The 61,213-nt window shown below is 52.9% G+C and overlaps 4 protein-coding genes, 1 long non-coding RNA gene and 1 other non-coding gene across 17 annotated transcripts; 3 read left to right on the plus strand and 3 right to left on the minus strand.

Annotated features, from left to right (window-relative positions):
- The first annotated feature begins 2,208 nt into the window (after positions 1 to 2,208).
- Rabep2 (rabaptin, RAB GTPase binding effector protein 2) lies at positions 2,209 to 14,238 on the plus strand. 5 transcript variants are annotated; one of them, XM_027948736.3, is made up of 14 exons: positions 2,213 to 2,810; positions 3,306 to 3,515; positions 6,551 to 6,708; positions 9,140 to 9,250; positions 9,333 to 9,680; positions 10,441 to 10,536; positions 10,634 to 10,732; positions 11,403 to 11,558; positions 12,340 to 12,517; positions 12,646 to 12,657; positions 12,750 to 12,805; positions 12,899 to 12,952; positions 13,072 to 13,188; positions 13,612 to 14,238. In XM_027948736.3, the coding sequence occupies exons 1-14, from the start codon at positions 2,750 to 2,752 to the stop codon at positions 13,711 to 13,713; spliced, it is 1,758 nt and encodes a 585-aa protein (XP_027804537.2). In that variant the 5' UTR covers positions 2,213 to 2,749; the 3' UTR covers positions 13,714 to 14,238. The 5 variants fall into 5 exon arrangements, with proteins under 5 accessions (XP_027804536.2, XP_027804539.2, XP_027804540.2 ...); XM_027948735.3 differs by having other exon boundaries at positions 2,209 to 2,810; positions 12,899 to 13,188; positions 13,612 to 13,705; XM_027948738.3 differs by having other exon boundaries at positions 2,210 to 2,746; positions 12,899 to 13,188; positions 13,612 to 13,705.
- On the minus strand, positions 14,195 to 28,771 carry Atp2a1 (ATPase sarcoplasmic/endoplasmic reticulum Ca2+ transporting 1). Its single transcript, XM_027948733.3, has 19 exons — positions 28,633 to 28,771; positions 26,756 to 26,836; positions 25,888 to 25,973; positions 25,445 to 25,742; positions 24,858 to 25,024; positions 20,822 to 20,910; positions 20,507 to 20,609; positions 20,141 to 20,272; positions 18,293 to 18,418; positions 17,950 to 18,168; positions 16,861 to 17,196; positions 16,522 to 16,742; positions 16,247 to 16,449; positions 15,979 to 16,064; positions 15,761 to 15,894; positions 15,519 to 15,636; positions 15,214 to 15,331; positions 14,885 to 14,927; positions 14,195 to 14,450 (listed from the first exon to the last, which is right to left on the minus strand). Exons 1-18 carry the CDS (start codon positions 28,718 to 28,720, stop codon positions 14,923 to 14,925), a joined length of 2,610 nt encoding a protein of 869 aa, XP_027804534.2. The 5' UTR covers positions 28,721 to 28,771; the 3' UTR covers positions 14,195 to 14,450; positions 14,885 to 14,922.
- A 7,306-nt stretch (positions 28,772 to 36,077) lies between these two features.
- On the minus strand, positions 36,078 to 44,742 carry Sh2b1 (SH2B adaptor protein 1). Of its 7 annotated transcripts, none has more exons than XM_071605355.1 (10): positions 44,389 to 44,742; positions 41,197 to 42,227; positions 40,804 to 40,905; positions 40,461 to 40,552; positions 40,175 to 40,350; positions 38,287 to 38,490; positions 37,870 to 38,081; positions 37,516 to 37,737; positions 37,019 to 37,118; positions 36,769 to 36,859 (listed from the first exon to the last, which is right to left on the minus strand). In XM_071605355.1, coding segments are annotated over exons 2-10 (2,052 nt in total). In that variant the 5' UTR covers positions 42,139 to 42,227; positions 44,389 to 44,742; the 3' UTR covers positions 36,769 to 36,857. The 7 variants fall into 7 exon arrangements, with proteins under 7 accessions (XP_071461458.1, XP_071461459.1, XP_071461454.1 ...); XM_071605354.1 differs by lacking the exon at positions 44,389 to 44,742 and adding an exon at positions 44,202 to 44,310; XM_071605356.1 differs by lacking the exon at positions 44,389 to 44,742 and adding an exon at positions 43,887 to 44,088.
- Positions 44,743 to 44,763: 21 nt separating this feature from the next.
- LOC139702866 (uncharacterized) lies at positions 44,764 to 53,577 on the plus strand. Of its 2 annotated transcripts, XR_011705438.1 has the most exons (3): positions 44,764 to 45,219; positions 50,194 to 50,356; positions 51,150 to 53,577. It is a non-coding gene; the product is annotated as an uncharacterized lncRNA (long non-coding RNA). The 2 variants fall into 2 exon arrangements; XR_011705437.1 differs by lacking the exon at positions 50,194 to 50,356.
- On the minus strand, positions 53,369 to 53,441 carry Trnaa-cgc (transfer RNA alanine (anticodon CGC)). Its single transcript has one exon. It is a non-coding gene; the product is annotated as a tRNA-Ala (tRNA).
- Positions 53,578 to 55,587: 2,010 nt separating the features above from the next.
- Positions 55,588 to 59,295, plus strand: Tufm (Tu translation elongation factor, mitochondrial). Its single transcript, XM_027948468.3, has 10 exons — positions 55,588 to 55,733; positions 55,835 to 56,029; positions 56,626 to 56,792; positions 56,968 to 57,072; positions 57,160 to 57,324; positions 57,458 to 57,590; positions 57,670 to 57,774; positions 57,908 to 58,059; positions 58,165 to 58,284; positions 58,990 to 59,295. The coding sequence occupies exons 1-10, from the start codon at positions 55,691 to 55,693 to the stop codon at positions 59,161 to 59,163; spliced, it is 1,359 nt and encodes a 452-aa protein (XP_027804269.2). The 5' UTR covers positions 55,588 to 55,690; the 3' UTR covers positions 59,164 to 59,295.
- Positions 59,296 to 61,213: the final 1,918 nt, after the last annotated feature.

Genomic DNA, 61,213 nt, shown 5'->3' on the forward strand with positions numbered 1-61,213 from the left:
AAGGCAATTTAGCAAGCAAGACCCAGTCTCTAAATAAAATATTAAAAAGGGCTGGGGATATGGGACAGTGGTTAAGTGCCCCTGGGTCAATCCTTAATACCAAAAAACAAACAAACAAACAAAATAATGCTAGTGCCTAAGTCCAAATGACTTAGAGACTTAGTTCTACAAGTATCTGGACGAAGCCCCGGACTGCCTTGCCAGTGGACCTGCAATGTTGGCATGATTCTGCCCCCAGTGATGGAACTGGGGTGCCAATGGTCACCCGTGATCATAGTGAACCCCTTTTCCTAGAGCCTTCCCCAGTCCTCTAAAGATATGATCTGGCTGGGACAAAGACAAATTTGTGCTTCTTAAAGATCAGTGGTCATTTGAATAGTCTAATGATTCTGATTCCCAAAGCTTCTTAATTAGTCATGTGCTTCTCTTTCTCAGCAGCCTTCAATGGCTCTCAGGGCCTACAGGATAAAAGCCAGGCCTGAGAGCTCCCCACATTGATCGGAGGCTCATTTCTAGTCATCATTTTACTTTTTAGAAACCCTGCACGTGCGGCTGGCGCAGGGGCTCAGTGTAGAGCGCTTGGCTTGCATACAGGAGGCACTGGGTTCCATCCTCAGCACCACATAAGAATAAACAAATAAAATAAATGTATTCTGCCCATCTACAACTACAAAAGAAAGAAAGAGAGAGAGAGAGGGAGAGAGAGAGAGAGAACCCTGCATGTATGTTAAGAATTAAGTCTAGACTTAATTCTGAGGGCAAGAAGCTATTGGGGATTTATAAGCCTGGCCAGATTTATATGTCCCACAACTTCCCCTGGCTGCAACGTGGGGGGAGGCCAGACAGACCTGTAAAGAAAGAACTTACTTATTCCTTTTCCTCGCAACAGATTTTGGGAAACCGAAGACAAGAAAGACAGGGCTCCTAAACTAATAAAGCTTTGATGCAAGTTTTGGGGTCAGGGAAGGATAAAGAGAATGGTAATAAACAAGTTAACCAGTAAATAATTGCGGGTGGTGAGAAGTGCTCACCATATAGTAGCCAGGTGACAGAGGTGGCTTCTTAGTTTCTTTCTTTCTTGGTACCAGGGATTGAACCCAGGGACGCTTAACCACTGAGCCACATGCCCAGCCCTTTTTTTATACTTTAACTAGAGACAGGGCCTCCATAGATTGCAGAGGCTGGCTTTGAACTGGCAATCCTTCTGCCTCAGCCTCCCGAATCTTTGGGATTACAGGCGTTTATAACTGTCCCCCAGTGAGATGGCTACTTTAGACAAGGTAAAGGAAGGCCTCACGGAAGAAGTGGCATTTGAGTGGAGATCTGAGATGGGTAAACTTGGTGAGTTCAAGTGAGTGCGTTTACCGAGATCAGCAACTGCCATATTCTTTCCCCAGTGGTTGCACCATTTCACTTTCCTATCAGCAATGTATGAGAAACACTGTTTTCTCCTCATGATCAGCAGCAATTGGTGTTATTGCTTTTATTTAGCCATTCCCGGAGGCCTGCAGTGCTGTCTCCTTGCGGCTTCAATTTGCATTTTCCTAGGCTAATGGTGTTGAACATCTTTTCATGAGAATATCTGCCACTTGTGACATCAGTGAAATGTCTGTTCTTGTCCTTTGCCCATCCAAGCTAGATTACTAGAAGGCAGGAATGAGACACGATTGACATTTTACAAAGATGGCACCAGCAGCTTTGACAATGAACTACAGTGGCCATCCACATGGAGGCTGCACTCTAGAATACTGAGTACACTGGAGGTAGAGTTTACAGGACTTCCAAGTTCCTGAAGCTTCTTTTAGAAGGAGAAAACAGGTTTGGGCCCGGTGCGGTGTCACACAACTGTAATCCCAGTGACAAGGTAGGCTGAGGCAGGAGGATCACAAGTTTGAGACCAATAAAGCAACTTAAAGAGACCCTGTCTCAAAGACTGAAAAAGGACTGAGGATGTAAGTTAATACTAACGTGTCCCTAGGTTCAATCCCCAGTTTAAACAAAAACAAAACAAAACAGGTTTGTGGGAAGGAGAAGCAAGGCTCTGGGCTTGAGTTGGAAGTGCCTGCACTCTCCAAGGGGAGAGGTCACAGATAAGGAGAGCTTGACCCAGGCTGCGCCAGAGGAAGGATTTGAGAGGCACCGGGAGGGGGAGAAGGGGATTAGCAGGAAGCGGCTTCAAAATGGGGGTGGGGACGTGGAAGTTTCGCACTTCTACGCCTGACTACGTGGGGACTCGGAGGCGCCCAGAAAAATGAAGCCGACCCAGCCCTGGCCCGAGGGACGCTCCAGGGCGGCGGAGCAGGGAGGGCCGGGCCACCGCTCGCTGTAACGTGAGCCAGGCTGCGGCGAAGGGCGGCGGGGGCCATCCAGGGTTGACTCCGGGAGCAGCGCGACAGGAGCCAGACAGCGCTTCGTCCTCCCGGGCGAGGCGGCCGGCGTCCCCGAGGTGGAAGAGCAGCAGAACTTCCAAGGTCGCGGAGAGACGCCGGGGAAGGACCTCTTTGCAGTTGGAAGGGCAGGGTCCTCAGGACCCGCGCGGCCCAGGAGAGGGGCGGGACCCGGAGCCACAGCCGGTGTCCACTCGGGAATCTTCGGCCGACGCTCGGCAATCCCCTTCACCTCCGGCCTGGACCGCGGGTACGGGGCCGATCCGGAAACAGCCGAGCGGATCCGGAAACAGCCGAGAGGACCCGGAAGCGGCCAGCGCCGTCACCAGGGAGTGCGGGAATCCGCCGTTTGCACTGAGGTAATGGCGGCAGCTGCGCCGGCGGCCGCGAGCGAGGACGGGCGGCTGCTGCGGCCGGGGGCCGGTACGTCGGGGAGCGTTCGTGCACGCAGGGGGCGCTGGAGCCCGAGGCGGAGCCGAGCTCGGCCGCCGGGGGGTGGGGGGAGGAGAGGGGAGGCTGGAGAAAGGGGCGGGGCCACGCCGTCGGGAAATGGGGCGGGGCCTTGAGCCACCGGCGCAAGGGGCGGGGCCTGGTGGCTCGAGGGGAGGGCCAGTGGCAGGTGAGAGGCGGGGCGCAGTGAGGAAGGGGCGGGGCCATTGTGGAGGTCGCGTTGAAGGGAAGGGGAGATTGGGTGAACCGAGGACCGGCTGTAGGCATCGCCAGGCAGAATGAAGTCGGAGAGAGGCGAGGAAGGGGCGGGGACCAGGTGAGTGGGGCGGGGCCAGGTGAGTGGGGCGGGGCCCGGTTGAAGGTGGCGCTGCAATACCGAGTTGAAGGACTTGCAGATTTGGTGGGTGGCCCGGAGTGTTGGGGATTCGTGAAGTAATGGGCATAGAGACTGATTCCTGTCCTCCACAGCCATGGACCCCCAGTCCCTTGAAGGTATAAAGGTTGAGACCGAGTCAGGTGAGCTCAGCCGGCTTCGGGCTGAGCTGGCAGGCGCCCTGGCAGAAATGGAGACCATGAAGGCGGTGGCGGAGGTGAGCGAAAGCACCAAAGCCGAGGCTGTGGCTGCAGTGCAGCGGCAGTGTCAAGAGGAGGTGGCCTCGCTGCAGGCCATCCTGAAAGGTGAGAGGGGCTCTCCCCCAGACTCCCCACCAGCCCATAAGAGGGAGTATCCGCAGGATAAGAAGGAGGACAGATCAGTGGTGGGAGGGTTGCAGGGTGGTCTAGCTCAGCGTATGCCTATGGCCCAGAGCTAGGGCCACCCTTTTCTGATTTGCATAGAGGAACCACACGTGATGGCAGCCACTCTTGTTAGTTATAGCTAAGTTTAGCTCCCTGCTCTGTCTCTTTCCTTGTTCTCTGTCATTTCTCGTCCCTCACTGATGACTGATCAACCTTAAAGATAACCAAGAAACTTTTCAGTTCCCTGAATGAGTCTTATTTTAGTCTGGGCTTTTGGGTTATAGACTCAGCTTGGGGGCCCAGTCTGTGAATGTGATCCTCCAATTTCCGACCTTCCCCAGGCACCCCTACCCACCCCTCCCACACACATACACCTTCCTCCCTCCCTCCTCTCTACTTGGGAAGCACCAGGTCTCTTGCTCCCAGGTCCCTGAGATTCTTTTCCTAATTCCTGCCTCATCATTTAGTCAGTGGCAAAAGTCTTTGAAACATATCACAGACCTGTCGCCACCTGCTGTAATGGGGCTCTGTCTGCTTTCTCCTAGACTGTTGTCCCAGCCTCCTCACAGATCTCCCTCAATGATCTGGCCTTGACCCTGGTTTCCAGAGTAAACTGCCTAAAACTCCCATCCCACCATGCATTTCCGTATCTGGAGCTGTCTCCTACATTTCCAGGCATCCATACTTATGCAATGTAGTTAGATCTTCATACAACTCATCCTGTTATTGACTTCATGTTCTTTAAAAAAAATTTTTTTTTTTTTTTTGGTACTAGGGATTGAACCCAGGGGCACTTTACCACTGAACTACATCCCCAGACCTTTTTATTTTGAGATGAGATCTCACTAAGTTGCTTAGGGTCTTGCTAAGTTGTTATGGCTGGCCTTGAACTTGAGATCCTCCTGTCTCAGCCTCTCAAGTTGCTGGGATTAGGGGCTGTGGTTGAGCGCTTGCCTCATGTGTATAAGGCACTGGGTTCGAGCCTTAGCACCACATACAAATAAATAAATAAATAAAGATATTGTGTCCATCTACAATTTAAAAAAATATTAAAAAAAAAAAGTTGCTGGGATTACGGGCATGTACCACCATGCCTGGCAGTATTTGTTCTTTGAATAGATTTACTTTTTAAAAGCTTACATACATGTATTAAAGGAAGCTTCTTATCTCTATAAAAAATAAAAAGGTGTGTCTCAAATAATAATAGCTTTTATTGAGCACTTATATATGCCAGGCACAAAGCTAAATATTTTATGAGTATTTCATCTTCATAACAAACTATGAGGTAGGAACTATTATCCAACTCCATTTGACAGAGGGAACTCTGAGTCCTAGAGAGTTTAAATAACTTGCCCAAGGTCACACAGCTAGACAGGAGCAGAAGATTTGGCAGGTAATCTGGCAACTGAACCTTTACTCCTAACATTAGTACACATTAAGCTAAATAAACGTCTGTGCCGATAGAAAATGTTTTTGTTCTACTTACTGTTTAGGTAGTGCCACAGACCTGTAGTGTAAATTCCAAACCTCTTGGTGTGGCATTCAAGGCCTTGGGAGCCATGCACTGCCACCCCCTCCACCCTTCCCAGCATCTCTCCTCAGGAGCCTTCACTTGGGCTTTTCTAACATGCCGCTGTGCCCAGACACATTCGCCACCTTCCACCTCTGGGCCTCTGCTCCCGCTGGCCCTGTTACCTGGACATAGCTCAGTGGTAGAGCACCCCTGGGTTTAATCCACCCCAAACCAAAAACCCTAAAATATTTGTTGTACTGATACATATTAATAGGAATCGCCGTTGTGTTTTCAGAGTCTATTATAGGATCAGTTGGACAGTTTATCTCTGAAGATCAGATTATTCAAATTCTCCCAGTGATTCTTTATCTGAACAGTGTGCCCCTGTAGAAGTCACAGAGATGGTAATTACTGCTTTAACAGAAATTCTGGCCCATCCTGTTGTCAGCATATACAGTTTCCATCGTGAAGTATCCAAGCATTACTTTGAACTGTATCCAAAACAGCTTGGTGGCCCAGAGAATTTCTTGCAAATCCAGTCCTGTTTTGACCACAAAAGCAAGTATCATCACACTGTGCTCCAGAGCACAAAATAAAGGTTTCTGGTGTCTTAAGTCCTACCCATCAACCAGCTGTTGGTTATCTGGAAATTGTTGGCAACCATTCTGTCTGGTTGTGCCACCCACCCTGATTCACGGGCTGCGTATCACCTTCAGTCCCTCCTTCACTCTGAGTATGCCCAGATTAGCTGTCACGATGCCAGCTTCTCTGTCCTGTCACTTCTTGGTGAATTTATGTGGTGCAATTGATTTGGACATAATGCTTCCAATATAAACTCAGGCAGTGTGGCGACTGAGCCTTTACTTCTAAAATTAGTCCACATCAAGAGAAATACTGCAACCAGGCGCAGTGGCTCCATGCCTCCCAGTGGCATGGGAGGGTGAGGCAGGAGGATCGTGAGTTCAAAGCCAGCCTCAGCAACCCCAAAGTGCTAAGCAATTCAGTGAGATCCTGTCTCTAAATAAAATACAAAATAGGCCTGGGGATGGGGTTCAGTGGTCGAGTGCCCCTGATTTTAAAAAATCTATCTATCTATCTATCAATCAATCAATCAATACTGCATATATCAGAATCGTTTCCTGCTAACTAAAATGGTGTTTGACTTTCGGTTTTAGTATAAATGTCAGGGACCAGGTCTTTAATCAAATACATCTGAGAGACAGATTGGCCATTGGTCCCTGTCGTGTGCCAGGGAGAGGGCTGAGCACCTTACCCGTGTCATCTCACTTGGTCCTGTAACCAGCAGTGGGTCAGCAGCACCCCGTTTTGTTGCTGGGGATGCTAAGACACACAGAGGCTGAGGCCGGCCCAGCTCTGTGTGCAGAGCCCTGTGGTGCCCACCGTGGTAGATGGCCTTCCAGAGGAAGGCAGCGCATCGAGAGCGCCACCCTTCCCCCCGCAGACTCCATCAGCAGCTATGAAGCCCAGATCGCGTCCCTGAAGCAGGAGCGGCAGCAGCAGCAGCAGGACTCTGAGGAGAAGGAGCGAGAGCTGGGCCAACTGAAGCAGCTGCTGGCCCGGGCCCACCCCCTGGACTCCTTGGAGAAGCAGATGGAAAAGGTTGGGGTCGGAGTGGCCTGTGCTCCCCCTGGGCCTCGGGAAGGTGTTGGGTGGGAATCGCTGAGGTGCCTGTCCACAGTCACTGGTGCAGGATGCGGAGCGACGACTCTGGGCGGAGCACAGGGCACCGCAGACTGCTGACCCCTTGGCGCAGTCCTGGCTTGCCCTGTGCTGGTGGGGTGACAACTTCATTACCTCCAAAGCCAGATCAGCCGTGAAAGGGGGAGGGAACTAACACTTCAGGGAACCTCTCATGCACCAGGCGCTGGGTGCTTGGTGCTGGGCAGAGCTGGGGCCTCCAGTCTTTGCCCACCTGTGAGGCAGGACCATCAGGTCCATTGAGCAGGTAAGGGGAGGCTCAGGGGGACTCAGTGATGCTCCCAGCTTTTGCAGATATAAAGAAGCGGAGTTGGCATCTACCAGTCCAAGCAGTGAGGTTCTGAAGTTTTGTTCTTAACTCTATGGTACCTAGCCTCCTTTATTATTGTTGTTATCATTAAACAAAGATAGTGAGCTGAGTGTAGCTCCAGCCAGTCAGGAGGCTGAGGCTGGAGGATGGCTTGAGCCTAGGAGTTTGAGGCCAGCTTGGAGAACCTTGTCTCTTCAAAACAAAAAAAAAAAACATATCTATCTGTATATATGTTTAATTTATACGTGTGTGTATGTTTGTACACACACACACACACACACACACACAGGGCTGGGGATGTAGCTCAGAGGTAGAGCACTTGCTTAGCATGTGCAAAGCCCAGGGTTCAATCTCCAGCACCACGTAAACACACACACACACACACACACACACACACACACCTAAAAACAACAATAGGAAGCACATATTTTTAAATGTTTCATCTTTCAAAGTGAATTTATACCACTGCCTTGTTTGATCCACACAGTAGCCCTGTGAGGTACTCACTTAATTAATACCTCATTTCATGCTCCAGGAAGCTGAGGCTTGGGGAGATGGAGGGAACTGCCCAGTTAGAAAGACAAAGGTCAAAACAGGAGCCCAGAAAGGAAAGCCTCCCTCCACTCCTCAGCTTCCGGCAGAGGCTGCTACTTGCATCCAGTGTTTCTCGGGGAACATTTGCAGAATGGTAAGGAGGAGGACCTCGCTCAGTGACAGCCACCTGCTATGGAGGAAGGCAGTCCAGTCTGCAGTCAGGCAGGGGCTAGTTTGGGCAACCCCTGTGTTCAGCCATCACTGTCTGTTGCTTAGGCATCTGCAGAGTATATTCGAGGGCTGCAGATGAGATTGGGGTGTTTTGTTCTGACCACACAGGTTTATACTGCCCATTGCAGCTGTTCCTATAAGAGATTTGGAGGGTTAAATTGAGCTTATGTGGAAAAGTGATTCAAGAGATAGATGGCATGGTGGTGCTTACCTGTAACCCCTGAGACTTGGGAGGCTGAGGCAGGAGGATCACAAATCTGAGGCTAGCCTCAGCAACTTAGCAAGATCCTATCTCAAGATTAAAACAAAAACAAAAAACTCAAAAAGGCTGGGGATATAGCTTAATGATAGAGCCTAGCATGCACAAGGCCCTGGGGTCAATCTTCAGCACTGGGGGGGAAAAAAAAAAAAAGAAGAAGAACTGGATGAATTGGAAGACGGGGGTAACAGAAAGGATGACTGGCCAATTTCTGCCTTGAACACCTGGGTGGATGACAGGGCCATTCTCAGTGACCTGGCACTTGTGGCGGGAGGAACTGCATTGGTGATATGGCCCAGTTTTGGTTGATTAGGTTAGAGAAGCCAAGTGGGCACATGCAGGGGCTCTTGCTCTGCAAGCTCAGCAGGAACAGAAAAGAAATAATCACCCTTAGGGTCGTGTTGGGAGTGTGGGAGGACATATCAGTTAGGTTAGGATGAGGTTTGTCTGCATGTAATTGAAGATCCAGTTCAGCAATGGCTTAAATAGAAGTTTATTTTTCTTAAAGTCCAGATTGGGGTAGCAGCTCAATAAGTCATTAGGAAGCCAGGCTCCTCCTACATTGCTATTTTGCCATAGAGAGCAAATTGCCTCATGGCCCAAGATGACTCATTGAGTGCCTGCCATCACATCCACATTTCAGCCAGCAAGAAGAAGTACAGAAAGACATATCCTCCTGTTCCTTTAAGGAGTTGCCCTGGAAGTTCACATGTGGCACATCTGCTTACACTGCATTAGCTGGAACTGAGTCATAGGAAAGCTGAGAAATATAGATGGTGTGGCAGAAGTTACGCCAAGTGCTCGATTTAAGAAGTTTTAGGGTTAAAAAAAAAAAAAAAAAGATGTTGGAGAGGAAGTGGGCAACAGGAAGATAGTCAGGACCTTGACCCTTTTACCTACCTCCTGCCCCGAAGCGCTCAGAGGAAACTTGAACAGAACTGAGGGGCTCAGGGGCTGCCCGGTGCTGTCCTGCCCACTCACCTCCTGACGTCCCCCAGGCCCACGAGGACTCTGAGAAGCTGCGAGAGATTGTGCTGCCCATGGAGCAGGAGATTGAGGAGCTCAAGGCAAAGCTTCTGAAGGCGGAGGAGCTGATTCAAGAGATCCAGGTGAGGGGCGGCCGGGGGCGTGGGGCCGGGAAGGGGCGCCCAGGAGCCGGCTCCCCAGCCTCTTTCCTGCACCTTTCCCTAGAGACGTCCCCGCCACCCCCCTTCCCTGCACGGCTCCACGGAGTTGCTGCCGCTGTCCCGGAACCCATCTCCACCCCTGGAGCCCCTGGAGGAGCCGAGCGGCGATGGGGGCCCGGCCGCCGAGGCCTTTGCCCACAACTGTGACGACAGCGCCTCCATCTCCTCCTTCTCCCTCGGCGGAGCTGGCAGCAGCGCCTCCCTGCCCCGCGGCCGCCAGGGCCTGAGCCCCGAGCAGGAAGAGACGGCCTCCCTGGTGTCCACGGGCACCCTGGTCCCCGAGGGCATCTACCTGCCCCCTCCTGGGTACCAGCTGGTCCCAGACAATCAGTGGGAGCAGCTGCAGGCCGAGGTGTGTGGATCGGGTGGACAGGGCAGGTGGCCTGTGGCAACATGCCACCCTGGCCCAGGCCCCGAGCTAGAGCTAGAGTGGAGGACGCCACGAGGAAGGAGACACCGTCCCCTAGGGACCGGGAGTCAGACACCAGCACACGTGGACACACAAAGTGGATAAGGTCACAGGGCGAGTCGTCCAGGACACAACGGAAGAGGGCCGTGGGGCAGAAACTGTCAGTGTGGGACCTGAGACCCAGATGGTGGCAAAGTGGCACTTTGCAGGGGCAGGGGCAGGGGGGCTTCGAGTTCTAAGGCCCTGAGGATGAGCAGGCCCTGCTGATTGACGGCAGGAAGGCCCGCCAGGAGAGAGGTCAGGAAGGAGGCAGGGGCTGTCACCGGCCAGCGGAGCCTGCACTTCACACAGGCCAGGAGGAAGCGCCAGGCCCAGCCAGGGAGAGGCCTGTCTGGCTTCCTGCCTGGGGAGCCCCTTGGGCCTGTGTGTAGTGTGGGCTGTGGGGGGCTGGGGAGCAGCTGGATGACCAGGACTGGTTGGGACTGTGGCTTAGGAGAAAGCAGGGACCGGACCAGGAGATGGCAGCAGAGACAGGAAAAGTGGGTGGGGCTGGAATCCAGGCTGGAGGAAGAGTGGGCGGGGCCTGCGAGGGAAGAGTCGTCCCTGAGCATCTGGCTTGAGGGGTCCAGGGGACGATGGCACCATGCCTGCCAGAGAGGGATGGCCTCCCTTGGAGACTGAGACAGGTCTGGGCCTATGGCAGGGCCGGCAACTGCAGAAGGACCTGGAGAGCGTCAGCCGCGAGCGGGATGAACTGCAGGAGGGCCTGAGAAGGAGCACCGAGGACTGCGCCAAGCAGGTGGGTCCCAGCCTCTGCTGTTGCCCTCAGAGGGCCTCTGGCCACCTGCTGCCCCCAGGTGGCCCTGACCTCACTGATGCCCTCCTTCCACCCCCAGATGCAGGTGCTCCTGGCCCAGGTCCAGAACTCAGAGCAGCTGCTTCGGACCCTGCAGGGGACCGTGAGCCAGGCCCAGGAGCGGGTGCAGCTGCAGATGGTGAGTGCTGGGGATGTGTGGCAGGAGGAAGCGGGGTCAGGCTACTTGGGGCACCTGTTCCTCCTCCGGCTGCTCTGGCCTCCCCAGGCATTGGTGCCAGGTAGGTAAAGGGTTTGGGGGCCGCCCAGCCATAGCCAGCGCTCTTGTGATCTTGAACTAACCTGCGACCCCAGGGCCTCTGCTTCACCCTCTGTGAGGTCGAGATAATGAGGCCTGGATTGCGGATTGTTGAGATGGAAAACAAGCCCCGTGATTACCGAGGCCAGAGGAGGGGGAAGGGATCAGATGGCCCCAGGTGCCTGGTAGGAAGGTGTGGTGGTGGCCTGGCCCAGGAGGAGGGGTGCTGAGGGGACGACTGCTCAGTTACGCAGATCCTTCCTGCCTGGAGTGCCAGCTCCCTGCAGCTAGACGTTCTGATTTTTCAAGAGAAGCCAGAAATCCCCATACCTGTGTATCAGCTCCCAATTTTCAAAGTTGGCAGCGACTTGAGGGTTTTAGAAACAGTGTGGACCAAGTAAGGCCCAGCATGGAGTGCAGCTGCCCACCTGTGCTCCAGGTCAACAGGAGGGTGTCTAGAGCCTGGAGCCAAAGCCAAGCAGTAAGGGGGCGTCTTCCTGCCTCAGCACATCAGGAGCCAGCCTGCCCTCCTCACTGCCATGTTTGTCCCCAGGCAGAACTGGCCACCTCTCACAAGTGCCTGCACCAGGAGGTAAAGCGGCTGAATGAGGAAAACCAGGGGCTCCGGGCTGAGCATTTGCCCTCTTCAGCCCCCCAGAGCCTGGAGCAGCTGGAGGGCGAGGACGAGTCACTGCCCAGCTCCGTGCAGGTGAGCAGGGTGTGGGCACCAAGAGCCCTGGTCAACCTGTGGGCCCTTCCTTTCCAGGCAGAGCAGAGCATCTGGGGACCCCGGGGACAGACCCTGGCTGCTGTTTTGGCTGCTTTGCCTTGGCCAACCCACTTGACCTCTTTAAGGCTCGGTTTCCTCATCTGAGAAATGGGACCATAGTGGCTTCCCAGCATTGACATGAAGAAGAGTTAACAATTCCTGACCCAGGAGGCAACGATTTGGTTTGTTTCCTGTTTTTAAGAGACCTGAGATCCTTAAACTGAATTCATCGTGATCTTTGGTTCATAAGCCCTCATCATTGATCTGCGCATGGCCTTTGCTGATGTAATTTACGAATAATGTAATTTATTCAAAATGCAAAGATGCCCGGACCTGTCCCTACCTGGCGGTTACAGCGCACATCCACTTCTGCGGTGCCCATTTCCTGGGCCCTGTTTCCTCCTCTCGTTCTTCTTTGGTTTACTTTTCAGTCCATAAATACCGGAGGGCTGGACTCTGTTGCTTGGGGGCTTGACCCAGGGGTCTCTTGGTCCTCTGGAACTCCGGCCCCGCCCCATTTCTGAGTCCCTGCGCTGTGCGGTGGGCGCGGTGCCTTGGGGTGTTATGCGCCCTCCCGCCTGGCATTTGGGTTCTTTCCTGTTGGGGCAGTTTCCTTCCTTCCGCTTCCTCCCCGCAATCCCCCTCTGGCCAGCGGCCCCGCCGGCCCCTGCCCTCCTGCTCTTCTGCCCAATGCCCAGCGGGCCACTCGCGTCCCTTCCAGGAGCTGCAGCAGCTGCTGCACCGCACGCGGCAGGAGGCGCGCGCCCGGCTGCAGGCCCGGGAGCACGAGGCCGAGCGCCTGCGGATTGAGATCGTTACTCTGCGGGAGGCCCTGGAGGAGGAGACGGCGGCCAGGGCCAGCCTGGAGGGGCAGCTGCGGGTGCAGCGGGAGGAGACAGGTGAGGGCCCAGCCAGCCCCCCTGCCGCCAGGCGCCTGACCTCCGGTGGGGCCACCTGGGCAGAGGAGGGGAGACGTGGGAGGACAAGCCTCCACAAACTCTTCTTTCTCTCTCCCCCCCCCCAACAGAGGTGTTAGAGGGTGAGTATGGGAGGCGCCCTGGCCGGGGCTGGCCGGTGGGGAAGGAACCAGTGGGGGCCTGACTTGCAGCCTCCTTGCGCCTGACTTCCCAGCCTCCCTGTGTAGCCTGAGGACCGAGATGGACCGGATCCAGCAGGAACAGAGCCAGGTGAGGCAGAGCCCAGGGAGCAGACCAGGGTGTGAGGGACCGCACTGTGCAGAGAAGGCCTAGCAGGCCCCTCCTGTCCTCTGTCTCCTTCAGGCCCAGCGCCAGGAAGGCCTCCTGCAACAGCCAGGCTCTGGCCGGACAGAAGAGGTCAGAGTCAGCTGGTGTGGAAGGGGTGACTATGTGTGGACATCTCGGTGCTTGGCCACACCCCCTCCTGGCTGGCCCAAGGCTGAGCCAGGCCCTAACTCAGCGTCTTGTCCCCACAGGCCCAGCTCAAAGACCTCCTCTCAGAGCAGAGGGCCAAGGTGCTGCGGCTGCAGGCTGAGCTGGAGACCAGCGAACAGGTGCAGAGGGACTTCGTGCGACTGTCCCAGGCCCTGCAGGTATGTCGCCCCCACCCTCCCATACTGGTGTGGTTTTCAGTGACTTGCCCTGTGTCTTGTGAGGACAGTCCCTCAATTGGGGGAGTCCCCATCCTCCGCCCAGGGCTGGCATGGTATGTAGCCCTGAATTATTGACCCCAAAGCTGAAGCTCTTTGGGTATATCTTGTGTCGATCCCAGGATGCCCTTAGCACAGGCTTGGTGGCACGGAGGGTCTGTGCCATCAGCACCACCAGTGGCAGCTTGGGCTTCCTCGAGCTGTCCTAGGACCCGTTCTTTCCCTTTCCCCTGGTGGCAGCGGGGGCTTAGGGGGGCGGGGTGCCCCTAGGTGCACTGGTCCTGGGCCCTGCCACTGGGGGTTGGCAGGTGGGGTAGGAGCTGTTTCCCTACCAGGGACTTCTGCGTCCCTTGCCTGATTCCCCAGGTGCGCCTAGAGCGGATCCGCCAGGCTGGGACTCTGGAGCAGGTGCGCTGCATCCTGGATGAGGGATCCCTCAAGGATGTGAGGGACATCAAGGACACTTGAGGGGCCTGGCGAGAACCATCGCTCCCCGCTTCCACCCCCCCTGGGGAAGACTGCCTTCCTCCAGTCCAGACCCTGAGGCCTGGGCTTTGGGGTGTCAGGACGGAGCTCTCACCCTCTCCAAGCTTGGGATTGGGGTGCCGGGGCCACCACTGCCCAGCGCCTCCTCCCAGAGTGGCTGGGCCTTCTGCTCTCAGGGATGACACCGCCCCCTCCTGGAACCAAAGGGCAGGCTGAACCCTGCGGCTCTCTGGCTGCCGTGCTGCCTCCAGCGCCCCCGCTGGCCAACAGCCACGCTGGCACAGTCCGTCCCCGTCCGTCCCGAGGCACAGCCGAGCTGTGTGGTGGCTGGCAGCCTCTGTCAGCATCAGTGGGTCCCTCATGCACACCCTGAGACAGGCAGCTGCTTTCTGGACGCATGACACTAAGACGCTTGTCCACGGGGCCTGACGCAGGCCTCGAGACGTGCACGGAGGCGAGGCCAGAATTTTCTGTCATTTATTTTCAATAAATAAGCAGCTCAGCTCAGTCGGTCGCCTTGTCCCTGCAAGCCCCACGGGGTTGGGAGGGGAGGATTTCCAGGGTGGGGAGGGAGGACAGGTTGCTGGGGAGGGGATGTTGTGTTTATAAACAGAAACATGTCGGGTTGGGAGGAGTTGGTGCCACAGCCCTGGTGAAGATGCGTCGCTATCAGGGAGGAAGGGGCAGCGGACGTTACTTCCTTCTCTCATCTTCTGGATCTGGAAGGAGAAGGGGAGGGATGGAGCATGTGGGGTGGGGAGAGGGGTCCCTCCCAGTGCCCATCTGCTGGCGCACAGCCTGGAGGTCACCGCGGCCCCTTTCCTCCCTGCACTTACCTGTGTCCCCAGCTCCGGACCCTCCCACCCGCAGCCCCAGCAGCAGAGGCAGCCAGCGCCACGCAGCGCAGCCCAGCGGACAGTGGTGCCCGGAGGCTGGGCACCGCCAGGCGGGCACCACCAGGGTGCCCGGGCCCTGGCAGCGGTGCTGGGGCCACCGCGAGGGCAGAGACCAGCCTTGTGGAAGCGCGGCAGTGGCAGCAATGGCAGTGGCTCCAGGTGGAGCTGCGAGCGCAAGTGACCTGGGATGCGCGGGCGGCTAGGGGCAGGCGGCGGGGCGCAGCAGCTGGCGCGAGGGCAGGGAGGGAGGGTGATACCTGTGACACGGGTTCAAAGACATGGAGGAGGGGGACGGTTATCCTATGGCCAAGAGGACAGAGAGAGCTGGTGTCAAGGAGGGAGGTGGCCTGCGGGCCAAGAGGGCTGAGCAGGCTGGGGGCCACCCAGGAGAGTGACCCTGCCTGGAGCGGCTGGAGTAGAGAAGGGGCCTGGGCGCCCCTGCCTGGGGACACTGGTCCTACCAGGGCCACAGAGAACTTACCACCTGCAAAGGAAGAGGGCGGGGCGGGCGCGCTTCGCCGCGCGGAGGGCAAGGGGTGCGCTCAGGGCCTGGGGCTCCCGGGGCCAGAGGAGGGGCGCTCCTTACCCTCTAGGTAGTTCCGAGCAATGAACTTGAGGATTTCGTCCAGCCCGATGACCGGAAGGGAGATCTTGAAGACCATGAGCCACTGGGTGACGTCCAGGGCCCTCAGCTTGAAGATCATCTGGGGGTGGGGACGGCAGCCGTGAGGAAAGCAGGTGTCCTCTTGGGAGGAGGTGGAGAGGAAGCAGGGGGCCAGGCACCATCTCGGCCAGTCCCACCTTCTCCTCGTCAGCACCTCTAGTGCAAGTAGCCACAGGCCCTGTGTGGGCTCCCCGGGGCTGGGGGACAGGTGGCAGAAGGGGGCTCACCGGCAGAGGGTCAACATAGAGGATGAGGAAGTGGAGGGACATGGACAGGCAGATGGAGCCCAGCAGCCAGATGTTCACCCAGGGCGGCATCCGCAGCAGGGACTGATTCTCAGACAGGCTGCAGCAAGGGCCGAGCGGAGCCACAGAGGGGGACACAGAGAGAGACCGTGAGGAGAGGAGGGCAGGGGGTGGAGGCCCAGGCGCTGGCCCCACATGGCACTGGGGCGGGCAGGAGGCCCTACCTGTTGAGAGCATTGCACATCTCGATGGTGACCAGCACGGACAAGGCCATGGTCATGGGCTCGGGGGCCTCAAAGACCTCACAGTCGAGGCCATCAAAGTCAGGGTTGTGCTCCGTGCACTGCATGAAGTGGGTCTGCAGAGGAGGGGACAGGAGCCTGAGGTCCCGTGGAGGCCTCTACACCACCCTCCTAGGGCCCAGCTCTCTGTCCCCTCTTACCAGCTGGTTGTAGGTGACATGAGGCCCGTCGTCTGCATACAGGAACCACCAGGCAGCTGCTCCCACAGTGGCTGCACCCACGTAGCCTGTGTGGGAAGATGGGGAGGGGTCAGGGCCAGGAGGTGGCCAGCGTGGGAGGGCCTTCCAGACTGGTAACAGCTGGGTGAGGGAGAGGACCGACTGGGGGGCTGCACTGGGGCAGCTGGTGTCCTGAGGAGGGGGTCAGTCCCAAGGGCTGGGAAGGACGGTGGGGCCCCATCCTGCTTACCCCCGATGGCCATGTAGCGGAAGAAGAGCCACCCGCTGATGAGGGGCTCCTTGGGGCTCCGGGGGGGCCGGTCCATGATGTCCAGGTCTGGGGGGTTGAAGCCCAGGGCCGTGGCCGGGAGCCCGTCGGTCACTAGGTTCACCCACAGCAGCTGCACGGGGATCAGGGCCTCAGGCAGCCCCAGGGCGGCCGTCAGGAAGATGCTGCCAGAAGGAGGTGGTCACACACCTGTCCAGGCCCCGCCACCCACCCCGCCACCAGGCCCTGGCGCTCACCAGACCACCTCGCCCACGTTGGAGGAGATGAGGTAGCGGATGAACTGCTTCATGTTGTTGTAGATGGCGCGGCCCTCCTCCACGGCTGCCACGATGGTGGAGAAGTTGTCGTCGGCCAGCACCATCTCAGAGGCCGTCTTGGCCACCGCCGTGCCAGAGCCCATGGCGATGCCGATCTCGGCCTTCTTCAGGGCAGGGGCATCATTGACACCGTCCCCTGTCTGAGGGGAGAAAGAGGGGGGCTCAGGGCTCCTTCCACACCCCTCCTTGAGGTTCTCCCCCCAGAGCCTGGGTCCTCCCGCCCATGCACCGGACTCCGTGGACACTCGGGGCCCTCACCATGGCTGTGATCTCGTCGAAGGACTGCAGGTACTCCACGATCTTGGACTTGTGGGAGGGCTCCACGCGGGCGAAGCAGCAGGCGCGACGGCAGGCTTCCCGCTGCTCAGCCAGGGGCAGGTCGTCGAACTCGCGCCCCGTGTAGGCACGGTCCGTCACCTGCTCGCTCTCCGAGAAGATGCCGATCCGTCGGCAGATGGCAATGGCCGTGCCCTTGTTGTCTCCGGTGATCATGATCACACGGATCCCGGCGTCGCGGCACAGCTGGATGGAGCCTGTGACCTCCTTGCGGGGCGGGTCCAACATGCCCACCACCCCCACGAACGTCAGGTCCGTCTGGGAAAGAGCGGACGGCGGTCAGGGAGGGACTCGGACACGAGCCAGGCGGGGGGAAAATTTGAGGAGGCCCTGGTGTTGGACCTCAGCAGGGACAAGAAACATTTCTCATTCCTACATGTCCCTGCGGGTCCTTGCAGTGCCAGGCCAGCCACAGTGCCACCCTGTGCCCTTCACAGAATACATGCTAGAGGTAAGAGCAAGGGGCTTCTGCTATCAGCAGGGCCACCTCTTGACCCACAACTTCCAGCACATCCCTGTGACCTGCCAGGCCTCAGTCTCCCTCCGTGAAACGAAGGCAGTGGGCTTTTGGTGCCATTCAGAGTCCACGACTAATACAGGGCCTACACCAGAATGCTCATGCCCACCTTGAGACATCCTGGTTATGGAAGGCCCATGAGCGAGCCCCTCCATGCAGTGACACTGATTCCCCCCCTGGGGCGAGAGCCTCCCTCCCCTGGTCGCAGACCATCCACTGGTCACACTTAACGTAGCCCAGGAGGCTGGGGAGCAGCTCAGCCACGGTATGTTCTTAGCACGTGTAAGGCCCCGGTTCCATCCCCAGCACCACAGGTCAATAAAATAGAGCAGCACTGGACTGGATGCTTTCTAGGGCTCTTTTGAAGACTAGTGTCCTGTGATTTCGTGACCCGTACAGAGCCACCAGTTTGAGATGAGAGGGTGCAGGGAAGCAGGCAGTGGGAAATCAGCCTCTTGGTGACATCTAGGACAACGGAGCCTTCCCCCACTCACCTCATACTCCATGAACCTGGAAGAATCATCTAGGATCATCTCCTCTTTCTTGGGAGGGGTATCCCGGGTGGCCAGGGCCAGGCAGCGCAGGGTGTCCCGGCCAGTGCCCCACTCCTTGATGACCGACATGATCTTCTCCTTCACGGGGCCAGTCAGGGGCACCCGGGTGGTGCCAACTCGCACATAGTTACAGCGGTCAATGACGCCCTCAGGGGCACCCTAGGAGACCAGAACAGCGTTCAGAGACCACTGCCTGCCCGCCAGGACACAGTGAGAGGGGTTGGGCACAGGAGAGGGGGCAGGATTAGAAGGAGAGGGGTGGGAATACATTCCAATTTCTGACCTTGACGAACATCTTGTTGCCCACAGCAGCCCGGGAAGACTTGGCCGGTGAGCAGTAGACAGACATGGACTTTCTGTCCCGGGAGAACTCCAGGGTGAATTCCTTCTTCATCAGCTGGCGGATCACCTGGGAAAGAGGAGACCAGGCCCCTTAACACAGTTAAAAAGGGTTTGGAGGTCACAGTGGACCCCCAGACTAATGCTAAGGCTGATACCTGAAGTACAAATGGAAAGAATTCCAAGGCTAATGCTGCCACAGTGTTACAGTGACTGGTTTAAAGCACAACAGAAACAAGATGGTCTTGTGTGGTATGGTCCAACAGGACTCTGAGAGGTGACAGAGATCGGCAGTCCGCACTGTTCAAGCAGGTGAGCCATGGCCACTGAGCACTGGGAATGAGGTCAATGTGACTGAAAAACTGCATTTTCATCTTTGTTTAATTTTAATTAATTCAAATGTAAATAATTGCATGTATTGTTGGTTAGGCCTCATACCTGGCATGCAGAAAAAAGCACTCCTCAAAAATGAGTGAAAGGGGGCTGGGGCTGGGGCTCAGCGGTAGAGCGGTTGCGTAGAACGTGTGAGGCCCTGGGTTTGATCCTCAGCACCACATAAAAATAAATAAGCAAAATAAAGGTTTTGTGTTCAACTACAACCAAAAAGTAAATATTTAATTTAAAAAAATGAATGAAAGCCTTTTTTTTTTACCAAATACACATGGCTACCTCTCCAAAAATAAGAGAAAAGTCAAAATAACAAAAAATGAAGTAAAAATGAATTTATATCATCATTTGTAAATCTTTAAAATTAAGCTTCCCTGGCTGGGTGTGTGTTGTACGCCAGTAATCCTAGTGACTTGGGAGACTGAGATGGGGATCACAAGTTCAAGGCCAGCCTGGGTGACTTAGTGAGACCCTGACTCAAAACATGAGGGCTGGGAGAATAACTCAGTGACAGAGCATGCCTGGGTTCCATCCCATGTACCAAATCATCATCATCATCATCATCTTCAATAGACCTAGATTGTTTTTACTTTTTTAAAAAATTAGATTAAATAAAATGGCAATGAGATTTTGCACATGGCGGGGAACTTTGCCTAGGATGCTCAGGTTCCCGGGTTCAGTCTCCAGCACCTCATGAAGAAATGGCAGAAGAAATGTAGGAAGCTGTGTGCAATGGCACATGCCAGTAATCCCAGCAGCTCAGGAGGCTGAGGCAGGAGGATCACGAGTTCAAAGCCAGCCTCAGCAACTTAGTGAGGCACTAAATAACTCAGCAAGACCCGATCTCTAAATAAAAGACAAAAAAGGGCTGGGGATGTGGCTCAGTGGTCCCTGGGTTCAGTCCCTGGTACAAAAGAGAGAGAGAGATGTAGGAAAATAACACCTCAAGAGACTCAATATGGAAATTCAGCCAATATTAATAGCAAGAGCTCCGAGTGAGTGTAACGGAATTGGCCTTGGTCATCTGGACAAGGATGGTCCTGGCCTGTAGGTGCAATGGCCACATATGCCCAGTTCTAAATCAGGACCTGAGATCTGATGGGACGAGTGTGCTCCTAGAGACAAAGGGATCAGGCTTGAAATGGGGGCTGGCCAGGATGGGCCATGTGGTGTCTGTATCCACCTCTGTCCATTTCAGCTTGGGACATGACTGTAAGAAGTGACCTTCCAGGGCACTGTGGCCAGGCAGAAGAAAAACCCATTTAACTGCAGGGACAGTGGGTTCCCCTGAAGAGCAGCAGGTCCACCTGCGAGAGTTGGGGTCCCAGCACGGGGTGCCTGGCCCGGGGCTGCTTGGGGCTGTGTGACATGAAGCGAAGGCCCAGGGAGGGGTGTCCAGACTCACTGAGTTGCAGGCATTGGCCCTCTCCACCTTGGAGAGGCTTCTCACGTCCGTGTTGAACACGTTCATCTTCTCCACCAGCGTGGTGAGCGCCGTCTCCGTGGCCTCCCCCACCTTCTCATAGACACCTTTGGTCTGAGGTGGGCAGAAGAGGAAGAGGAAGTGGGTGCCCTGGCCCTCACCATCACACCCACCTTCCACTTGGACGGAGTGAGAAGGGAGCCAAGAACTCCTTTCCCTCGAACCCTGGGGCAGTGGCCTCAGCTCCCTGCCCCTTCCTGTGACCCTCCCTCTGGGCCTGCTCAGGAGGCCCAGACTCCGAGCCAGCTGGAAGGGAAGAAGGGGCCGCTTTGGGGGTGGGGAGGTTACCTCATTAAAGTCCAAGGATGAGTCATTGCAGAGGGCACAGATGGTGGCCAGCTCCACCAACCCATCATACTGCCCTGACCGGATTGGCTTATCGTTCTTCATGCTGGCAGCAGGGTGGGGAGGAAGGAGGGAGAGAGACAGTGGAGAAGAACCCGGAGTGAGACGCAGAGAGCAGGGCTCAGGGAGATGGCAGTGAACTTGGAGATCAGAGATGGGCTGGGAGGGAGAACGGGAGGGAAAGGAAGGGAAGAGAGAGAGGAGGGCAAGAACTGAGGTGGGGGCAGACAGGGGCGCTGGGGACTCCTGGTGACTTACACCTCTCCCTCGGGAGCATAAGTGGAGCCAGTGATGGAGAACTCGTTTAGCTGGCACAGGTCCCCGTCCACCTTGTCAATGATAAACATCTGCAGGGGAGAAGGACACACACCCATGTCACCTCTTCCCCTCCTCGAAGGCAGGCATTCGTACTGAGGCCCACGCCCTGAGGTCCAACCCCCTGGACCCCACACTCCGAGCAGACTGAGCAAACTTCCTGGCATCTCCTTCCAGATCCTTCCCTGGTTCCTCCCTGTATCCCCCGCCCCGCCATGGCTTAGCAATCAATCATTCTCCACGTTCTGTCTCCATGGACTTCAAACAAAAGTTACTGCAGGCCACGTCGGGGCTAAAGAAGATCAGTTAATAAAACGGGGCAGTCCGGGAAGGTATGGGGTGGACTGCAGCGAATCCACCCGTGAGCACCTTGCCCACCTACAGTTCCAGTCCCTTTTGGCCAGATCTTCCAGTTTTGCAGGAAGAGCTAGAAATTCAGGTTACTTTTCTATGCAATCTCATCTCTTCAAATGTCAGCAATTAATTTGTTTTTATGAAAGAGGACAGGAGCCAAGGTACACAAGCCTGTGGCCTGGCTTTGAAGCCTGTGCATTAGAGGGATGAGGAGGAATGACTTCCAGAGGGCAGCAGCCCAGGGATCCCACAGCAAGCTCCAGGGGGGACTGGGTTTGTCACTCCTGAGAAGAAAAATGCTTTCCCAGGTTCCTGGGAAACTCTGGTTAGACAAAGTGGAATCCATCATTTCTACAGCTGGCCTCTCCAAAGCTTTCAGATGCTAAGAGGGCTCTTGTGGGTCTCCACAAGGGGTCAAGGGCACAGCCTTTCTTGCCCTGATCTGACCACATAGTCCTCACTCCTCAAAGCAGGTACCTTCCCCACCCCCACCCCATTCTGGGGATCAAACCCAGGGCTTCACACTTGCTAAGCATGCCCTCTGCTACTGAGCTAAACCCCAGCTCTATAGAGCAGCAATTTCTATGTCAAGAACAGACAATTCTGTAACCAATGTGATTCTGCAATCTGTATACGGGGTAAAAATGGGAGTTCATAACCCACTTGAATCAAAATGTGAAATATGATATATCAAGAACTATGTAATGTTTTGAACAACCAACAATAAAAAAAAAAAAAAAAAGAACAGACAATTCCACAGAGCTCTGTTTAGGGCAGGGATTCTTTACCTAGGGTCCATAGTCAACCTCTCAGTCTGTGAACTTACTCAGAAAAAAAAAAATTTACATCTTTTATTTTGTCTCTGACATATAGCAAGCATTTCCTTTCAGTTTGGGGTTGGTAGTCTACATTAGAATTAGTAAAACCTAGCTGGGTACGGGGCCACAAGCCTGTAATCCCAGCAGTTCACAAGGCTGAGGCAGGAGAATTATGAGTTCAAAGCCAGCCTCAGCAAAAGCGAGGCACTAAGCAACTCAGTGAGACCCTGTCTCTAAATAAAATACAAAATACAGCTGGGGATGTGGCTCAGTGGTTGACTGACCCTGAGTTCAATTCCTGGTATGCCCCCCACACACAAAAAAAGAATTAGTAAAACCTGTGACTTTGATCTGAATGTGGTCCCAGCTACTTGGGAGGCTGAGGTTGAACCCAGGAGTTCAAGACAAGCCACAGCATTACAGAGACCTATCTCAAAACACAAACCAAAAAGCCCCCAAACTAAACTTTCAACTTTGTCATAAATATAATCACAGCTGGGCTGGGGTTATGGCTCAGTGGTAGAGCGTTCGCCTCGCATGTGCAAGGCCCTGGGTTCGATCCTCAGCACCACATAAAAACAAATAAATAAAATAAAGTTATATATATATAAAATGTCAGTCTGCTGGTCTTCAAGGAATAGTATTTTTTAAAAAATATATAATCACAGCTGCTTCCTGTCACTTTACCTTTGCTGCGGATCTCTCAAAAGAGCATCGTCACCACTTCAACATTGTTATAATTTTTAAACCTGCTGCCAGAGCTCACTATTTAAATGCATTAATAAATAAACACATGTTACCAAATTACATGTTTTTAAAATATTTTGAAGAGGCTGAGGAGGGAGGATTTCAAGTTCAAGGCCAGCCTGAGCAATTTAGTGAGAACCTGTTTCAAAATAGAAAGGGCTGGGAGTGTAGCTCATGCTAAAGCATCCCTGGGCTCAATCTCCAGTACCCGCCCCCAAATATATATATGTATTTATATACCTATAGATAGATAACTGTATTTCAATCATTAGTTACTTCTGTAATTCTATGTATTTGTTCTGTTTCTTTTCTTTCTTTTTTTATTTTTTGTACGGGCAATTGAACCCAGAGGTGCTTTACCACTGAGCCATATCCCTAGCCCTTTTTATTTTATATTTTGAAACAGGATCTTGCTAAATTGCTGAAATCCTTGCTATGTTGCTGAGGCTGGCCTCAAACTTATGATCCTCCTGCCTTGGCCTCCCATGTTGCTGGGATTACAGGCATGCCCCACCATACCTAGCTGTTTTTTTTTTTTTTTTCCTACTTCTAAAACAGAATTCTGTGGATTTTGTTTTACATATTCAAAATTTTACACTGAGGAGCTCAGGGGTGTAGAATGCTTGCCTACTAAGCATGAGGCCCTGGCTTCAATTCCCAGCATTATAAAAGAAAAGAGCTGGGTGCAGTGGCGCAGGCCTGTAATCCCAGTGGTTTATGAGGCTGAGACAGGAGGATCTTGAGTTCAAAGCCAGCCTAAGCAATTGTGAGGCGCTAAGCAACTCAGTGAGACCCTGTCTCTAAATAAAATACAAAATAGGGCTGGGATGTGGCTCAGTGGTTGAGTGTCCCTGAGTTCAATACCTGGTAGCCCCCACAAAAAAGAAAAAAAATATTATATATACAAACATACACATTATATTGAGAAGTCCAACTGCCAAGGATCTAATACACAGAAAAGATTAAGAATTCTCAGTTTAAGCCGGGTCACGATGGCGTATGCCTGTAATCCCAGCAGCTTGTGAGGCTGAAGCAGGGGGACTGAGAGTTCAAAGCCAGCCTCAGCAATTTAGCAAGGTCCTAGGCAACTCAGCAAGACCTTATCTCTAATAAAATACAAAAAGGAGCTGGGGGCTGTGTTGTAGTTCAGTGGTAGAGGCTCACCTCTCATGCATGAGGCCCTGGGTTCAATCCTCAGCACCGTATAAAAATAAATAAATAAATAAATAAATAAATAAATAAAAATAAAGATATTATGTCCATCTACAGCTAAAAAATTTTCAAAAAATAAAACAAAAAGATGTTGGGGATGTAGCTCTGTGGTTAAGTGCTCCTCAGTTCAATCTCTAGTACAAAAAAAAAGTTTTCTTTTCACAAATGCTGCTCAGGAGCTGGGGATGTGGCTTGGGGGTGGAGTGCTTCTCCAGCACCCTGAGTTTGACCCTAGTAACCACAAAAAGGAAGGAAGGAAGGAAAAAAGAGAGGGAAGGAAATGCTGTCCAGGATGGGCGCGGCTGGGCCTGCTGGGGGCGGCCGTGACCCGAGCTCTCTGGAGGCAGGTAATGCACAGGAAGGAGCTTGAGGGCTGCACAGACTTGGGTCTGGCCCTCAGATCTGCTGCCTGTCTTTTTGAGATGGGGTTTTGCTATGTCGCCCAGGCTGGCCTCAAACTCCTGGCCTCAGGGACTCTCCTGCCTCAGCCTCCTGAGCGGCAGGGACAACAGCATGCAGCTGTGCCACCCGTTACCTGTGCATCTTTCAGCCGGCCACTGACTCCCAGAGCCTCAGTTTCCTCCTCTGAAAAACTGCGTGACTGAGCCCTTCCCCTGAAGGGGCTGTCACAGAGGATGCGAGGACATGCAGCCGTGACTGGCAGGGGATGGTGGCCCTAGCGTACTGGCTGACTGGTCCCTTTCAGAGTGGCAGGATGGACCCCTCTGCTCTTTGAGCATATTCCAGGCCAGGCAGAGAAGCTGCCAGCGAAGAAGGGATCACCCCATGTTTGGAGGGCTCATTTCACCCCCAGAACAGGCTTCTCTTCTGCCCACACTGCTCCTGACCTTGCAGACAGACATCTGGTTGGTGGTGAGGGTGCCAGTCTTGTCGGAGCAGATGACAGAGGTGCAGCCCAGGGTCTCTACGGAGGGCAAGCTCCTCACGATGGCATTCTTCTTTGCCATCCGACGAGTACCCAAGGCCAGGCAGGTGGTGATGACTGCAGGAAGACCTGTCAGGGGAGAGACGGGTGCAGGGTCAGTGCAGGGCAGGAGGGAGACCTGATGTGGTCAGCTAAGTACCTACTGACCCCAAGGCGATCAGCTTTGTATTTTTTTTTTTTTTTTGTGGTACCAGGGACTGAACCCAGAAGCTCTTAACCACTGAACCACATCCCAGCCCTTTCCTTTTTTTATTTTGAGACAGGGTGTCGCTAAGTTGCTGAGGGCCTTGCTAAGTTGTTGAGGCTGGCCTTGAACTTTCCATCCTCCTGCATCAGTCACCTGAGTCGCTGGGATGACAGCATGCGCCACCACAACCAACAAGATACCAACTTTTAACCCCTGGAACTGTCACTGTTTACTTTATTGTGCAAAAGAGTCTTTGCCACTGATATTAGGAAATGGAAGGAGAGAGAAAGGCTGCCCCATACCTTCTGGGATTGCAGCCACAGCCAGGGCCACGGCAATCTTAAAGTAGTAGATGGCCCCACGGAACCAGGATCCCCCGTGGACGGGATCATTGAAATGGCCAATGTTGATGAGCCAGACAGCCACGCAGATGAGGGAGATGACTTTAGACAATTGCTCTCCAAATTCATCGAGCTTCTGCTGCAGTGGGGTCTTGTCTTGTTCCGTAGCCGCCATTTGGTCTCGGATCTTCCCAATCTCAGTGCTCACACCAGTCGTGGCCACGACGCCCAAGGCCTTGCCGGCAGCAATGTTGGTGCCCTGGGTAGGTGAAGAAGAAGCGACAGGTGATCTTCATGCCACCTCCGCCCAGTCAGAGGGCTTCAGCTCTTCTCAGGCCACCACGTTTCTCTCCCAAACCAGGCCCTCGGCTTGAGGGCATGATAGCTGGCCCTGGATCGCTCACCGAGAAAAGCATGTTCTTCTTGTCCTGGTTGACAGCTCGGGGGTCAGGGACGGGTTCTGTGTGCTTGATGACAGATACAGACTCGCCTGTAGAGAAGGGGTCAAGGGGACATTGAGATGACAGTATGTTCTTCTCCTTGACTTCCTGTCCCTAAGTCCCTCCCTGCTCAGAAGGACAAGGTTGCCAGGACCAGGCAGCCTTCTTGGAGGGAGTCTGGCCTCTGGAACAAGCTGGGCAGGGCAAACGGAACTCCATGGCACTTAGAGGAAAAGGGCTTTGACCTGACTCTGATCGGTTAACCACCTGCTCCCTGAAATGCAGACAAGATGGGGTACACTTGAGACAAATCAAATGAGCTGGTAAATGTGGAGGGCGCTGTACCGTAGAGCAGGCTCCTGGGAGGAGGGGCTGTCCCCGGCTGGGATATGGCCTCCTCCTCCCTAATGGCAGGGGCTCAGGCATCTTTGCCTTCTTGGACCTAAAGTAATGTCCACAGTCCCCTCTCCCCCCAGTAAAGGGAGAAGCAGCCATGGTTTGAAGAGCATCTGAACCCTCCACCTTGTCGCAGAATCTTATGGCTTCTCACTTGGGCACTTTTGAGCTTCTAGAGGAGACAGCACAGTTCTTGGGTATGTGTGTCCCTATGCCTGTGTGGAAGGGGTGGGTTGAAGGCCATATGGGGAGTGGGCACGAACATCCAGCTCTCCCCCATGACCCCTGTGGAAGAGCGAAGGCCGAGCCATGCTGTCTTCGCTACGGCCAGCCAGGAGGAGGCCTGTGGCTGGCTGTTCTACTTTGTCCACCTGGAACCTCGTCCCTGTCCACCCAGCTTCTCCCTCAGTATGTCCTCCCACCCCGGCCAGCGGACCTGTCAGGATGGACTGGTCGACCCGGAGGGTGGTGGATTTGATGGAGAGGATGCGGATGTCTGCGGGGACTTTGTCCCCCACTGTGGAGAGATTAGAGAACAGTGAGATCAGTTGGGAATGGAGTTGTGTTCCTTCCTAAGAAAAACCCAGTCCATGTTTGACTCTTCACCTCACCCATCCTCAGGTCTGAGTATCCACCCCGGGCTTTCCTCAGGCCCTTGGCATATGCTCCTGCCACCTCAGCAAGCACACCCCTCCCACTGTATAGCACCATTCCTTCTGCCCCCCTTGTTGAATTCTTTTCTTCCCACTAGCTCCAGCCTGGGAAGGGAGGGCCTGGTGTATTTCCTGGCACATAGTATGTGTTCATTAAAACAACCAAGGGGAAAATCAGGGACAATCCAGCTAAAGCTGGACAGAGAGGGAGACAAGGGTGAGAAAGCTGAGGAGGGCAAGGCAAGAAGGTAACTCAGAGAACAGGCTGCGTTGGAGAGAAGTAGCACCAGGCAAAACAGGAAGTGGACAGTCAGGGAAGGCAGGAAGAAACAGGAAGAAGTCTAGAGTTGAGAATATCAAGGTCAAACTAGAGAAAAAGTGGAGTGTGAAGTAGGAGAGGAGTGCCCACGAGGGAGGTCAAAGGAGGATGTGGGAGGAAAGGAAGGGGCACCCGTGGTCACAGAGGAGATCACACATCAGAACCTGGCAGCCAGGCCTGAGCATCTGGGGGCATGTGGGAGCCAGGGGTGAGCAAGTTGAGGGGAGAGGAGGATAGTCTGCAGGAAACAAGGCTCAGGGCCATGGGAAAACCCACAGGAGAGCCAGAAGGCTGTGGTGGGCGAGGGAGGTGCCCAGGTAGGAGGCCCCCACACCAAAAGCACCTGGGAGGAGCTGAGAGGCAGATGCCCCACAGACTCAGAGACCTTTGGGGGAGGCTGAACAGTTCCCAGGGCCTCTGTCTAATTCTACCCTGGTCCCACAGATGGCCCAGGGGACAGGGTTCACTGTCTCTCCTTCCCTCAGTTTCTAAGGTCCCTTTTCCTGGGCCAGAGGAAGCAGACGGAGGAGGGAGGCAGTCAGTGATGGAGTCTGACACCCTGTCACCCAAGCCCCGGTGATATTTATAGATATCCATGGCGCTGACTCCAAACTGTCACTGGGGCAGGACAGCATCGGGGTCCTTGGCCTGCCTGCCCTCCTCCCTGTGTTTCCCGTGGTGGTGACATGGGTGTCTGGTGAAGGGAAGGAGGCCTAGAAAGATACGTTCCCCATGCCAGGGGCCTGGAGACGCGGGAAGGCCTGCGCAGGGCAAATATAAAAACCGCTGAAGGGGGCAGAATCCCAGTAATCTTAGCCACCCGGCCCCCACCCCTCCCTGGGAAGGCATTAAGTGTCCCTTGCTGGGGGCGGGGCCCTCCTTGAGCTCCCCTCCTCCCAGGTCCCGTGCTCTGAGCTGGGACCAGAGTTTCCCTTACATGGTCGGGGGCTTGATCCTTGGCTCCCCTCCTCCCTTCTACCCTCGCTCCTTCCCCTTTGAGAGGCCTCAAGGGCACTGAGAGGTCAAGACTGAAAGCTGACCAAGCTTGGGGGTGGGTGGAAGGAGAGGGAAGCCAGGCCCCACGAGGGGGTGGAGACGGGGCCGTTGGCAGAGACTGGGTTCCACCTGTCGCTTGCAGTGCTGGGGGAGAGGAGGGGGAGCAGGGGGTCTGCCTGCAGACTCAGGGACAGGACTGGCTGTTCCTGCGGAGGCTCTGACTACTGTGGCTGCAATGTCCTGGGGTGACCTCTTAAGGAGTCTGGGAAGGAGAAACCACCCCACCTTCTTCTTGGCCTCAGACCCAAGACCTCCCATCCTGGACCACTCATTCCCATCACTCACCGGCCACCTCCACAATGTCCCCGGGGACGATGTCCCGAGCCTTGATCCTTTGCACTGACTTGCGGTCAGCCCGGTAGACCTTCCCCATCTCGGGTTCATATTCCTTCAGCGCCTCAATGGCGTTCTCTGCATTTCGCTCCTGAGGGACACAGGTGGAGGAGGGCAGGGTCATCAGAGGGAAGAGGAGAGTAGGGAGGGAGGGGACTGGTTTAGGAGGATTGTAGGTCACAGGTGAGGGGTGCAGAGATGGAGGAGCAGGGACCCAGATTCTAGGGGACTTAAGACCATCATAGGCAGAGTTATGTAGTTCCATCTGGGCACAGCAAGTAGACAAAACCCCACAGGTGTGTGTGTGTGTTAAAAAAAGCTGTCACCTATGGCTAAAAACAGGGAAGAGAGTTTTGAGCAGAGAGAGAGAAAAAAAAAAAAAAAAAGAAAAACAGGAAGCAGGGACAAGGTCAGTAGAGGTGGTGAGATAAGAGGAGGAGGAAACCAAACTAGACCACTGAGCTCCTACTGTGCACCAGGCACTTTCACGCTCATCCTGTTCAATTCCACCACAATCCTGAGGGACAGGATTATTGGCCCTGTCTTACAGATGAGGAAACTGAGACTCAGAGATATGAAGGAACTTGCTCAGGGTCATACAGTGAACAAGTGACAGTGGATCTCAATTCTTTCCAACACTCCATCCTATTTACAAACTAGGTGAGAGGACCACAGGAACAGGAAGACCCAGGGAAGCCAAGGAGGAGGAGGAGACTGGAGGAAGGATGGGCCTCATGATGGGTGTCAGGACTCAGAGGAAAGGGGAGGGGTCAATGCTAACCTGCCAAACCCCCACGATGGCATTGGCAATGAGGATCAAGAGGATGACAAAGGGTTCAACAAAGGCGGTGATGGTCTCTTCACCTTCCTCAAACCAGGCCAGCACCTGGGGAGCAGGACAAGGGAGAATAATAGATAATAAAAACCTCCCCCCAACCTGGGCAAAGAAAGGAAGTGGAAGGGTTCCAGGTACCACTGCAGAGGTCCCTGTGCAGGAGCTTAGGGGACACAAAGGGACTGCAAGCCCACGTCTGTGGGAAGTTCTACCCACTCAGAGCATCAGCAATGGCCACTGCGGTGATTCAACTTGAATAGGCCAGCACAGACATGCACAATTTCAGGATTAGCTGCGAGTGCTTTCAGGTTTCCCTCACTGAATTGTTGGCTTGGGAGCAAAGCTCAGGGGACACCCAGGCCAACTACCCCCACAGCCACATCCATCCCAGGGGAGCCAAAACCCATAGGAAAAACCCTGTGGTCCTCAGAGGCAGGCGCCCAGCCCACCCGCAGCCCTCCCCCACAGGCGAGGTAAGGAAGCTCCAATTTCACGAGGGAGCAGGAGGGGGGATAGTGTTACCCGCCTCCTGTACACACCCCGCCCCAGCTGTTGCCACTGCCAGGCAACAGCCACAGGCAAATGTCAAGGAGCAAATCTGAGAAGGGAGGCCCTGCCAGCTTGCGCTCAGGGGCGGTAGGGCCTCCATTAAGGAGACCAATGGACAGGGAGGCTTCTAAGCCTCCAGAGCCTTATCTTCCAGCAGGACTAAGAAGTCAAAGAAAGTCCGAAATACAGGGTGGCCTGCTGGGATGGTGTCTGCGGAGGAGCCACCTGCAGGGTTCGTGGACACTGGAGAACCCTCAGGGCAGGAGAGGTGGCAGGGGTCTGAAGAGGGGTGGGGTAGCCCTGCGGCTGTGAGGGGCCTGGGGCGGGGGAGAAGGGGTAGGGGTGTCAGCCTGGGTGGGTGAGGAGGAGTCCCAGGTTCCAGCCCTGTGGGGGTTGGGGTGGGGGTGACTCGTAGAGACAGATGAGGAGTTGGGGCGTTGGGGGCGCATTGGGAGCCACCCTCGCACCAGCAGCGCTTTCCCGCTTCTCTGAGCCGAGTCTTTCCCTTGACCAATCAGCGTTAGAGAACAGGGAGGGCGGGGCAGGGGCGTCGGGGTGCTCGGTGATTGGTGGAGCGGAGTGGCCCGGGGCATGCCGGGAGTGGTCATGGCCCAGGAGCCTCAGCGCGGGCGTCTGAGCCCCGAGTGCAGCGCTAGCGGGGTAACCCGAGCCCTCGAAGCCCTTGAAGCTCCGAGGGTGGCTTAACTTCAGTGTTTTGGCTGAGAAACAGGCTTACAGCTTAAAATAAAACCTGCCTGCGGGGTGCGGGGGAGGACGGAGGGCGCGAATCAGCACTCAGCCCCCCTCAACTCTGGTCTGGAAAATAAGGATGCTCAGGGCTTGGACTAGAGGATCCGCGACCGGGAGCCTTGCTAACCTCCGCCGCGAGCAGACTCCTGATCCCCCATCACACCCCAGCCAGCCCCCAGATGCGCTCCTACACTTACAAAGGAGATGCAGGCGGCCAGCAGAAGGATCCGCACCAGGAGGTCTTCAAACTGCTCTATCACCAACTCCCACAGGGACTTCCCTGGGAGGGGGGAAGGGAGAGGCAAGGGGAAGGGTCCCCCGGGTTAAGATCCAAAGGATGGAACTCTGGGACTTTGCATATAGGCTGAGGTCCAGGGAGTGTAGTGTCCTGAATCCCTAGGATGATGGGCAGGCGGCTTGTATGAGAGAATGGCAGAGGGAGCTGCCCGGAGTCCAAAAGGCAGGCTCCTCAAAATAGTGGGCAGTTATTCAAGGGTGGGACGCCTCAAGGAGAAAGTGCCTGGAGACTTCTGCCTTGGGTACTGCAATGTCTGGGAAGGGGATCTTTGCCTTTTGGAAAGGAGTGTGGGGTCGGTATGGCAGGGAGAAGGGTGGGTCATTTATGAGGGCTCAGGGCTTCCAGTACTTACCTTCCTCTGCAGGGAGCTCTATGCAGGGAAAAAGGAGAAAAGGACATGTTCATTTGGGGTTCAGCCTCATGGCCCCCACGCCCAAGAGTTTGTGGCTAAGGCCACCAACAGGGCACCTGAGGTTCACAAGGTCATCCCGTAAAACCTCCCCAAACTCCACATCTCAGACCCAGTTTGCTCAGTATCTCCCTGCTGCAACCATCAGACCATGTCCCTAGGATACTCTGGAGGAGCAGCTCCAGGTATGCATGTGGGTGCTACCAGTCTGTTCTCCAAGGGACACTTACCATTGGGGCCGTATTTCTCCAGATGCCGCTTAACTTGGTCCGGGGTAAGGCCCGTGGTCTCGCTCACCCCAAAATAGGCCAAACATTCCTCTGTGCTCTTGGCATGAGCAGCCTCCATTGTGCTCCCTTCTTGGGGGCCAGGGGGCGGTGTGTTCCTTTTGGGGGGCTCTCAGGCTTGGGGGCCTTCCTCAGTGTTTCTACCTGCCTATAGTCTGGGTTTCTTCCTTTTTCTCGCCTGGCCCCCCCCAGGTTTTCCTTCCCTCCACGAAGCTCTGACCCCCGTCCCACTTGCGGCAGCCGGCCACCCCCCCAGCCCCCAGCTGGTCCTTATGAGAGAGTGGGGGGGGCCAGGCTCCCCCCTCCCCCAGATCAGGGATTGGCTGGCTGAGACTCCAGCAGGAGGGGTCAGAAGAGAGAGATATTTCTGCTGACAGAGGGGAACAGTGGGGCTGCAGCCTGAGATGTCACTCATGAGGGAAGCAAAGGTGGCCTGGCCCTGGGGGGGGGGGGGCAAGGATAGACTTCATTATCTTCTGCTACTGACCCCACCCCCAATGGCCTCAACTTCCCCTGATGACTGAATTTCCAGTCCCAGACTCATCCCCCCAGTTCTTCCCTTACGTCCTCTTCCACTCTGGGGCCTGGCTCTTTGTTTCAGTCACACCCTCTTTCCATCTCAGTCTTATCTACCCTGAACCTGTTTCCAGTGCCTGCCTACTGTCTCACCTAGTGTGTTGTGGGAGTAGCAGCAAAGATACTCCAAGCCTTCAGGGGACCAAAGCAGGGAAGAACATCTTTTGGGGACCAGAGGAAGTAGTTCTAGAGGGACAAGGGGAAGTAGGGAGGGGAGAGGGTCAAGGGGACAGGGCTGAAGATGGTAACCCTACCCTAGGGAGGGGTTGCTGCAGCCATCAACAAGGGATTTAGTGTCCAGGGCCTGGTGAGCAAAGCCAGCACTGCCTGTCTCTCCCCTAAACCGCCTCCCCCTATCGCTCGAGCTCAGCCTCTGGGAACACAGCCTTCAGTGCCCCCCCATCCCTGACAGGGAATCCTGACAGGAAAATGGGACACTCAGGCAGCCAGGTAACCCAAGAGGCTACAGAATGTGCTGATGGCAGAGGGGAGGGATAACTGTTTCAGGATGGGGGCGGGGGTCACCCCAAGTCATGGAATGAGTGTCGCTTCATTTCCCACTGTGCTCGCTCTGACCCAGGGGGGTTATATGGTAGACCCCAAAGCCTGTCGTCATCACTGTACTCTGGCACTGATGCCTCAACACCCTTGAGAGGGAATGAGGATCAGACCTCATTCAGACCTGGGCCTGCCCCACTGACAGGCACCCGGGAAGCTGGATAGAGCAGAGGCTCCGGTCCAAAGGAATGGGGAGGGGGCGGACTTGGGGAACAGGTCTGGGAGACAGGAGGAAAGGACAGAGCTGGGAAAGATGGGAAGTGTGAGAAGCAGTGGGGAAAAGGGACAGCGGGAGCTGGCTAGTGGCCGCCAGGTGGGCGGGGACCCCAGGGTTGGGTGCAAAGCCACAAGTTGTTGCTGAGCGGCTGGCCTTGGTGTCAGCTTCCTGAGAGGAGCAGCTGCTCTGAGCCGCCCTTCCCCACCCTGCGTCTTTTGGTTTCCACCAAGGCAGCTGCTGGAGAAGCAGACAGGGTACCAGGGCGCATGTGGGCAGGGGAGGGAAGCCAGCAGAGGTTCCATGAGAGCAGTGTGAAAGGTGAGTGACAGCAAGCAGCCCAGTGACCCTGGGCTCAAGTCCTTCTGTCTGGGCCTCAGTTTCCTGCTGTGAACAAGGAATGTACAGATGACTGAAAAGTTTTTTTTATTATTAATTAATTAATTAATTCGGTACTGGGGATTTAATCCAGGGGTGCTTTACCATTGATCACATCTCCAGTCCATTTTTGTTTTTTATTTTGAGATAGGATCTCATTAAATTGCTGAGGCTGGCCTCGAACTTGCAATCCTGCCTCAGCCTCCCGAATCACTGGGACTGAGATTGCAGGCTGTGCTACCACACCTGACTTTTTTTTTTTTTTTTTTAGTACTGGGGATTGAACCCAGATGCTTCACGACTGAGCTACATCTCCAGTCCATTTTATTTTATTTTGAGACAGTCTTGCTAAATTGCTGAGGCTGGCCTTGAACTTGTGGCCTTCCTATCTCAGCCTCCAGGGTCGCTGGGATTATAATCTGAAAGGGTTCCTAAGGCTGCTTCTCCCCCTGGGCTCCAACTTCCAGACAGGACCAGGAGGCAGTGGGGCAGGGCACAGGGAAGCCCCTGCACTGGGGAGGGTATGGCCAGAAGAGGTGGATGCAACCGAGGGATTTGGCCTCCTAGAGTTAGGACTTGTGCTTGGAGTTGGGGAAGGATAGCCTCCAGGGTGAGTTGAGGACAAGGTGTTCCCTCCCCCTTTTCACAGTTCCCACAAACCCCTCCCTTGGAGTCCTGCTGTGACCTGGGAGGTGGATGCCTCAGACAATGGGGTGTGTATGTATTGGGGCTCACACCAACAGGCACCTCCACCTGGCCCAGCACCCGTCTCAGGCCAGAGTCAGGCCCAGCACTCGCCAAACTTTTTGGCACTGGCTGGCTTCTGTCCAGCAACACCTGGAGGAGTGACAGGGCCACTGTCTTACAGCAGCAGGAATGCCCAAACATGGAGAGGGGGAGACAGGAGATGGGTAGCTTCAGGGGAGTCAAGCATGAGACAGGGAAAGAGGCAGGCTTTACAGGCCGCTCCTGCCAACAGGGCCCTTTGAGGTTATTTGTTTCTGTCTCCTCCAGCTTCCCAGAGGGGCAGAATGAAACCAGAGAGGGAAAGCCAGCAGCCAGGAGCTGCAGGAGGCTCTCCACCAGGGAGCCATGGCTACGGTGGGGACTGGGATGGGGAGAATGGGCAATAAAGGGCTCTCTCAGACTCTCGATGGTGGTCTCTACGCCCAGGGTTGAAGGTGTTCTTCCTCCTGCTTGAGGGCTGAGCTGCCCATCCCCGACAGGTTCTGAACTTCAGTTTATAAAGAAAGGCTTAGAGGGAAGTTGTCTGAGGCCCCTCAGCTGAGATGTGCTTGTCTGCAGAGTGGGTAGGTATCTCTGCGCCCATCCCTGCTTCATCTCTGGAAGGCAAGTCCCTGAAGGCTAGCAGGGTTTTGGGGGAAGGGGAGCCTCAGAGGACCAGTTGCCGCTAAATTAGGAGATCAGGCCCTGCCTACCCCGGGGGTGCCACCAGCCATCTTGCTTTGAGAACATAGCACCCAGGTCTCCAAAGCACTTCCCCACCCTTTGATAGCCAATTCTATCCTGTCTCCTGAGGCCAAGTTTTGGGGGAGCCCCAGGGATGAGACAAAACAGGGAAAGCCAGCAGGCTTCCCCCAGCCAGTCCCCAGCCTGGGTGGCCTGTGTGCCCAGCTGTCTCCTGTCCATCTCCCACAGGACACAAGGCCCAGAATAGCAAGGTCATGAGCATGGGTAGGGCCTCCTGGAGATGGGGCAGAGTCTGGGGGCTGAGAGGTGGTGCTGGGGTGGGAGTGAGAGACATGGTAGGAGACAGGGAGAGGGCTGAGCACAGAGGTGGGATTCTCCAGAACCTGAGTGTCCCCTTGTTGGCACCCATCACTCCAGCATTGCAAAGTCCAGGGGTGCCCTCTGTTGGAGGGTACAGCTGTAGCACAGAAGATCAATTCAGAAAGCTGAGTTTAAAAATGGGGGCACTGCAAGAAGAGAGGCCTTGTTAGCTCCATGCCCTCAGGCCAGGCCTGTAGGTGCAGGCAACGAGCTGGTAGGGATGTGGCAGATGTGGAGTCTGGACCCACTCGACTGGATCTTCTGACTTTCAAGGGAAGCCAGTAATCTGAACGTGTTTGTGACACTCAAATGGAAACATTATCCAGACCAAACAAATCACTTCAGCAGCATGACTGAGATGAAACCTCATCCTGGTTAAGGACACCAGGGCCCAGAGCAGGAATACCTGGCCCCCAGGGCACACAGCAAATGAGAAAAGAGCCAGGGCTGGAAGCCAGTGCTCCGCCATTCAACTTGCCCGTGTCCCTCTGCCCATTAGCTCTCTGCCTGCTTTCTCTTCAGGCAGGAAGGGCCTTTAACAATCACCAAAGTCCTGTCCCATTAGGACACCTTATTGGAGACCCCAAGAAGCACTGCTGAGCTTAGCACTCGCCAAGTCAGACAGGTGGGGAGCCACAGGGACCCTGGCTCTCCAGCCTCCCAGCTCTGGAGCTCACAACAGTGAGTGGCCTTCCCGACTCACCTGTCCTGCTCCCCGCTACAAACACTAGCCACAGCCATCACGGTGGAACTGAGATAAACCCTTTTATTTATTTATGCTTCTCCATTTTGTTTAAAACAACAACAACAACCACCTTAATATAACTGACAGCCCTTCCCCCCATCACCCTTGCTTGGGCTGGGGGGTAGTTGATGGGGAAATGGCCCCCAGGGATGGGGCTGACCATAAGAGCCCCTCAGGGAGGTAATGGAGCCCAAATCCCCTGCCTAGGGGATGGGCGCCTGTAGTGTACGAACTAGGGAGTTGACAGGGCTCTCGAACCTCTGCTTGTACCAGCACGTATGCCCTTGACTGACAAGGTCAGGAAGCCTGTGGGAAGGGGACTCCCAAGTCTCCTCTATGTCCCTACCCAGCCCACCTCACGACCCGAGGACTGAAGAGCAAGAAGAGTGGAGAGAGGGTGGGGTGGGGTGTCTCACACCAAGGAGTACTGGTTGTTAATGGCTCTGGGATGACCCCCTTCTTCTCCGTTGCCCCCTAGTGGTAACTGCTGGAGCTGCACAATTGGGGTCACCCCAATGTCCCCACCAGAGCCAGCACCACCCTGGGCCTCCATGCCTGGTGCTATGGCCTCTTCCAATTCGACCACGGGGACCAGCTCAACCACGGGGACCAGCTCTTCCTGGACCCCTCCACTGCCCGTTTTCTCTTTCTCTTGCCTCTCTTTGGCTGCTGGGGCTGCTGCTGCCGCCACTTCTGGCGCCCCCGACGCCTCTTCTGCCCCAGGATATGGGGAATCTGTCCATGAAGGGGGTTCAGGGGGCTGGGGTAGGTCATGGGAGGTGTTCGGTTCTGGATAGGAATGGTAAGAAGACAGACTGATGGCTCCTGCAGGACCTGCCCCTCGTTCATCTCCCCAGGAGCCATGTGCTATCTCCCCCCAGCCCATCTCCTGAGCACCCCCCATGGAAGATGGATCATGGGCGGAGGTGAGAGGAGGACCACACTTACACACAGTCACTCGCTCCGAAGGGCATGAGGGTGGAGGAGGCATCGGGGTAGCATCGATCTCCCTCGCACACCCCTGCATGGCTCCCAGCCTGCTCCCGGCCTGGGGGGGAGGGGCAACGTGGGGACACATGGGACATTGGGGTGGGGGAGAGGGAGAGATCAGACAGGGACATCAGACATCAAGGGAGGAGGGAGGGGGATCAGACCAAGCATCCCCCAGGAGGGCAGGCCCAAGGCAAGGTAGTGACGAGGGGCAAAGACAGGGCTGGGAGGATGGACCAGGAGACAGACGGACGATGGAACGGAGGAGTCCGATGGAATGGGGATGCACCAGCCCAGCTCTCCGCTGCCGCCCGGCCCTGGCGAGGAGCCCTCCTTCCTACACCCTAGCAGCCTTCCTCCGTCCCTTCCAGACCCCTGGCAAGGAGCCTCTGCTGCCCTGTCTCCCCAACAGCCTCTCCTCACATCCCCCCGCCCCGGCTTTCTGGCACACACACCTCACTTCTTGGGTGCACGGGCACCTCCTCCCCTGCAGACCTGCTCTGCTCACCCTGCTGCTGCTGGGAGGGCACATAGCTGACAAGGACAACATCACTGGAGCCTCCAGACTCCAGAGGGATGGGGTGCACCCGGAAGTGCTCGAGCATGTCGAAAATGGACTGGAACCACAGGTGCTGGACCCGGCACTGGCCCTCCTCGTTCAGTGACAAGCGCAGGTGCTGAGGGCCGGATGAGCAAGTGAGGTGGGAGCCGAGGCCCCTGCAGCCACAAAACCCTCCTCCCCTGGACAGCGGTGTCCCCCAAGCTCCCCAGTCTGCATAGAACAGAGCCTGTGCCTCAGGGGCGCTCACCTTGGCCTTGCCCTGGAAGTTGAAAGTGAGGACATATTCACCCCGCCTCGTTTCGCTCTGACGTACCAGGAAGACACCGTGGGAGCCGGTGCCTCCTTCCAGCACTAGCTGGGCGGCCTTGAGTCGAGAGAGCATCCCGTGGAACCAAGGATATCCTGAGAGGGGCTGGTCCCCCTCACCTCCCTCTGACTCCCCCTGGAACAGGAAGGACCCTTCAGGGAGGAGAGAGGAGGGAAACCTGGGTGTCAGGGAAGCTTCCCCATCCTGGGAGGAAAAAGCCTTGCCCGCCGCTTGTAGTGCCTCCTCCCCTCATGTGCCACTCCTTCCTCCAGGGTCACATCCCTTGGAATCCCACGACAGGAACGTCAGGAAGGCAGGCAAGTGGCCTGGAGAGACACCCATGCACCCCGCTGGTACCTGTGGCTGTTTCCGGAGTGTCCAAGGGAGGGTAGGGGGTTGAGAGGGGATGAACTGTTCCTGCAGGGGGGCCCTCCTCAATGGGGATGCGGGGGGGCAGCTCTGGGGGAAGCAGTTCCATGGAGTCAAAATGGGAGGCAGCAATGGAGGCCGAACTAGGGGAGATGGATGCTGAGGGCCGGTCTGAGAGGCCCCCATATGCCCCTGAAAAAAAATAGGAGGGCAAAGTTGAGAACCGGAGAAGAGTCTGTTCTGCAGGCCTGGCCTCCTGCCCGTTCCCCACTAGCAATCTACCCAGACCCCTCTGAGGCAGTGACCCCTGCTGATTTCTGATGGCTCCTGACTTCCACTTTCTGCACTGTCGAGGGACTGCAGTTGTTGTAAGAAGGTCCTAGAATCCAAATGTGCCTATAGCTTTTCTGAATCAATAGCTGAAAAATTGCTGCAGAGGTGTGGGGATAGACTCTCTCAAAAATTCTCACATAAAAAAGGAGTCCTTTTTTTGGAATATAGGACAAAGTCCCCAACTCTCAGAGGCATCAAAAAGCCTCCTTCTAGCTGGTGTGGTGCCACATGCCTGTAATCCCAGCACTTGTGAGGCTGAGGCAGGAGGATTGCACATTTGAGGTGAGCCAAGGCAACTTAGTGAGACTCTGTCTCAAAATACAAAGGGCTGGGGGTGTAGCTCAGTGGTAGAGCACCCTTGAGTTCACTCTCCAGAATCTCAGCAAAAATTAAGACTCTGCCTACTTCATCTTTACCTTAATTTGCATCCATGTGGCTTTCACTTCAGCCTATCCAATTTTTCGAAGTATCCTGAGCCCTCCCCACGTCAGATCTCTGCACTGGCCTTCACCTGCTCCGAGTCATGTTCTCTTGTCTCACCTTCTCTGTGTAGCACTCCGTCTACTCCACTTTCCCTGTGCTCTTCCTCCTGAGCTCCTAAGGACTTCCTGCTTGTGCTGTTCAGAGGATACTAAGCAGACACTGTTTTGGGACCTGCTTTTTCTCAGGAGTGATGTTGTGCCAACCCATGGAGGGTAAAGAGCTCATCTCAGACATCTGAGTTGCCCCATCCATCCTGCCCCAGGGCTAGCACAGGGCCCTGTATGGACTAGGGCCTGCCTGAATGTCTGCCGAGTGGCAGGCCTGGGCCATGCTGAGAAGCCAGGCAGGTGTGGCGAGGAGGGCTAGGGATCAGGAATGAAGATGATGTAGCCCATCTTTATCAGTGACTCTCAGGTGACCTCAGAAAAGCCACTCCCTCTCTCTGATCTCCGCTACTTGAGTTCTGATGCTGTGTGAATCCATTCTAGCTCCAAGAGTCTATGATTTCTTTGTTCATTTGCTGAATAGAGCCGTGTGCTAGGTACTGTCACATTGAAACCCAGAACAGCGGCCAGAAGAAAAGGGTAGAGTGGAAGTCAAATCTAGAAAGGCGAGCCGGGCTAGGCAGACACGTGTCTTTGTGTTTGGTCAAGCCAAAAGATACAGAGATAAAAGAAAATTTGGTGACCTCAACATATACAGAGTAAGAACAAAACAGAAACGCCTACAAAGTGTTTTGGAAGCTTGGAGAAGAGAACCATTATCTCCAGTAAGAGTAGTGGCCTGTGGGAGACTTAGGGAAAAAGTGACAAGGCTGGGCACAGAAGTTGACAGGGAGTTTCCTTGGGGCCTGTGTGGGATGGTAACAGTGGTGGTGCTAAACGGCAAGCTGTGGCTTAAGAGTGCTTGGCGTGTTTGGAGACAAGAGACAAGCAATTGGTGGGGCAGCTGGGGGAGAGGATGGGGTGCCCAGGAGAACCTGGAAAGAGGGTGTGGGGCCTGACAGCAGGAGCCTTGCACGGAAGCTCCGAGGCTCCCAGGTCTGAAGGCCCCACCTTACCTTGCGAAAGGCGATCATTGCTCTCACTGGGTCCCAGAAGCAGATCCTGGCTGGGCAGACTCTCTGAATGGTTCAGGCAGGGCAGCTCCAGGCCATCTGTGTTCTCTTTTGTGAGGAAGGAGGTCCCAGGAGCCAGAGGGAGGGTCATGGGGCGGGGACTGGTAGCAGGGCAGGGTCTGCAGAAACAGGAAAAATGGTGTTGGAGAGAAAGTGTCCAGCAGAGAGGCATAAGGCTGCTCCCCACCCCCACCCCCAGGTCTCCTCAGTGACAGAGGCAGGTCCTCACCCTGGGCTCAGGCATTCTTGAATGTCAGACACCCAGGCCTTCACATGGAGAGCATCAGTTGTCTCCAGGATGTACTCTGAGGGGCCTTCCACCTGTGGGGTCAAGAGGAGGACCTCAGCCTGGGCAGGGGCCAGGGACGTAGTCCCAAGGCCACATCCACCCCTAATGAAAACATCTTCCACTCTAACATCTCCTAGGGAAGCCACAGTCCTGCAGTCACACTCCTGAGGCACCTGACATAGAAATAACTCTCGCAGACAACGATGCTTGCTCAAAAGTGCTGAGAGCTTTCTCCCGGCATAAGCACTGCAGAGAGGTGGGGTGGAAGGCTCGGAGCTCCTACCTTGACCACAAACGTGTTTTCCCGGTCAGGCATCTCCAGGGCTGTGGTTGTCCGAACATCCGTGATAGTAGAGCAGGGAATGCTGAGCCGGGGCCTAGAGGCCTAGGTGAGAGGGAATGAGATCCAGCCTTCCAGTGTGCAGAGGCCCGCTCTCCCCTCCCTCCAGACTTGCATCTTTCCTTCCTCAGGCCTTTCTAAGGCAGTTGGGCAAAAGGCAGGAACACTGCTGTCTCAGTCCTGCCCACAGCTACTATCAGAGATTCAAGCCCACTTTGAAAACAGTCGTGAAGCCATGATTGTGGGACGGCAGAGCCTGGGCTTATGTGCAGGGCTGAGTAAAGACTCTGGCTGCTCCATCAGTGCTCCCAGGGGCCCACCCTCCTCGTGCCTCACCTTGGGTGGTACAAAGAACTCCAGGCGACTTCCTCCTCCTCCTTCGCCTTCACTCCGAAGCAATAAGCGACACTTCTGCCACTGGGGCTGCCCTCCTCCCCCTGAGGTAGGCCCAGCTGCCCCTCCTCCCCGGCCTGCTCCGGCCGGGTCAGGGGCCGCCTCTTCGGCCCCCATGAAACTCAGCAGCTCTTCCCTCTGCACCACCCCTGCTCCATCCTTCAAGGTCCCCCCTCCCCGACTTAGTCTCAGCCTCTCAAATCGGTGAGTCCATCTTTCCCCAGGGGACGTGCCATCACTAACCAGTCCCCGACCAACAGTCCCAGCCCCACCAGAGGAGTTGGAGTTGCTGTTTCCACCCAGGACTGGGGGGCCTGATGAGGTCTCCAGGGGACTCGCTGGGGAGGGAGGGTCAACAGTTCCCCGCCACTGCAGGATGCCACGGACAGAACCTCGGACCGAGCGACCGACTGAGCGGAGGGAGAAGCGTTTCTTGAGCTTCGGCTTCGAGGAGGTCGTAGAAGAGGAAGAGACTGAGGAGGGGAGGGGGCCGGCCAGGTCCTCGGATGATCGAGAGGGACCCAGCACAGCCAGGGGCCCGCCCACCCTGCAGCTCTCGAGGGACAAGTCATGTGGCGGAGGGATCTCCACACCGGGACTCAGGGGAGCTATAACTGGTGGTGAGAGGGAGCCCGAGGCCCGGGCCACCTCAGCTTCAAAGTGCTGCAGGAAGAGCTCAGCGAAGCGGCGAGAGAAGGCAGCCTCCGCCCCAGGCCCCGCGTACTGGGGGTGGGAGGCCAGGTAGAGGCGAAAACGGCGGGCAAAATCCAGGGCTGCAGCCCGGGCGTGGGACTCACAGAACTCCCGCCAACTTGGGGGAGGGGGTGGTGGCAGGGGGGGAGGGGAGGGGGAGGCCCCATCCTCTGGGGAGGGGGCACCATTCATGATGGGCCCCAGGAGGTGGAGAGGGGGAGCCTGTGGGGAGGGGCAACAAAGAGGGAAGCGGCCAGAAGACACGGGGTGAGCGGCAGCAGCTGCAGGAGAAGAGAGAGGTACATACATGGAGTCACTGCAGAGGTGGGACTGGAGGGCATGTCCCACCCCAAGCCAGGGACTCCCTACTCTGGTTCAGACTCCTCAGAGGGCAAAGGTGGAGAGAACCAAACTGCCTCCCTTTCCTCTCCCAGATTTGCATGCTCCCCGTGCCCCAGGGTAGTGGCTTCCCGGTGTCTAGCCTGAATCTCTCCTGCTGCCTTTCAGGCCATTCTCCCTGTGTGGGATCCAGGAGCAAGAGGACCATGGAGCACCTTCCTCCACAAAAGACTTTCCCCATCACCATTATCCCTTCTCTAAGATGGATCCTCCACCATCTACCGCACAGTCCTCGTGAGCCATAGCAGAGGTTTCCATGGGGTCATCTTACCTTTCCCTGTGAGAGAATTTAATAACCTCTCCAACAGATGAGGAAACCGAAGCTCAGATAACTTTCAGAACTCGGAGTCTACTGTTCTCCCACTGTATAGTCCTTGTCCCCAGAGACTGGCTGGACCAGCCTCAGGGACAGCTCCTTACTACCCCAGCTCTCAGCGGGCCAATGGGGTGCTTAGAGCTTAGAGATCCTGCCTCCTGCACCCTAGGGTCCAGCTCTGAGGAGGGAGTTCACACGTTCAGAACCATGGATGGACAATGAATTCAAATAATTGTTTTGGAAGTTGACTCCAGAGCCCAGCACCTAAGCACTGCATGAAGGAGACTTGGCATGGCTGGCACCCACTTGAGCTCCCCATCAGTCTAGGGGCACAGCAGCAGCACCACCACCAGAGGAAGAGATGGTGGGTTGCGTCAGGGTAAGTCTTTGCTGGCCACAAAACAAAACATCACAGAGCACTGGGTCCTAGGATCTGCCTCCCTTTTCTCTTCCAGGGGAGTGTGCCATGAAGGCTGGTTAGCCTAATGGTTAAGGCCAGGGTTCTGGAGTAAACAGATTACACATCCTCTCTGAGCTGTGAAACAGCTAATGATCTCTACTCCCTACAGTCCTTCGGAAAATGGAATGGAACATGTCAGTGCTTGACACAAAATAAGCACGTGAGAAATGACTGCCATTACTGCTATCTTTATGAGGGAGAGTACTGGGGTTCCAAGTTTTTAAAAGAGAAATTGGAGAAAGGAAGAGGCTTCTCAAAAGTCTCACCACTACAAAGTGGCAGAGCTGGTGAGGAATTTACAACCCTTGGATCTTTGGTTAGTGCTCCTCCCCCATGCCACACTGGAAATGACTGGCCCCAGGTCTGGGCCAAGGCAGCTCAGGAAAAGTGTCCCTGATCCATCAGCAACCTCACACTCCTGCTCAAATCCACAGCCAGGCTGCAAGTCTACGACCCTCCCCTTCCTCTATGGCCTAGGCCTTACATACTCAGATGGCCCCCAAAACAGGGACTACTCCAAACCCACGAGAAGCGGCCAGGAGATGCGGGAGTCATGGAGCACAGGGGAACCGAGCCAAGAGGTGCAGACAAAGCAGAGACGGGTCCCCAGCCAGAGGCCACCTCGGCTCCTACAGGCCCACCCAGTCCTCTGCACCAGGCAGAACCAGCCCCCTTTCAGGCCTGCTGACCCTGTGGCTCCTGAGCTGGTGGCTCAGTTTCTCTTCTGCCAAGCAGGACTCAGAAACATTTTCCCGGTGCACCTGCCTCTTGGCTCAGTTCTGACATTTCCCGAAGGGCGGGTGGTGGAGGGTGCAGGCTCCGCTCCCGGCTCGGACCCTCCGGGCCCCGTGGTCAATCCACTCCGACCCGACCCGACTCGCTGGACACCCCCTCACGCGCATTCCCCCGGGCCGCAGTCTCCTGGGGACCAGCCCAGTCTGCTGCATTCCCCGGGGCAAAGTGCCCCTCCTGCCCCCGGGTCCCCACGCCCACCCCCACCCTGGGCTCTTCTCAGGCTCCGGGGTCGGGTCGCGGAGAGGGAAGAGGCACTTGAAGGGGGGGTTCCGGTTCCGGTCCCACCTGCATCTCGGTCCCCGCGGTTAGCTCCGGCGGTGGCGGCGGCTCCCGCTCCCTGCGCCCCCCCCCTCCCCGCTCCGCGACGACAGCCCAGCCCGGTGCTGCGCAGGCGCCAGGACCCCTTTTCCCGTCGCCGAAGGAAGCGACCATAGAGAAGAGCGGCGAGAGGGAAGGGCAGCTTCTTACTCACTTCCGCCATCCTCCTACTCAGTGCGGACCCCTCGGGAGCGAAAAGCGGGTGATTCTCGTAGGGTTGTAGGGACTTCTCCGGTTGCATCTAAAAGGGGCCGCAGAGGCAGCTGTGGGGAGGGCTTGGATTCCACCAGAGCGTCCTCTCGGAGGAAATTCCGGACAAAGGAGAAAAGTCAACCATAGAGAAGCCACCTTAGGGGATAGAGTCTCGAGTCACTGCTGAAGGCTAGAGTAGCCGCCGAGTCCTGGAAACCAGAGAGATGCCAAGGCTCTCAGAAGGTCCTGCCGCAGCCTAGAGCGCCTGGCCCTGCAGCTGAGGGACGTGGACATCGCCCCCAAGGAGCTGGGCGAGGGAAGAAGCAGGTGACCTTGGGGAGGCCCCGCGAGGAGGCGGATCCCTAACTTAATTTGGCTGCTTCTGTGAGGAAAGGGGCAGGTGGTCCAGGAGATTACGTCCCAGACGGAAAAAAAAAAAAAAACGGGGCCCAGAAATAAAGAGGTGTGTTTGAGGACATCAGGAGGTATAAAATCTATGGCTCAAATAATTGAAAAGTCCAGAGTGGGCCAGGATCGGCTGAATGCAGGGGCCAAAATATATGAGGAACCTGTGGCTCACCATCCCTAGTTCAGTTTTCCCATGCATTTAGATTCACCCTCAGGCAGAGTATCCTCTCTTGGTGGCAAGATGGCTTTCCCTATCTCCAGACGTAATTCCCAACAGCTTAGCAACTTGGTAGAAGGAGCACACTTTTTTTTTTCCCCCCTGAGATTTCCGATAAAATTTCCAGAACTAACTGATTGGATCAAGTGCCCATCCTGGAACACAGAGGTAAGTAACCCAAGAGATGGAGATAAATGCTCTGACTCGCATAAGACTGAGGGCAGCCAGATGGGGCTGGAAGAACTTACTGTGAAAAAGTAATTTCTGACCTAGCCAATATGCTGGCTCTAACCAAGCTATCATCATGTCAGAGACGGCCTTTGTTAGGTTCTTCATCATCATCTTTGTCTACCCTGCTTCAGAGAGAGATGCCAATGGGAGGGAATCTCTATCTGTGATCTACCCCTGCATATCTTTATACACCTTCTGTAGTTGGGCCATCCACCTGGGGAAGAGACAGCTGAGGAATACAGAAGGGCAAAGGGCTGTTGATGAGTTAGGTTTGGAAGTGTTGTGTCTAAACTGCCCAGGAAAGTGTGTGTGTGTGTATGCTGGGAATTGAACCCAGGGCCTCACACATGTGAGGCAAGCACTCTACTGCTGACCTACATTCCCAGCCCCCAATAAAACCTTGAGATTACTGAAATATTCTACATTAACATTTTGTATTGCAGCCATGACCACATATGGCTATTAAGCACTTGAAATGTGGCAAGGATGACTAAGGAACTTAAGTTTTAATTTTTTAAAATAGTCACATGTAATGAGTGTCTACTGTATTAGATGCATCAGGAGGTGTTCTTGAAGAGCTAGGTGGAGCTGTCCAGCAGAGATGAATTTACAGTCTGAACTGTACAAAGCAGTTTGGTGATCAGACATGAGGAACAATGGTTGAAGCCATGGACATGAATGAGACAGTCCAGGTAATATATGTAGAGAAGAGACCTCGTTCTGGGAAACAACCCTAAACAGGCAGAGAAATAGAAAGTGTTGAGATGATGTTTTGAATCATATTTCCCAGAAGTGTTCTGAGATGAGGGTTTGTGTTCAAATGTATTCAAATTATTTATTAAGAAAGTGCTACCTGGAGCTGGGCATGGTGGCACATCCCTGTAATCCCAGAGATTCTGGAGGCTCAGGTGGCCTCTACATTTTAACAAAACCCTATCTCAAAATAAAAAATAGAAAGGACTGGGGATGTGGCCCAGGGGTAAAGTACCCTTGGATTCAATCCCCAATATCAAAATGCAACAAAGCTACCTCAACTTGGGGTGTAGCCCACTAATAGAGCATGTGCATAGCATACTTGAGGCCCAGTGTTCAATCTGATTGCCATCCCACCAAAAAAAAAAAAAAAAAAAAGAAATGCTACCAAGAGAAACCAGTAAGGGAGCAGGAGGAGAAAAAGGAAGCCAAGCAAGCACATGATTATTGGGCAGAGAGTACTTCAGTTAGAGCCACAAGGGAGCCCTGGAAGTAAGTTATGCCTCTGATTTGTCCAGAAACAAGGGATTTGGCCCTTTTGTACTTTCACATCCCTCAGAAGTCGAGTCCCAGGCACTTCTGTCAAGGCAAAGCCCTCCAGCAGCATGAGGATTAATGAATTAATAAATTATAAAAAGGCGGGAGTTCTAACTGTTGGAAGAGAAGCCATATGCCAAAGGTGGGCACTGTGGTAATACAAGACGTGTGAGAGGGAAATGGGCAAATGCACAAGTGCATACAGGACATGAAAGGATCCATGGGAGTGGTGCTACGTACTGCCACTGTCTCTTACAGAAGATGTTGATAAGGAGAGATTGTTAAGTGACCTTGGGGAAAGTAATTTTAGGGAGGTGGTGGTAGCAGATGCCAAGTGTTAGTGCTTTAAGGAGTGAATGAAGTGGAAGGAGGAATGGGGAGAGCTGTTTTACAGGTTTGCTGAAAAGGGAAGGTCAGAAATGGAAGGCTGGAGTTTCAGAAGGTAGGAAGGGGCTGGCGGGTAACTCAGTGGTAGAGTGCTTGTCTGGCATGCACTGGGTTCAACCCCCAGCACCACTACTACCACCCCCAAAGGTGGGAAGGTTTGCTGAGGGAGTCTTGGAAGTCTAAGGGGAAGGAAGCTAGTAGACAGAATGGCCATTGAAGGAAGGAGTTTTGGGGAAGATGGGACAGGATGGCATCTTGGGCCAAGTTAAACCAAGGTATTAATATGAAGGGGAGAAACACTTCTTCCTCAGGAATAGGTTAATACTCAGGGTACCACAAATGATATAAATCCCAATTCAAGCTAGTTTAAACATGAAGAGGGGGTAGTTTGTCAGTTAAAAGAATTAAATAAGAAGTAATGACTTCAGGCATGGCTGGATCCAGGGGTTCTAACAATGTCATTTTGAACTTGGCCTCTGGCTCTTTTAGCTCTGCTTTCCTCTGGGCTGCCTTTATTCTCAGACAGGTATTCTCCTTGATAGCAAGATGGCCCACAGCAGCTCTAAGCTTTGTTCTACAAGCTCAAGGGAAAAGATCATAGCTTTCCTGATGGCTTCACCAAAAGAAATAGGGCAATCATCAGCTCAGCTTTTAGTCACCTTAAGACCATCTCTTGGATAATAATTTGTCACTGGGTATGGTGGGACACACCTGTAATCCCAGAAACTTGGGTGGCTGAGGCAGGATGATCACAAGTTCAAGACCGGCCTGGGCAACTTAGTAAGGACCTATCTCAAAATAAAAAATAGTGCTGGGGATATAGCTGAGTTGGTAGAGTGCCTGCCTCACATGCACAAGGCCCTGGATTCAATCCCCAGCACCACACACACACACACACACACACACAAAATAAGAAAAAAAAAAGGGGGGGGGGAAAGGTGGGGGCTAGGGATGTAGTTCAATAGTAAAGTGCCCCTCGGTTCAATCCCCAGTACTGAAAAAATAAGAATTTGTTTATTCTTTGTCCCAGGTTCCTAGCAGAGCTGCTAAAACATGCACAATTTCCTAAGTGATAGAAACAATTTATGAAGAATCCCTTTGGTTATACTGAAGTTTTTGCTAATGAGTATTCATGGCAGCCCGTATGTAGCTTCAGTATGGGGCGAGCACCAGAAAGAACCTGGTGATTTGTGGATTGGAATTTGGAGCCTGTGGACCTGGAGATTGAAATGATTCACATGACCAGTGATTAATCAATCACCCATGCCTAAATCATGAAACCCCAATAAAAATTCAGGATGCTGGAGACCAACAGGTGTGAATGCACCAATGTACCAGGAGGGTGAAGTACCTAGAGTTCACAGGGACAGTGTCCTGGAACTCTGCCTTTGACTCTCCCAGAATTTGCCCTGTGCCTTTGCCTGTTATTACTTGGCAGGTCTTAATTTGTATCCAATGAAACGAATCCCAAGTGTAGCACTACCTGCATTCTGAGTCATTCTTGTGACTTACTGAACCTGAGAGTGTGGCCACCTCTAAGGCAGCCATGCATGGCTAAGCCACCTAGGCCACCTCTCAAATGCCTTTGATTGAGCAGCTTTTGTGATGTTCACAGTATTTCCAATTTGGATACCTTCTTTCACAGCTGAATGACATGGGTGTGGTCAGCACTATTTGAAGGGCACCCAGGGTTGGTGTGCAGGGGTGGAGGGCAGATGGGTAGGCCTGGGGACAGACAGGAAGTTGGTGCAGTGGTCCAGGAAAGGCTGATGCTAACCTGACAAAGGCAGTACAGTGGGGCCTGTACCCAGGGGAATATCCAGAGATTTTTGAGGACATAGTGCCAGGCTGGCTGGTGGGAAAAAGAGTGCAGGATGCCATTGAACTTCTGTAAGGGCCTGATGAGTGGCACTGAGGACAAAGTTTTGGGATCTCTTCCTCAGTTAGCTACTATGCACTCATTCAAATGACAATAACAAGGCAGGAGAATCACAAATTTGAGGCCAGCCTGGGCAACTTGATGAGACCCTATCTTAAAAAAGGGGGTGGGGGCTGGGGCTTAGCATGTAGTGGAGGCACTGGGTTCGTGCCTCAGCGCCACATAAAAAAGATAAATAAATAAAGGTGTCCATCTACAACTAAAAATATATTTTAAAAATATTTTTAGTTGTTGATGGACCTTTTATTTTATTTATTTGTATGTGATGCTGAGAATCAAACCCAGTGCCTCACGCAAGCCGGGCAAGCACACTAACACTGAGCCCCAGCCCCAGCCCACAACTAAAAATATTTAAAACAACAACAACAACAAACTTGAGAGGGTCTCTAAAAACTTTAGAAATAAAAAAAATCTTAGAGATCATAGTTAACTTCCATCCCCAATTTATAGACAATAAAGCCAAGGCCCATATAGATGCAGCAAATCATTTTTATTTACAAAGTGGATATGAATACAAATTTTGTTTTCCATTAAAAACATCAAGAAACTTAAAAGCCCAACAGAAAGGCTCAACTGATTGATACAAGTCATTTCTTCATTGAATGATTTGTTCATCTAAACGTCACTATTGTTAAACAATAAATTCTTGTTGTCATAAGCTGGTGAGACAGGATAGCAGAAACAGAACCAAGCAAGCTAGTAATTTGGGATATCTAGGTGCTATGAAAAAAATCAAAGGACAACTGACAAGAGGGCTACTTGAGGTAAGAAGTGATGTCGTCCCAGGTAGACTGTTGAATGAGGACAAGCCATGGGGAAAGCTGGGGGCAGCATTCCAGGAAAGGGAAGAACATTTGCAAAGATCCTGGGGGAATGGGCTGGGGCTGGGGCTCAGCGAGCACTCATCTCGCACGTGTGAGACCCTGGGCTCGATCCAAGTGAAATAAAGGTGTTGTGTCCAACTACAACTAAAAAATATTAAAAAAAAAAAAAAAAAAAGATCCTGGGGGGAGACAATCTTAGGATGTTTGTAAAACAGATGACCTGTCTGGCTGCGGGGAGAGTGAGTGAAATGAGTGATATTAGATAGATTCAAAGGTAGGCAGGGGCCAGATATGCAGCCACAGGGAAGAGTCTTGATTGTGTGTTGACACCAGCCATATTAAGATATAATTCATCTATCACCTGCCCCCACTGAGATGCAACTCACACATTTAAAGTAGAAATTTAGATTTCATTCTAAGTGCAATGAAAAATTACTCAGGTAAGATGGATGTTTGTTTATTTACTTACAGTGCTGGGGATTGAACCTAGGGCTTTGCACATGATAAGCATGTGTTCTACCACTGAGCTACACTCCAACCCCCTGACCACATTTTAAAGACTGTGTGGAGAATGGACTTGACAGATATTAAGAATAAGAACAGAGCCTACAGGACCTACTGGAGAGCTCTTGAGGTAACCTAGATGATGGACGATCCCAAAATGAACCACAGTGTTAATAGTGGTAAGGGTGACAAATGGTCACATTTGAGATCTAGTGTAGGGAGGAAACCTACAGGTCTGGGTACTGGGTTAGGTGTGGGAAAAGGGGAAGAGAGTGTGGTATTGCCTTTTATTTAATGTATAAGAGTGTCAGAAGCCAGGTGTGGTGGGCATGTACTTGTAATCCCAACGACTTGTGAGGCTGAGCAGGGGGATCCCAAATCTGAGGCTAGCCTAGGCAACTTAGTGAGACCCTCTCTCAAAAATAAAAATTAAAAGGGCTGGGGGTGGAGCTCAGAGGTAGAGTAGCCCTGGGTTCAATCCTACAATACCCAGTAATAGCAGGGGTAAGGGAGGAGAGTGTGGGAGAAAAATGAGCCCTGTTTTGCATATATTGAGTCTAGTACCATAATACTGGCCCCTTCAGTTGGGAAGACTGATTAGTAGTTCAAGTGCACTGCGTGCATGACCGATGTGATTCTGCAACATGTACAATCAGAAAAATGAGAAATTATATTTCATTTATGTATATCAAAGTACATAAATGATTGTCATGTGTAACTAATTAGGAAAAATTAAACAATTAATTTAAAAAATAGTTTTAAGGGTGGGGTTGTGGCTCAGTGGTAGAGTGCTCGCCTACCATGTGTGAATCACTGGGTTCGATTCTCAGCACCACATATAAACAAATAAAATAAAGGTCTGTCAAAAACTAAAATATATATATATATATATATATATATATTTTTTTTTTTTTTTTTTTCAGAGGCCTACAGATGAAAATGGCCAGGCACAAAGGACAGAGAAACAGATGAAGCCTATCCCCAGCTCTTCTTAAGTCACTGTCTCAGGATCAAAGCCCAAGAAATATATCTTGGTACCACGCCCTGTTGAGAGATGGTAGTTAAGGGGGCTGAGGATGTGGCTCAAGCGGTAGTGCGCTCGCCTGGCATGCGTGTGGCCTGGGTTCGATCCTCAGCACCACATACAAAGAAAGATGTTGTGTCCGCGGAAAACTAAAAAATAAATATTAAAAATTCTAAAAAAAAAAAAAATTCCATTCCAGGGACTGGGTTGTAGCTCAGTGGTAGAGCGCTCGCCTCGCATGTTCGAGACCCTGGGTTCAATCCTCAGCACCACATAAAAATAAATTTAGGATGTATTTGGCTGCAAAAAAACCCCAGATGATCCTGTTTAAACCATAAGGACACTCCTCATTTCACATCAGTAGTCTTCTTGGGCATTCTTTGCTTTGTCCTTCTCTGGGATTTGGCCTTGTCATCAACTGGGAGCAAGATGGGCACAGCAGTTCCAGACCTCACAACATCCAGAGAAGGATGTGCATCTCTTCAATGCCTCCTTAACAATAAGGAATCCTTGCCAAATTATTTTGTTATATTATGTGCATGTATAGATATATAATGAATTTTTTTTTTGTTTTAGATGTTGATGGACCTCTATTTTATTCATTTATTTATATGCAGTGCTGAGAATTGAACCCAGTGCCTCACACATGCTAGGCAAGCGCTCCACCACTGAGCCACAACCCCAGCCTGATATATAATGAATTTCACCATTATAATTGTAATGCTCAAAAAAAAAATATATGGGTCAGGGTGAGGAATTCTTCCCTGACCCGCCCCAAGCAAGCAGATCTCTTACTAATCCTTGGTCCCAAAGAAGTCACACAACCAGCCCTAAACAAAACCCCTGCAAGGAGAACTGGCCCACTAAAATTGGAATAGACCTGTTAGGATTTCTTCCTGGAGCTGGGGAAAAGGCCATCCTGAACTAAATCAGAACACTGCTGGGAGAAAGAAAAATGGCTGTTAAGCAGGAGTTCAAAGTCTGCCACACAGCAGAAAAAACAGATTGCTGGGGTTGGGAGGTGGAAAGCCATTTGATTTTAAGAGCAGCTTTCTAAGGAGTTCAAGATTCTAGGACAAGCAAGGTGGAGCAAACCTGCAATCCCAGTGACTTAGGATTTTGAAACAGGAGGATCACAAGTTCAAGGCCAGCCTCAGCAATTTAGGGAGCCCCTCATCAACTTACATCCTGCCTCAAAATAAAAAGGACTGAGGATGTAGCTTAGAGGTAAAGCTCCCCTGAGTTTGATTCCTAGTACAACAAAAGAAAAGTTCAAGATTCTGCATAAAGAATTTTTCTTCCAACTGTAAACACATAAATGTTTGAGAGAGAAAAATCTCCAAGCAAATTCAGCCTTCTAAAGTTGCAATTATTTCAATTTCCTTTGTCTCCACCCCTTATACACATGCTATTTATGCTATTTTTCTACAGTGGCCAGGAGCTCTTCATTTAATGTTGCTCACAGATGTTTTCACAGGTGTCTGGCTCTCCTGGACTCTACCTCTGAACCTACATTTCACCCCAGTTGCTCAGAAGGCAAATTTGAGGCCAGGTGGTGCAACTTAGTGGCACTCTATGGCAAAATAAAGTGCTAGAGATGTAGAGTTCTTGCCCAGCATGCACAAGGCCCTGGGTTCAAGCCCCAGAACTGGGAGGGTGGGGTGGGGGACCATGTAACCATATCCAGACTAGACTGGACCTTTGTGCTCTTTCCACTCTTTCACAGTAATATGGTCGTAAGTACAGAGGGACATCTTGAAGAGACTGTACATCTGAGGAAATTCTCTGCAGTCAAACCTGTTCCCCAATATCAGTGTCAGTCAACTTCTCAGCCTCCACTGATGTAAGAACACTGACATGTCATTTAAGATCCTTTGATGAGACACATCCATGTGAGGCTTTGGATGTGCTTGGTTTTGGGGTTGGGGAGAGGGAAAGTCACTTTCTTGATGCAGAACAAGCTTTAGTGCCACTAGCAGTAACTGTTAGAGATGAGTCTAAATCCTGGCTTATAGTATTTGTTGGCAATGGCAGCAGTTTTATTTTCAATTTCTTTTTTTTTTTTTTAAATCTTCTTAGTTGTAGATGGACAGAATATCTTTATTTTATTTATTTATTATGTGGTGCTGGGGATCGAACCCAGTGCCTTTCGCATGCGAGGCGAGTGCTCTACCACTGAGCTACAATCCCAGCCCTTCTTCTTTTTTTTTTTTTTTAAGCAGTTACCAGATGAGATCCATTCTATGGCTTGGAACTGTTCCTCAAACCTGTGTCCTAAGTCTGTAAGCTGCCTAATACCCTTAATAAATCCCTCTTTGCTTAAATCAGCCAATGTAAGTCTGTTATCTGTAAATCAAGATTCCTGATGTAGGGGGAAATGCTGGGGAGTGACATTGGTCCAGTTATGTTGTGTGCGTGTATGAATATGAAACAAATCATTACAACAATAAGGCACAAATTTAAAAAAGTGAAAGAAAAATCCGTTTACAGAAGTTGCTATGGGGCTGGGGATGTGGCTCAAGCGGTAGCGCGCTCAGCTGGCATGCGTGCGGCCCAGGTTCGATCCTCAGCACCACATACAAACAAAGATGTTGTGTCTGCCGAAAACTAAAAAATAAATATTAAAATTCTCTCTCTCTCACTCTGTCTTTAAAAAAAAAAAAAAAAGAGTGTGAGATGCTTTATTTAAAAAAAAAAAAAAAGAAGTTGCTATAGTCAGCAGCTGTAGAAAATATTTCCACCATTTTGGACTCTTATCCTGAGCACTGTGTTTCTCAAATTTCAGGCATTCACACTCAGCTTTCCCAAAAATGTGTCATAGGTTCATAACACCCATTATGTTACCTACCAAATAGTGTACTTTAAAAATAAATTGATTTTTTTTTTGAGGGGGTGCTGGGGATTAAAGCTCATACATGCTAAGCAAGTGCTCTAATTTTTTTTTTAATTTGGAGACAAGGTCTAACTAAGTTGCTTAGACTGGTTTCAAACTTGGCGATCCTCCTGTCTCAGCCTCCTGAGTCGCTGGGATTACAGGAATGCAATACTGCACCAGGCTTCCCTCCTCCTTTCTTTCCTGTGGTGTTAATGTCAAAATCAGGACTTTGCACATACTAGGATAGTACTTTACCACTGGGTTACATTCCCATGGGTATATAATGAGTTTCAGAAACATAACTTAGAGTTAGGCAGCCACTGTCACCACCTCAGGGTGAGGTCACAGAAAGCTGCCATGAGATGATGGATGTGAAAGGTCATTTACTACCTTGCACTCATTCATTCAATCAAAATTTACTGGGCACTCACTCACTGCGAGCCCCATCCTGTGTTAAGCACTGGGGCCAGGGCGGGACCAAGACTCAGGGCTGTCCTTAAAAGGCTCCCCAAGCCCGGCGCGGTGGCGTATGCCTGTCATCCCAGCAGCTCAGGAGGCTGAGGCAGAAGGATGGTGAGTTCAAAGCCAGCCTCAGCAACAGCAAGGCACTAAGCAACTCAGTGATACCCTGTCTCTAAATAAAATACAAAATAGGGCTGGGGATGGGGCTCAGCGGTCATGAGCTCGAGATCAATCCCCCCTAACAACAACAAAAGGCTCCCTAAGGTGGTCCTTCACCCTCGGTGTCATCTGTAAAAAATTCTGTGGGTGGGAGACGACCAAGGGAATTGCTTCTTAGGCTGCAGAAGGGTCCTAGGGGCGTCCGGCAAAGTTGTCCTGGTGGCTCTGACTATGTGAGGTCAGCGTCCCCGCAGGTTGTGAGACAGGAGCGCTGGTATCTGAGGTCGGGACTGGACGCCCCGGGATCCCTTCCCAACTCCTCCCAGTTGATTCCTTCTCAGATCTCCTTCTGAAGTGGAAGCCACTATTCCCATTTTGCAGCTAACAGTTTAAAGAAGAGAGACGAGTCACACCTGAGCCCCCGTCCAGGCACTGGTCCTACCTCCAGCTATGGCAGAGGCCGCCAGATCGCTCAGGGAATTCGGTGCGGCTCTGCGCCGGGCCCAGGATGTTCCCGAGCAGTCCTTGCGGTGGCCGCCCGCAGGCCGGGGCCTTCTTCCCTTTGAACCCAGCCTAGCCCTACCTAACCCCCGAAGTCCGCTGCCCTGGGAACTACAAGCTCATGAGCGGTCGGGCCCCTGGTACATTACCGGGCGCTCTTCAATGCTCCGCCATCCCGGGGGACCTTCGTCGCCCCTCAGCTTGCCAGGCCTGAGGGAGCTGTGGAAACTTTAATCCTTCCCCGCCTCTCTGACACAAACACCCTCCTCTTCCGCCCCACGCCCGGAAGTCGGCTATACGCCCATAGAAACTGGAGGCTAGAGGAACCCAGACCTGCCCTCACTTCCGCCGGATGTGACCTGTAGCCGCAAGTGCCCTTCCTCGGTTGCACGCGCGGGTTCCCGGGACTCACTACTGGCTCTCGGGGGCAGAATACGACCACAATGGCGTCCGCCACCCTGCTGCGCGCGACGCCCCGCTTTAGTGGTGAGGAGGCAGGGAGGGCGATGGTGGCCTGGAGGCACGTGCGGGCTTTGCGGTAGCTGGGCTCGGATTCACGCCCTGACTCCGCGCCCCTGTCTTGGCAGGTTTCTGCGCCAGCCCGACCCCATTACTGCAGGGTGTGTTGCGACCGCTGAAAGCCCGGACATTTCCCCTCTTGTACCGCAGTCTGGCTGTGGAAGCCAAGAAGACCTACGTGCGCGACAAGCCCCATGTGAATGTGGGTACCATTGGCCATGTGGACCACGGCAAGACCACACTGACTGCAGCCATCACGAAAAGTGAGCAGGCTTGGGGTGGGGGCGTCCGCCAGAGCCCTATCTACTTGAGGGACTGGGAACCAGGGAGGTGGGGCCACCACGGTGTCAGTTGGTAGAGTTTACTGTCGCCCCAAGAGAACTCGAACGTGGGGGAGGTGATTTGGAAAACGTAGGAGCCAGATTTCCCTGAACTTTATACATTAATTATGTAAAAATCCTAAGGATGTACATTTAACTATGTATATCTTTCCTTTGGCCTTGGGAAATGCTGATAAGAGGCTTCCCCATAAGTCACTGGGTAGGCCCTTGAGGTCTTTTAATTTTTTTTCTGGCCCAAAGTGGTCTCCGCTGGAAGAGACTTTTTAATTGGTGCATTATAGTTGTATATAATGGTGGGATTTGTTGTTACATATTGTATATACACACAAAATAACTATAATTTGCCCAATATCATTTCCCAGGATTAACTCTTGCCCCGCCTCTCCCCCACCCCGCCCCTTTTCATCTACTGATCTCCCTTAGGTTTACTTAGATGGGAGGGACCCAGGGGTGTGGCCTGAGTTCTCCCTCTAGCTTTGAACTTGGGCTGAGAGGTGTGTTCTCTTCCCTCCAATTAGTTCTAGCCGAGGGAGGTGGGGCTAAATTCAAGAAGTATGAAGAGATTGACAATGCCCCGGAAGAGCGAGCTCGGGGTATCACCATCAATGCGGCCCATGTGGAATATAGCACTGCTGCCCGCCACTATGCCCACACAGACTGCCCGGGTCATGCAGATTACGTTAAGGTGAGGGTTGCTAAGAACAGGTCCAGAACCTGCCTCCTCTCAAGATAATGATAGGCTTTGTGGGGAGGGGGTGCTTTAGGAGAGATTCAGATGTTTGGATGTGAGATCAAGGGTTTGCCATGGCCACAAGTGGTGGTAAAGAGCTGAGGAGGTTGTTTTCTGTCCTTCTACCCAGAATATGATCACAGGCACTGCTCCTCTTGATGGCTGTATCCTTGTGGTGGCAGCCAATGATGGTCCCATGCCCCAGACCCGAGAGCACTTATTACTGGCTAAGCAGGTACTCAAGAGCCTGGATGGGGATGGAAAGAGGAAGAGTGGGAACTTGAGTGACTCTGAACATTGACTATTCCTTTCCCATTTACAGATTGGGGTGGAGCACATTGTGGTGTATGTGAATAAGGCAGATGCTGTCCAGGACTCTGAAATGGTGGAGCTAGTGGAGCTGGAGATCCGGGAACTGCTCACAGAATTTGGCTACAAGGGGGAGGAGACACCAGTCATTATAGGCTCTGCTCTTTGTGCCCTTGAGGTAAAGGCAGGGGTTAGTGCTGATGGATGATGGGGCTAGGAGGGTATTCAAGGGCTTTGCTATCTATCTGGGGGAGTGGCTCTTGGTGAGAGAAATAAAGGAAATTTCAGAATCCTACCCCATCCCCCAACAGCAACGTGACCCTGAGCTAGGTGTGAAGTCGGTGCAGAAGCTGCTGGACGCTGTGGACACTTACATCCCAGTGCCCACACGGGATCTGGAGAAGCCTTTCCTGCTGCCTGTAGAGTCAGTTTATTCTATTCCTGGTGAGGACTCTGCCTGTTCATCACCTCCCACAGCAACAGCCTGACCCAGGGTCTGACATCCTGTCCTCCTTTCTCCTAGGCCGAGGCACAGTGGTGACAGGTACATTGGAACGTGGTGTTTTGAAGAAAGGAGATGAGTGTGAATTTCTGGGACATAGCAAGAACATTCGCACTGTTGTGACAGGTATAAGAAGCAAACCCTGGCATCCAGGGACTGGTTCCAAGATGACTTTCTCTTGTGTCTTCTGCCTGCCTGACACCTCTCCCCATTTTCTCTTGTGTCTTGTCTACCCCCTCCCTTTTCTCTTCCCCATTAGGCATTGAGATGTTTCACAAGAGCCTGGAGAGGGCAGAGGCAGGGGATAACCTTGGAGCCCTGGTCCGAGGCTTGAAGCGGGAAGATCTGAGGCGTGGCTTGGTCATGGCCAAGCCAGGTTCCATCCAGCCCCACCAGAAGGTGGAGGCTCAGGTGAGGGCACTAAGTAATGGTGGCAGGGCTGAGCTAACCTGTCCCCTGCAGAGCAGCAGGGCTTCTAGCCAAGCCCAGCTCCATCCTCATTGCTCTTTCCTCCAGGTTTACATCCTCAGCAAGGAGGAGGGTGGCCGCCACAAGCCCTTTGTATCCCACTTCATGCCTGTCATGTTCTCCCTGACTTGGGACATGGCCTGTCGTGTTGTCTTGCCTCCAGGGAAGGTATGGTGGGTATAGGGAATGTGAAGGCGCGAAGGGAGTATTATTCCTACCAGCTCTCATATTTCAAAGATGTCATAGAAAGCTCGGGTGGGTCTGTTTCCTTGGGTTGAGAGAGGCTGGTGGCTGCTGCTGAGAGCACTGGAGTTGGGAGTCCTCATCCAGCATGCCCTAGGCTGAACTAGGTCAAAAGCCCAGCTACACCACCATTTACCCACAAAATTTCCCTGGAAAGGATGCCTCTTGATGAGTGTTGTTAAATACAAAGTCTTCTGACAAAGAAACCTGTTAAAAGCAAAGTTTCTAAATATTTTTCTTAAGAATGTACCTCAAGCTGGGTATGGTGGTGCATACTTGTAATCCCAGCAACTTGGGAAGCTGAGGCTGGAAGATTGCAAGTTCAAGGTCAACCTCAGCAATTTAGCAAGACTGCCATCTCAAAATTAAATAAATAGGCTGGGCATGTGGCTCAGTGATTAAGCACCTCTGTTCAATATCCAGTACCAAAATGTGGTGGTGGGGGGAGTACCCTACTCTAGAAGCACAGGGTTTCTTGAATAACATGTCTGTGGTCTGATGGTCAGAATACATGAAGCTGTGCCCAGACAGATTCATCACCCTGCTGCATTTTCCCGTGACTTAACCTCCACAGCAGCCAGCAGTTAGACTGCTAAGTCTGTGTCTGGTCCATCTCTCCACCTCTTCTAGGAGCTTGCCATGCCTGGGGAGGACTTGAAGCTCAGCCTAATCTTGCGGCAGCCAATGATCTTAGAGAAAGGCCAGCGTTTCACCCTGAGAGATGGCAATCGGACCATTGGCACAGGCCTCGTCACAGACATACCAGCAATGACTGAAGAGGATAAGAACATCAAATGGAGTTGAGTGTGGACTTCTGCTCAGGTTCTCTTAATTTTAGAGCTGCAATCTCGCCCAGTGCAGCTAGATGGACACTTCCCCTGGTTACATGGGGTGGCCTGCCAGGCAAGGTAGGGCAATAAAATTTGTGAATAATAAGCTAGCCTTTGTGTCTTATGTCCTTCGCATAAATTGAAGCGACAGGAGATTACATAAAGGAAATGAAGCCCAAGATGGATGAAGAGCTTAGTTCAGTGCATCTCAATGGGGGTTATATAAACTAAAAGCTCTTCAAAGCCATCTTAACTGCTATTGAGTTTGAGAAGTAGAATCTACTATTGGTGAGCTTATGATTCCTAAAAGATTTGCCTGTCGCTTGGAGACACCATGGAGTCAGCTGTCACTAAGCACTCATCTTCTTTCTTGACCACCCATTTAAGTGCTATGTTAGTGGGGACTATACTTTGTTCATCTCTGGACCTAGCAGCCAGTGTATAAGAAGTACTAAATACATATCTCAGAAAGCCAAGTAATCAAGTACTTGAGTGGTCATTACCGCTCTATGACTGGTTTCAAGTACAGGAATGAGAACATTTAAGAATGCAGTTAGGGCTAGGAGTGTAGCAAGCTCAATAGTAGAGTGCTTGCCTGGCAGCATGCAGCCACATGTTCAGTCTGAGATTTGAAATTAAGGAAAAGGGAATGTATCAAATATATAAGGAATGAAATGCTTAGATCTTTAAAAAAACAAACAACATGGTATGACTGCCACAGAAGCTGATCCCAATTAAAAAAAAGTGGGGATTTTTATAAATGGGCAGGCCTGTCAAGCTTGCATCCTGATGCCTGAACATCTCATGATACCTGCCCATTCAAGGGCAGACTCAAAACCTGATCTATGACTCCAAAGCAGAAGCAAACTAAGAAAAAATGGGAAAGAGGCAAAGAGGATGGATGCAAAAGGAAAATATTTGCAAAAGCAGCATCCTAAGACAAGGCAGGTTTGTTTCAGCACCCTCCTGTTCAAGCAAGGCTGAAAGTTTTCATGGGAACTGCTGACTCCATGAAAGCTAAAGCTCCAACTTGAGATTTCTGCCTAAAGATGATAAATCAATCTACAACCTTCCCACAAAGCATCAAAAAACTACTCCATAATATCCACAAATACCTTCCACAATAACTAGACATACATCCTGAGCCCAAATGCATGCAGGCTTTACAGCTGTTTCTATTGCTGACCCTGCCTTTTATACTTGGGGTTGAACCCTGGCGCACATACTACCACTGAGCTACATTCATAGCCTTGCTAAATTGCCCAGACTGGCCTCAAAACTTGATGCTCCTGCCATAATTTCCCGCATTGCTGAGATTACAGGTGTATACAACCACATGGGTTTATTCCCATCTGGAGGGCTCTTTGCTTAGAATTCCAACCCTGGCCAATGGCTCACATTTTTTTTTTTCCCCACTTAAAATTTTCATTTAAAGCCCCTCCCCTCCTTATACACCCTCAAGTTTTTGTTTCAAGTGGTTAACCCTGCCTGACACTGAGCACTGGTCCCATCTTCAAAATCCTAGAAGGAAGGAATAATCTCATTTTATGTACAAAATCACCGAAGTCAGATCACGAATTCCAAACTGCCACCTTGAAAAAAAACACCTCATCTGAAGCCTATTACCATTTCAACACCCCATGCTTTTTGTCCTAACCCCTACTCTCTCCCTAAACTGGTTCCCCAATCCACTTCTCTCCCGCTTCTAGCAGCTTTAACTCTAGGTTTTTACCCACACTCGAGACCTCTAAGCTGTGCACCAACCAATAAGGCTGATTATTTACTTATAACTTTTCAATGGCCAGAAACAAACTGCGTTCAATAAAGAGATACACACAACTGGGTGGCATGGTACAAGAGTATAATCCCAGCACCTCTGGAGGCCAGTTTTGACAACTTAGCAATATCCTGTCTTAAAATAATAAAAAAGGCTAGAGCAGTAAGTAGTTCAGTAGTATAACATCTGCCTAGCATGTGAGGCCCTGTGTTCTGCCCCACTACCAAAAAAAAAAAAAAAAAAAAAA

Source organism: Marmota flaviventris, chromosome 19 (genome assembly GCF_047511675.1).
Source record: "Marmota flaviventris isolate mMarFla1 chromosome 19, mMarFla1.hap1, whole genome shotgun sequence".
Taxonomy (NCBI): Eukaryota; Metazoa; Chordata; class Mammalia; order Rodentia; family Sciuridae; genus Marmota; species Marmota flaviventris.

Bases quoted from the DNA above. Each gene is read 5' to 3' on its own strand.
- Rabep2 (XM_027948735.3), top strand. From the start codon at position 2,750: ATGGCGGCAGCTGCGCCGGCGGCCGCGAGCGAGGACGGGCGGCTGCTG. The intron at 3,516-6,550 runs GTGAGAGGGGCT...TTCCCCCCGCAG, and splicing joins GCTGCAGGCCATCCTGAAAG to ACTCCATCAGCAGCTATGAA. The intron at 10,537-10,633 runs GTGGGTCCCAGC...TTCCACCCCCAG, and splicing joins CCGAGGACTGCGCCAAGCAG to ATGCAGGTGCTCCTGGCCCA.
- Sh2b1 (XM_071605357.1), bottom strand. From the start codon at position 42,255: ATGTATGTACCTCTCTCTTCTCCTGCAGCTGCTGCCGCTCACCCCGTG. The intron at 37,738-37,869 runs GTGAGCGCCCCT...TCCGGCCCTCAG, and splicing joins ACTTCCAGGGCAAGGCCAAG to CACCTGCGCTTGTCACTGAA. The intron at 36,860-37,568 runs GTGAGCAGAGCA...ATTCCTATCCAG, and splicing joins GCCCTCCCAGCAGCAGCAGG to AACCGAACACCTCCCATGAC.
- Tufm (XM_027948468.3), top strand. From the start codon at position 55,691: ATGGCGTCCGCCACCCTGCTGCGCGCGACGCCCCGCTTTAGTG. The intron at 56,030-56,625 runs GTGAGCAGGCTT...CCCTCCAATTAG, and splicing joins GACTGCAGCCATCACGAAAA to TTCTAGCCGAGGGAGGTGGG. The intron at 57,073-57,159 runs GTACTCAAGAGC...TCCCATTTACAG, and splicing joins ACTTATTACTGGCTAAGCAG to ATTGGGGTGGAGCACATTGT.
- Atp2a1 (XM_027948733.3), bottom strand. From the start codon at position 28,720: ATGGGGAAGGTCTACCGGGCTGACCGCAAGTCAGTGCAAAGGATCAAG. The intron at 25,025-25,444 runs GTATGGGGCAGC...CTCCCCTGACAG, and splicing joins TGTGGCTGCAATCCCAGAAG to GTCTTCCTGCAGTCATCACC. The intron at 20,610-20,821 runs GTAAGTCACCAG...CCCTGCTGCCAG, and splicing joins TATGCTCCCGAGGGAGAGGT to CATGAAGAACGATAAGCCAA.